Source organism: Protomyctophum bolini (genome assembly GCF_963924005.1).
Source record: "Protomyctophum bolini genome assembly, chromosome: 5".
NCBI lineage: Eukaryota > Metazoa > Chordata > Actinopteri > Myctophiformes > Myctophidae > Protomyctophum > Protomyctophum bolini.
The window spans coordinates 40,606,451-40,678,539 of NC_137866.1; the positions used below are offsets into that span (position 1 = coordinate 40,606,451).

At 41.3% G+C, this 72,089-nt stretch overlaps 6 protein-coding genes across 6 annotated transcripts; 3 read left to right on the forward strand and 3 right to left on the reverse strand.

The window, feature by feature from the left end:
* Positions 1-2,932: 2,932 nt before the first annotated feature.
* On the forward strand, positions 2,933-9,763 carry LOC308314920 (transmembrane protein 198-like). The gene is made up of 5 exons (XM_080762730.1): positions 2,933-3,070; positions 5,083-5,391; positions 6,680-7,258; positions 7,895-8,031; positions 8,365-9,763. Exons 2-5 carry the CDS (start codon positions 5,238-5,240, stop codon positions 8,512-8,514), a joined length of 1,020 nt encoding a protein of 339 aa, XP_080618856.1. The 5' UTR covers positions 2,933-3,070; positions 5,083-5,237; the 3' UTR covers positions 8,515-9,763.
* Positions 9,764-11,979: 2,216 nt separating this feature from the next.
* LOC308315125 (matrix metalloproteinase-19-like) lies at positions 11,980-20,837 on the reverse strand (the record flags this gene model as incomplete). Its single annotated transcript, XM_080762961.1, has 10 exons — positions 11,980-12,312; positions 12,411-12,538; positions 12,904-13,068; positions 13,699-13,797; positions 13,906-14,151; positions 14,548-14,760; positions 15,479-15,609; positions 16,272-16,360; positions 16,832-16,875; positions 20,822-20,837. 10 exons carry the CDS (start codon positions 20,835-20,837, stop codon positions 12,082-12,084), a joined length of 1,362 nt encoding a protein of 453 aa, XP_080619087.1. The 3' UTR covers positions 11,980-12,081.
* pym1 (PYM homolog 1, exon junction complex associated factor) lies at positions 19,314-22,749 on the reverse strand. The gene is made up of 3 exons (XM_080762732.1): positions 22,688-22,749; positions 21,882-21,975; positions 19,314-21,616 (listed from the first exon to the last, which is right to left on the reverse strand). Exons 1-3 carry the CDS (start codon positions 22,722-22,724, stop codon positions 21,091-21,093), a joined length of 657 nt encoding a protein of 218 aa, XP_080618858.1. The 5' UTR covers positions 22,725-22,749; the 3' UTR covers positions 19,314-21,090.
* Positions 22,750-26,233: 3,484 nt separating this feature from the next.
* spats2 (spermatogenesis associated serine rich 2) lies at positions 26,234-48,470 on the forward strand. Its single transcript, XM_080762727.1, has 13 exons — positions 26,234-26,333; positions 29,972-30,255; positions 31,473-31,552; positions 32,913-33,021; positions 34,281-34,330; positions 35,583-35,811; positions 37,138-37,326; positions 37,595-37,730; positions 38,743-38,801; positions 41,820-41,929; positions 43,315-43,417; positions 44,699-44,844; positions 45,456-48,470. Exons 2-13 carry the CDS (start codon positions 30,231-30,233, stop codon positions 45,804-45,806), a joined length of 1,587 nt encoding a protein of 528 aa, XP_080618853.1. The 5' UTR covers positions 26,234-26,333; positions 29,972-30,230; the 3' UTR covers positions 45,807-48,470.
* A 1,753-nt stretch (positions 48,471-50,223) lies between these two features.
* pcsk1nl (proprotein convertase subtilisin/kexin type 1 inhibitor, like) lies at positions 50,224-57,185 on the forward strand. Its single transcript, XM_080762731.1, has 5 exons — positions 50,224-50,370; positions 53,922-54,165; positions 54,553-54,715; positions 55,343-55,465; positions 56,365-57,185. Exons 1-5 carry the CDS (start codon positions 50,290-50,292, stop codon positions 56,741-56,743), a joined length of 990 nt encoding a protein of 329 aa, XP_080618857.1. The 5' UTR covers positions 50,224-50,289; the 3' UTR covers positions 56,744-57,185.
* Positions 57,186-61,709: 4,524 nt separating this feature from the next.
* On the reverse strand, positions 61,710-64,677 carry lhfpl4b (LHFPL tetraspan subfamily member 4b; the record flags this gene model as incomplete). The annotated part of the gene is made up of 5 exons (XM_080762733.1): positions 61,710-61,735; positions 61,895-62,042; positions 62,961-63,040; positions 63,351-63,555; positions 64,444-64,677. The coding sequence occupies 5 exons, from the start codon at positions 64,675-64,677 to the stop codon at positions 61,710-61,712; spliced, it is 693 nt and encodes a 230-aa protein (XP_080618859.1).
* Positions 64,678-72,089: the final 7,412 nt, after the last annotated feature.

Below are 72,089 nucleotides of genomic sequence, written 5' to 3' on the forward strand. Positions count from 1 at the left end.
CGATATAGTTTTCTAAATTAAAGATGTGGTATACCTGGGATTCAGTTATTGCTCTTGGGAGCTTCAGGCAACTATACTAGTCAACCAGCAGGTATCCTACCTGATACCAGGGTCACACATTAGATGGACACGTCACAAGATCAGTCACCATGCAGGGATGTGTGTTCAATGAGTCTTACATGGTTGGAATGGAGTTTGAAGTTACAATGTGTTTATTTAGGAAGGGACTCAACTTGACAGTGTCAGAATAGTGAATTGTAATAGAGACATGGACAGGAATATGTGAGTACGATGGGGAAAGCTTTCAGCTTTACAATGTAAACATTTGAGATCGATCAGTGGGCATTATCACACTGTACTTTGTACTTTGCTGAGGCTGTGAGCTTGTTTCGTTTTAGTCAATGTTCGTCTATTACTGTAGCTACGATTAAACGGTCCCTGTAATAATAAAAACAATGGGCGCATGAATACAATACTATTTGAAGCATTAATTAACCTGTAAATGAATATATGGACACTTTTTTTGAAGGGAGTTATTCAACAGTTTTCTACGCACCATTCTGATTCTGCATGTACTGTAAGTATAGGCCTATTATGCAATATATCACTTTTTCATAAGACCTTTGCGGCATATGTGGCAGAAGTTATGGCATGCCTCTTGATGATACAGTATGGCTTGTTAATTTTCTAGCTGATTAATCATGCACACCTCCTGTCCTCTTAATTAATGTGAAACCATCCATAACCCTGTATCAATAACACTAATCCAGCCGTGCGTGCGTGCGTGCGTGCGTCAGTGATAAATGAAATCAATAAAGTGCCTGTCCCACACACTGCCCGACTTGCACAGCAAGAGCAAAACTCTATTAGATGAACCTTGGTCACCAAGACCTTCTTCAAGCCTCTTGGCTTGTTTCTCTAGTAACAATAATATAAATAAATAATCTGACGTTATTTTGACACAGGTCCACAAATCCTCACAAAATCTATAGGCTACTGACACGTCTAATGACAAATGCATAAATTAAGTTTAGGTCAGCTTCATTATGTCTGTCATGTCAACATCACTGCAGTCCTGTCATGTGAAAAGAAGCATCTTGGACTCATCATGCATTGAAGGAAGCATGAGCTAGGTCAGTCCGTTGCTGTCCCCGGGTTGGCAGAGGGAGTGTATAGTGCCCAGGATTACATTAGAATGAATAAATGTTAACCTTTGTCTTAGATTAACTATGCAGTTTTCAAATAAAACATTTATTTTTTTCAATTTAATCAAATTGTGATTCACAACCCAAGTTACCTAGCTATCTCTTATATTCTCATGTCAAGACAATGCCATTTATTTTCAGTTTTTCACTGTAGCTTTGTGTTTTTCAATTGGTGCATTACATGGGGTTGACTGTTGACATGTTAGCCTGTGTTCTCTTTTTTTTGTGAAGATATATTTTTTGGCCTTTTCTGCCTTTATTGATAGTTTGAAAGTAGGCTGAAATGGGGAGAGAGGTGGGGGGGGAGACAAAGGCCGCCGTGTCTCTCCAAAGGCCAAAGGCCAAAGGGGGAGACAAAGGCCGCCGTGATCGGGAGTCGAATCCGCGGCATGCCGTCAGGCTGGCTCAGCAGCCTAGGTGCCCGGATGGTTGAGCTAACCGTCAGACTGGCTCAGCAGCCTAGGTGCCTGGACGGTTAAACTAACTGTCTGTGCCGTTTCACTTTCTGACCTGTTGATTCAAACTGCCAGAGAGTCAGACCTCCCATGAAGGCACCTTGAAGGCAACAGCTTGGGCTATTGTTTAGACACGGTACTGTAAACTGTTACTGAGCCATAGATCTGGAATCTATGAAACCAGATCTTGAAACAGACTGGCTGGTCCATGATGACCAAACATAATGTGACCTGCTCACTCTGGAGAAGAGATCAGCTAGTGTCTGAATGTAAATGTCAGAGCCTCTTATTGATGATATGCACACGGCTGCCATCTTGCCAGCAATGTGCTACCTACTACCTAGGTGCAACTTCCCATAGACAGCCCATTCATCCAAACAGAAAATACCTATTTTATTAAATAACGTCAAACGCACCAACATTGCATCTGTACGAAAAGCTTGAATTATCGTCTTACTATCTGCAAAGTGTTTGTTTCATAAAAATCCACCGTCCGTAGACATGTTATAATCTACTTCCTGTCAAGAAATTCCTTGCAGATGATTATTTTTCCAAGTGTCAGAGTTTGGAAGCACTCGTTATCAGTAAAGCAACCTCCTGCTGCCTCCTGCATTATGTGCAAATTCTAAACAGGTGGTACGCATGGGCTGTTGAGTGATAGTCAACGAGCACTTCCAAACTCCAGCACATTGACCATACAGTAAGCATATACAGGGAAAGCTGTAGTTGAATACTCCACTACAGCTGGCTCTCTATATAGAGTTGATATATTTAATAAGCTCTCTATAGAGTTAGAATACAGACTAAAGCAGGGGTCCTTAAAGGAGTTACAGGGGGTCAACAGCGAAATTACTTAGATGGCATGAAAACCAGTTAAACCATTTTAACCATTTGGCGTCTGGCATTTTGTTTTAAAATATAAAATGTTTGTCCTTTTTCAGCACCAGTGCCATATGAGACTCAGCTACTGAAAATAGCTGATAACTTCTAGATCTTAAATTATAAATATTGTGTGGCGGCGCATAGCCACACAATATTTTCATATGTGGGTCTGTGGTCAAATACATATTAATTTTGGGGTTCTTGACATGAAAGATATTTGAGAACCACTGGACTAAGCCAATGACAGTGAGAGCTCTTTTGAGAGCTGAGTGATTTGACTTGGCCTTGGCAGCACCCTGGTGCCGTCACTGTCCAGCACGCTGGGGACAGATGGTCCCTCTCTCACAAAGTGGAACACTGTCAGCTGCTCACAGAATCACAGATGAGGGAGTTACTGCCTCGGGCAGCTCACACGGAGGGAAATGCACAACCCAGGAACTTTTTAGTACCTGACAAATTGGAAAATGTAGAGGACTTTCCTTTCTCTCATCGCGTTTGATTCTTGAAGATAATGCTTCATCATAGCAGGTAGGACACTTATAAACAATTTCTACAGCGAAGTGATGTTTTCATTTGTCTGCGATCATGTTATTGAGCACTTTTAGTTGTCTGTCAGACAAGTCATTGATTCTTTTCTATTTCTTCATTCAGTATAGCAGCACAAAACAATGCTCAATTTAAAGTCAATTTTGCTGGGTCCCACTATCAAACAGCACAAATAAATAAATAAATATTCATTGTTTATTTTCGGCATATTCTTTTGAAATAAATATTGATTATATACCCAACAAAGATCCTTTAGAAAGAGACAGTGTGTCCTTTTTTGAGCACTCACAAACATGGACCGAGACACTGCAGGGCTGCTAAAGCTCCTGTAATTCCATTTGCTGAGCCGAGCCCGAGGCTCAGCCTGAAGAGCTTAGGGTCTGGGAGACAGAGACACTACAATATCCTACACACAAGTCAGCAGCGAGCGAGGGTAATGCAGAACCTTCCAAATTAAACTTTACAGAACCTCATATTCTGTGATCATTGTCGGAACATTTTTAAAGTAGGCCTACAGTACATGTTTGAGTTCTGGGTCCCCAGACAGACATCCTGAGCAGTGCCCAGATTCTGAGAACCGTATCTGAAACTATAGCGTATATGGAAACAAATCGTTGCTCTCGGGCAGAAACCTCAGATCTCCATATTCTAACCTTTTGTTTTTGTTGTAAATTAATGCCCTACTTCATCAGTGTCACACACAAGTATCAAAAGTATCAGATCCGCGAGCTGGAAACGTGGCTCAAAGTGACACATTTTGAGCCTGTAGATCTGATACTTTTGCTATTTTTTTATTTGAATCGTGAAAAGTGACAATTTTGGACACACAAGGTTTCCATCTGACTGGACTAAATCCAGAACCTGTGAAATGGGCTGCACGGCAGTGACGGCACAGTGCACTAAGTTCCAATATTGTTGAATGAATGTTTGATTTGGAATTGTTATTAACTATCTTAGCCCTGAGGCAAACCACATGAACCCATTGTCCATATTCTGGGGTTAATATTCGGCTAAATTAGAAGATCTACAAACAAGCTTGAAGGGATTCATTATTATTATTATTAAAATACATATTTACAACAATATCACACACACTCACATTACTCAGTAATACACAGTAATGCGAGTAAGGTGAGTCATTTTTTCTGTGGCATTTGTTATTGGCAATGATCCTTTACTTGAATCAGTTTGTTAAGCCACAATTAGCCCATTGTATGCAATGCAAAAGTGGTATTTCCTATTTGACATTGTGGAACAGTGTGAGCTATTGTCAGGGTGTTTGTTTAACATTGTTTGGGTAGATGGAGCACTTAACCACATGTTCAAAACAATACGAATCCCTGAAGGTGACAGCGGGTCATTTCCTCTTGTGTGTCCTGACTCATAGGCCTATGGTTTAGGAAATAGAGACATTAGCATTGGTTTCCTACTCGGCGTCCTGTATGTGAGGAAAAGGAAAGAAATGAACTCTCTCATGTGAACTTAAATAACACCCCAGGTGTGTGTGTGTGTGTGTGTGTGTGTGTGTGTGTGTGTGTGTGTGTGTGTGTGTGTGTGTGTGTGTGTGTGTGTGTGTGTGTGTGTGTGTGTCTGAGTGTCAATTTAACTTTGAGCGTGTCAGTGACAGTGTACACACGGACCCTATAGCTCCATGTGTAACTCTCAGAGTTACAAATGTAAATGAACAGCGGCAGTGGCTCAGGAGTAGAGTGACCGCTTGGGAACCAGAAGGTTCCCAGTTCAATCCTGGGCTCCCCTGCTCCAGAGTTAGTGTTGACGTGTCCTTGAGCAAGATGCTGAACCCCTAATTGCTCCCAATAAGCAGTTTGGTGCATTGCATGGTTTCCTCTGCCATGTGAATGTGTATCACACAATCTATAAAGTGCCTTGGATAAAGACTGCAAAGGCACTATATAAATGCATCATTTTGCCATTTTCATTTTACTGTGTACTTGAAGTTGCTGCAGAGCTGAATTTCCCTCTTCTCTTTGCAGGTGCAAGACAGGATATGGTTTACAATGTTAATCATGGTGCTTCCTCTTACCATGGACGGTAGCGGCATTCCAACGTCCACTCTTCAAAGTGGCGTCCTGTAAGGCCCAGCATAATAACACAATAACTGGAAAAATAATATTAATAATCTGCCAGTATGTCCAACACATCGCTGAATGTCACTGAGGAGCCGGGAATAGGCTCTTATGACGTGGACCTGTGTTTCCTGGACATTAATGGCCGGTTTGACGTCATCCCCTGCATTCTCTCCTCCATATGCATCGTATTCGGACTCATCTACTGCTTTTTAGGTAAAGAAACACAACATACGTAGACACTAGACACACATAATTATACAACTCAGTTTATACCAGTGTAATTAACAATGGTTAATTGTTAATGTGGGCTAAAATACCACTAAAAGTGGCTCTGAATTATTTGTCAAATAGTGCTTAGTAGAACCTCTAGAGGTGCCAAAAACGAATACGCTGATCAGGAACCATGAGAACATCTCAACCTTCTGTAACTCATGCCCACCTATATGTGTCAAGGTGGTCTGCAAGGCCCAGTCAAAGAAATAAAGGTAATACTTGTAGCCTATATGAAATAAATAAAGGTTAATTTTTTGGCTTAAAGGACTACTGTAAAATTAAGGAAACGCACAGTACAGACTACACTGAGGACAATTCTGTGTATATGGCCAAAACCAATCACAAAAACGATTGAGAGTATACAATTGAAATGCTTAATATAAAGTTTGCCCTTATTTTAGATGTGTTATATAGGCTCTCAATCTTTTTTCTGGTGAGCTTTGTCCATATTTAAATGTAATTGTGGCTATTTTCCTAGTGTTTCCTACACTGGGAAGCGGGCCCAGAGTCTGCTGAACAGCACTGCACAAAATCGGTGCGGGCAGGTCTGCAAATTTATATTGCAAATATGTTAATAATACTTAATGGGCACATATTTGTGTTTGCTAAAAGCAACATTTTAATGGGAGTAATTTGTCAGCTAAATTGCAAAACACACTTGAACCACTGAAGAACTAAACAGTTTGTGTAATGAGCTTCCAGGGCGGATAGCTCGCATATGGTAGAGGAGACAGATGAGATGGGAGGTGTATAGCGGAAGATGGGCCACCTGTGGGCATCTGATTGGAAAAGTTGATTCTACGTTTATTCTACTTTCTGTACCGTACATCAGTTAAACATTTGAGGGCAACCATGTGAAATCAATTAACTTTAGAAACGCCACAGAAAGTTAAATCAATGCAAGATGAACGAGCTCAGTGGCCTTGTGGTTAGTGTCTGCCCTGAGACTGGGAGGTCAGGGTTTGATCCCTGGTCGTGTCACTACAGACTCTAAAAATGGTACCCAGTGCCTCCCTGCTTGGCACTCCCTGTGACATACTAGCATCATGTCCACGGGTGTACTTGTACAATACATCAAGCCAACAGAGTTTAGATGCAGACCCTTCTCCATCAAGCTGCCTCACGCTACAGAAACAGGAGACAGGCTGATCTGCCCTAGGTGGGCCATATTATGGCTTGACAAGGCTCGAACGAATAAACTATATGGGGACCCGTCTTCTGTTTCCAGGATACCGGTGTTTTAAGATGGTGATGTTCTTCTCGGGGTTCAAGCTGGGGTCATCTGCCGTGTTCCTGCTGTACCACCAGGAGCCAGAGTTCAACGCTCAGCTGGCGATGGAGACCAAGGCGGGGATCGGTCTGGGAGTGGGCGTGCTGTGTGGTCTGGTCACCATGCTGGTCTCCACCATGGGACTGTTCCTCACGGGCCTCCAGCTGGGCGCTCTGCTCACCGTCGCCGTGCTGGCGCTGATCGGACAGTTCCACAGCCTGACGCCGCCGTGGCTCCCCGTCGGGGCTCTGCTGACCGCCTCCATCGTCGCGGCCATCTTCACCCTGCAGTGGCAGAAGCCATTCACTGTGGTCGCCACGGCCGTGTTCGGGGCGACCACGGTCATGGTGTGTGTGGACTACCTGGCGGAGAACTTTAAGTTGACTGTTCACGTGTACGACGTCCTTTGTCAAGTTGGCCCTGCGCGGCCGCTATGCTGGTTCAGCTGGGCCATCACGGGGATCTGCCCTGTGTTGAGTCTGATGGGTGTACTGGTGCAGTGGAAGGTCACTGCCCACGGTGTGGTCCACAGAGAAGGTGAGGGAAACAGGGCCTGTAAAATAAAGAAAAGGAAAAAAAACACACAAGCTGTACAGCTCAACAAAAGAAAGAAAAGATCCAAGGCACTCTTCAGAGAAAATATTTAATCCTACATGAATTATTCCTGCAAAATGTCTTACATTTTTAAACATAACTCTATATGTAATACATGTTTTATGTATTACATTAGGCCTACACATTTATTTATTACATATTATATTGTTAAAACAGAACTGTTGTTAAAACAGCCCACATGTAATGGCACAGCTTTCTCTTAGTTAGGCTATAGGCCTTATGCATCAATTGAAAACACCAATTTACAAGCACTCCAGACTTTTTCCTGACTTTCTGAGTGTACAGTAAGGTTTCACCTTCATTTAGATACATCAAAGCTACAATACATATGTTTTATGCATCCTACAATGTCTCCCTCTCTGGCGTCCACCAGAGACCACCTCCAACCACTGCAGTGCAGATGTATTCCTACTATAGTAATAGCATACTAAGTACTATACAGATTAGTTCAAATATCATTTTATTGGACATGATTAAATCCTGTCATGCTTCAAATTAAAGGTATTCCATGAGGTTACATCATGTACATGTTTGTTAATTGGATCTCTCTCTCCTCAGGTTCTCACAAGAAACAGGAGCAGAAAGATGAGAAAGATGAGTACAGGTACGCCCCCTCCAGAAGGAGACGAGGTGAAACACAGCGCCGTCGAAGGCCGCCACTCCTCAAACGCTACGCTGGTGACGTCCTTGCTCCGGTCAGTAGCTTATATTAAATTGTAAAATATATACGTTACATGTCAGCAGATGACTGATTATTACGCCTATTCACGCACACAACTCTTTCTTTAGTTTAGTCTATGTTATTTTACACGTTGTGTTGCTTGTGAATGTGTGGTGTCGATATTTCCCCGTTTCAGAATTAATATAGGTCTACTATTATTACGACTACTACATTTTAAAACCTTGCCAAATGTGTCTTTCCTCTGACATGCATGGAGCATATTGGAGTACGGGTATATGAATTTTTGGCGACGTGAAATGAGAAGTTGAGAGTAGCAATTTGTCTCTCTCTCCCACTTGACTTTCAGAGTTATCTGCAGAGCCTTCAAGAGCGCCAGATGGGAACAGGGTCGTCAAGCAGCAGCCTGAGCACTATCACACACACTGTGATTGACTATGACTTTGACACACGATCCACAGTGCCACTAACTGCCTCTTCACCTGTGTGGACGGTCTAAAGACTGAACAAATCTGCAATATAGAAGGCCATACAGTATAGGCCATATACACTAAAAACTCAACACACATTTCTACAGTACAGTATTATGCTAAAAGACACAAAACATGCCTACTCACAACTCTATAGCATACATTGAAGACGACACTGCAGTAATACACTAAAGCCAAAACACATACAGTGTCAAATCATGAAGGGATCCAACTTCACTTGAAAATGGACCTCTAACAATCCCTATAGGAGCAAATTCATCACCCAAAACCCCATGAACAATGAGACAAAGCGATAGGAGTGTACAGTTTCATTATTATTACCTGGTTCATAATCTTCTACAGCTCTGCTATAGTGTTAGACAGTTTTAATGCCCTTTAAAAGTTAGCAAATATTAACCTTTACGTGCTCCACCATTCATGTACACTGTACAGTATAGCTGGTGACTACATTATTCCTAAACAATGTGTCTGGAATAGCTGAAGGGATTACAGTTATACTGTACAAATATGAACAAAATGACAACGATAATTGGTGTATTAATATCATCATATGCAATCAATATGTTCTACTGAACTTATGGGAGAGATGACATACAGTATTACACAGTGAAATCCTGCCTTAAATCTGAGAATACACATGGAATCGAATGGACATGAGCATATAAAGGTATTGTTAGCTCTTTATTCCCACAGCAATCACTGCTATAGAGTGTATAGTAAACAGACAAACAGATAAACAAAAAGAGCATTGGTTCTCCTACCAGGTGAAATTGGTGTTCCACCTGAAAATGTAGTTTCTGTTTACTAAAGAAAGAGCTGGGGACACTGTGTGAGACCCCTCTTACAGAACAAACGACAATAAAGCTACTAAAGAAACTGTATACTGTATACTTTGACCAGAGGGTTTTACTGTGTGGCCTGCTGAATGCTATTAGTGAACTGATCCATAGTTTTACAGAACACCTGGCAGTTTGGTGTTATAAACAAAACATAACATCAATTAAAGGTAGGCCTACCAACCATTTATGTTAAGATGTTTAGCAGTCGTCACAATTGGCAGTTTGTGTACAATATGGTTATTTTAAGAATGTAACACATTATGTGTGCACTAGAACAATCTCCAATCATTAAACAAATGTAAATAAATCAGTAACAAATGTGTTATTCTTTAATGTGTCCTTTTTATAACTGCAATGTCCAATACCATCCACATGACCATGCAAAATCAAAATAATATTTTTTACAAAAATCATTGAAACCCTGTTGATAATATGATGATAATTTAACTCACTATTTTACTTTTGTAACTGTATGATATTAAAATAAAGTTTGATTGATTGATTGATTGATTGATTGATTGATTGATTGATTGATTGACTGACTGACTGACTGACTGACTGACTGACTGACTGATCTGACCGGTTGGTTGGTTGGTTGACATGACTCAAATGTAATGACGGTGGGATTTTCACCTTTTCAAAACAATATAAGTTATAACATATGTACCAGAATTATTTTGACTATAATCATCTAATCCTTGTATGGGATCATCTATCATTTGCCTATCATTCTCTCCATAAGTCAATAAGATAGACCTCCCAGTTCGATATTGTACCTTTTTCCAGGCAGAACAGTATGCCATGATGTTCCGTTTACCTCTTGATCTAATGATTACCACCAAATAAGTCCTTTGTAGGATTTTCTTTTGTATCATTTCCAATTTTCTGTGCCGAGGCTGAACCCAGCGGAAATGAGTGGAGGTGTTTCAATAACAGGAGACGACGACCACCTCATGTGGCAACATCTGAGTTTGTTATTTATGCCCTTCTGACTGCATGCAAGCTTAATTAGCCCCTTTTGGTGCCAACAATGCAGCATTCATTTGATGATACAACAAAAAGGAGGAGTCTGAAATGTCTTTATTAGGAACAATCCCTTGAGAAGTATACAACCTTTATTCAAATAGTTTCATTTGTATTGGAGTGTGAAGCTTGAGGTAGGTCATAATCGCTTCAACTTGATGCCTGGGTGAGATGAATCGTCTGTGGAAATTATGCCAGTCAGCATGGCCCACCGTTTAATGCTGTGGCCAAAATAATTATACGCATTTTCTATGTTATCATAAAACTGCTTGAGCTCTGTGTTACGGTCCTATGTGGCCCTAGTGGTGTTTTGGTCTGTGTATAGTGCTGATGATGGATGGGGGTGCAGTACTTAGTTTAGACAGTACTTGGTTTAGACTAGTCATTGGTTAGACCAGTCATTAGACCCTCACCCTAACCCTAACCTCCCACGGGGCAGCACACCTAAACCTAACCTTAACCTAACCCATGTCTCACCAATGACTAGTCTAAACTAAGTATGCACCCCGATGGATGGTGGGAGTGGCAGTAGAGATTGGAGGCGTGTCATGGAGATTGTGACACACCAACCAGTATAAAACGAGAGAGAAAACAGCCTACAAGCTCTTTCGCCATTGTAACAAACACCACTGCTGAAACCCTGTTTTCTGTTTTCCCAGTGAAACAATACTAGACAGACAAAGTCACTAGTCAGATAAAGTTGATAGTCAAAGTTACTTTAAGCAACTCAACTCATGCAAACCAATGTCCAAGTATCCCAAACCATTTGCCTGCATACTGTTTATGTTTAACCCATAAGACACAGTCCAAGAGGAAATATCAGATTCCACTAGAAGGCTGAAACTAACTTGATATACCTGACATATTACATTCAATCATTCCTGATTGTTATATAGAAGTGTATAATTGTAAGTCTTAATGTTCTGATGAATTGAAAATGGTGGGCCTTATTGTAAACAAGTGTAATGCTTCATCATAGTGTCCATAGTTTTTGTATTGAGTGAGTTGTACTTTTGTTTGAATTAAATGTACTCATTCGGCATACTGTTTATAAATCAATACACTGAAACTGGGACTCAACTGATGCAAATTACAGCAATGTTGTTATTCAATTGAGCCATTTACATGTATATTAATTGCATATTAAATATGCTAAAGTGGCTTACATTTATTTAAATTGCCTTTGTTTTTAAATAAACAAAACAAAAGGAAGTTCACATTGGTGCTGCACCTCTCCATTATTTCATAGGCCAGTGGTCTCCTTCAACAGGAGAACAGGAGCGCCACCAACAGGTGGATTTTTGAAAATGACTCAAATCATGAAGGCAGTGTGCAATTTACGTGGAATCTTTCACAGACTTTCATACTAGGCTGAGGAATATATATCCCACCCTTTTCACATTGGCCAGTTACAGCGCCATCAACAGAGAACTAAATAAAAAAAATGTTTTTTTGAACACACAATCAACTAATACAAAGTTTTATTTGCAGGTCAAAGTAAGATTTATATCAAAGCATATTTACACAGGTCTAAATGTATATCATGAATGTATATAATTAAATTGTCTGAAGTATGATTGTAGTCTATTATTGGTCTAAAATTGTGGCCTTGCTTCCAGCACAAAGTGAACAGTGGCTCCCTGTCCTCCTGTGTGGCATAAATGGTTTAGGTTTTGACGTTAGAATCATGGGCCTGAACCGGCCTCTAGTGGCCTAGTTATTACATTGCATCCAGTGTGTGAGAGGGGAGGCTTTCTCCACTGTTTGGTGGTTTTTGTTTACACGCCAGTACTGGCTACCTTTGAACATGTATATATGGCCATTTGTCCACGTGACCGCAGCATCTGGACTGCTGGGTATGCTACGGAATAGCTGCCCAGTGGGTTTCGGGTAGACGCTGAAGTCTGTTGGTCCAAGTTCATCCCACTGCCAGTACCCACTGCCCTGAAATAGGCACAGATGAAGTGAGTAAACGTCCCATTGCAAAAACAACAAATAGCACATAGGGTACGTTGAAAACAACTGCTATTTTCATGACATACTTTGATAAAGATCAAATTTTTGTTCTTGCTGGAGTATAGGGCTGCATCGACATTAGCAGGAATACTGGTCAGGAGTTTGGGGAAGCTGTAGTCTAGTTTGAAGTCTGTGTATCTCCACACCTTGTCTCCTGTCAAAGACACACACATGTCCTCTGTTCAACACACAGTTACAGTATATGTTTAACAGGGGACAATGCAATGCAGTAAACAATTATGTTTACTGCACTACATTGAAATCTTTATTGCAAAACCAGTCAAAGTACATTTTAATGTTAAAGAGTAATTGGTCACATGGCTATATCAACTCATCTCAACTTTAGTTTATTGTCACATTGCAAGTTCACCCCAAAGCGTGGGTGAATTGTTTTGTGCAATATTCCCCACAAATTGGCTTCCACTTTTTAAAGTAACAGTAGTATCACAAAATAAAGTCTGTGGCAAGTCTGTGGCATACAATATAGCAGCAGATCAGAGTCAGAGAATATCAACGTACCTTTCAGGAAGTAGGATTTGCCTGTTCTCTGGGAATGAACGGCTGCATTGATGTTTCCAGGAAGATGTTTCCACAGGGCATTGATGGGAACAGGGCTGGTGGTACCTCTGTCAGTCACTGTCCACACATGCTGACCACTGAAGACGTATGTCTTATGATGTGGACCTGTAGGGCAAAGAAATACCTCTTCAGACTCCACCTTACCCCCTAGAACTCACCCCCCTAGCATTCCTCATTCCCTTATCCCCTAGAACTCACCCCCCTAGCATTCCTCATTCCTTGTGTCACTGCTTGTTGTCCATATTTTGATAGATGCTAGATGTACTATGCATAATGCAGATGTATGTTGGATAGCTACTGAGACATAACCGTATAGACATCTGTTTGCCCACACTGTGCCACATGGTGGTTACATACATTATGTTATAATTTAGCTATTGGAAAAATAGCAGATCTACAAGTTCATAGCGCGCCACCGAGTGGCGCGCTATGAACTTGTAGGTCTGCTATTTCTTTTTAATCGTTCAAATGTGCCTCAAATCTTTCCGAAAATTGTCATTATTTAGAAGACTTTTCTTTTAATTTCGACGTCGGGCCTGAATGGGTTTAAGAATGTTATTTTGATAACATGTTGTTTGGAGTTTTGGACAGATGATAGGTTTGATGCTCATTTGTACACATTATGAACACTGAGGATTTCACTGCATAATAATGTCAGCAGTTGTCCAACATTTGAGGACATTGTATGGATGATTAATGCACGTCATTTTATTTGTGTGATCAGGCTGACTGTACCAAGCATAATTGCATCCATAGTAGCCTTGCAGGGTACTGGGGGTCTGACAGCCACCGGTGGGCTTAGATTTCTGGATGGGGGAGTTTTTGCTGACTTTCCTAAAAGAGAGCAGACATAGAAACGTTTCATGCAGATTAGCCTACATAGGCAGAGTATTACTTGAAACAGAAGAACTGTAGCCTTTATTACCATATTGTGATGTATACCATATAAAGCCTGGATGCCTCGTATGTCATCTGGATGGAGCCTGAGGTTGGAACGGTATCCCATGTAAACGGGCGCCATCAGGGCGCCGTAGTACTGTGAGTGGCCCAAACCCAAAGCGTGGCCAATCTCATGGGCGGCTACGATTCTCAGGTTGGAGCCAAAGTCCCTCCCTTCTGTCCACAGTTCATCTTCATCAAAATGTACGATGCCGGACTGAGGGGACTCAGCGTGGGCCAGGACACGTCCTATAAGACAACACACCTCCTTTAAGACAACTATTATCACACAATCTATAAACTATCATCATCACATGTCCTAATCATAAAACAACTATCATCTCCCATCACAACACAGAAGCATTGAGATATTCTGCAGCGGTAGAATGCGTAATACTTACTACTTACAGTACTTTTACTAAAGTGCTGTATAGTCAGTACACTGTAATATTCTACTTTTTACTATTTATTTGAGAGTATTAGTTGCTATAGTGACAGATTTTGATGAATACAAATTACAAATCAACTACCGTAATAAATTATGATAGATGTTTGATCCCCACCGTATAGTATATGTCATTAAAATGATTTCTATCTTTAACCAGCTGCAACATTGATGATCACCAACAACAACAAAGCTCCTACCTTGCCCATCAAAAGGCACAGGACATGTTTTATCTTTTCTGTGAAAGGAGATTTTGATGTCTGCCATTCCCCGATGCACCTCCTGGAACCTGAGTGGCGACACGTCACTCCAGTACCTAAAAGCAGTTAGGATGGCCAGGCGGGTCTTTGCCTGTCCCATATCAGGTGTGTAATTGTAGATGCGGAAGGTCAGCATCTTCTTACGCCAGTGGCCTGTTAAATCGTGTCACGGTGAAGAGCTCTGTCTATCCATGTATCACAAACCAATAGTTATAGAAACGTATTATAAGCCATATTCGAAAATAGACGATCTACAAGCTCACAATGAGTCAGATTGATAATAACAAACCTTGAAACGCATATTTATTAGGCCTAGTAATTTGATTAAAATTCATCTTTATTTTCCCCCTCCTGTTCGAAGGGGGGCTGTGCCTGGGGGGAAGGGGTGCTCCAGCACCCCTACTTCCTTCAGCCGTGTACCGAATATTCGGCCACAGAAAATATTCGGCAGAAAATGTCTAAAAAAGCATTTTCGGCCTATTCGGTTTCAGCCCCAATAGGCCGAAAGTATATCACAGAATAGTGTATGCAATGAATGCATTCAAAAGTGCTGAATAAATGAATTATGGACCCATAATAGTGATTATTATTTAAGTTAAGTTTTGCCATTATTATGTCTTTTGCCATAATCAGGTAGCTTTTAGGTGACCATGACACCAATGGTAGGAAAAAATATATTCGGATATTCTGTGTTTGGTTTCCTATATTCGGTATTCGTTTCAGCCAGGAATTTCCCTTTCGGTGCATCCCTAATATGTATATATATATATATATATATATATATATATATATATATATATATATATATATATATATATAAAGGGTTTAAGTGATTCATTCAAAACACAATGTGCTTTGTGTAAATACCCACCCATCATACTATATCTGAGGGATTTGTTGTTGAAAGAGTCCTCAATACCACAGCGAGGCTTTCTCATCACTGTCAGAGTGGCTTCATTCAGCGTTCCTGTTATGGGAAGGTCATTGACTTTCTGAAGGATTCTGAGAGATTTAGAAGAACGATGTTTAGATATAGTGTTGATCAAATCAAATATGACAATTCATTCTGGCATCATGATCTAGAAGAGTATGTGCCAAAACATAATAAACCTTGTATGTCCAAAACTATTACTTCAGGGGATGGAAGTGGAATGAATGATTTCAGAAATGGTGAAAATATCTGATCTATAAGCTGACAATGCAGAAGCTTGTGTAGATCATCTATTTTAACATTTTTTCTTGACACTCTTGTATGACAAAGTAGGCCATTAATGACAACAACAAAAAAAACAAAAAAAACATAAAGCGTTGAAATTTGGTTTCTGCCTGACATACATTGTACTATGACAAATAGGCCTATAGTGAAAATAGCCAATTTAGAAGCTCGAAGCACATAATCAAATACATTGAAATTGTGTCATTGTGTCATTTTTTCGGAACATTTTGGCCTACAATGACATGCCCAAAATAGGGACACCGTCGCCAGCTTAAAAGTGTTTCAACACTCCATTATCATATGTGATGCAGTTTTATACTGTGCAATATTCAGATTGTTAGAACATAACATAAGCTAGATAAAGGATGAACATCATAATAACAAGACAGTCTTATACCTAACAGTGAATAATAGAAAGGTAGTAAAATATAGTAGATAGTTATCATACCTCAGGGCTGCTTCTATGTCCTCACGGGGAACCTTTTGGTTTTTAGAGTCCAGTGGAATATGTAGGTAGCCATAACTTCTCAAATAGACCTACGGGGAATATTTAAAAGTCATGATGTTTGTAAATGTATAAAGCTATTTTACTGATCACTAATTAATGACAGCTTCCTGTTAAACAATTTTGCTAGCCAATCTATAGAAACCAATGCGTTTAAATCTTCCCTTTTTATCTCCAAAGAATACCCAATTTAAGAAACAATTTAAGACATCTTGCTTCCAAAAACAAGATGACTCAATTGACTCGCAATGTCATTGTTAACCAATGCAATGATAAGCCGTTTTTCAAAGGTCTCCATAAATCCCCTCCACTCACTGTATAGTAGATGGAATTTATGGAACTCTCTAGGTGCTGAACTAAATGATCCATAATATCTTTATTTGACCATGGTTTTTGTGGTAATTATTACACCACTGCAGGTCAGTCCAGTGAATTAAGCAAACCAGATTTCAGTATCATAATACTTTTTTGTTCAGTTGTTGTGAGGCAAAGCGTTTTCTTACCAAAGCTTCTGTGATTTCTTCTCTGCTCAAGGCAGCAGATGGTGCTGTTGTCGCCAATACAAGAAGCATCACATATTTAATTTTATATTCCATTCGGGGATGATGATATCTTTCCATTATTGATAAGATAAGTCTTTGTCTCAGTTAAACACACACTGAGAGGTCTGTCTAATCGTGGGTCATCCAACCAGGTCCATGTTCTCCACATTAGTTCCTACAGTACATGTCCTCATCCAGTTCTTATACCTCATCCAGTTCTTATACTAGCACAGTCATAAACCACACAATAGAACCAGAAGGAATGCATTGTACTCTACAGTTGCATGAGACCAGAACATAATTTAGACTGTCGGGAGAGGAACGCCTTCTGTGCACTGACTAACATTCAGAATTATATACCTCTTGGGGATTACCAATTTTAAGAAGTGTTGCTGTTTAGTTTTTTTCATCAAAGACTTCAAATACATGGTCTCCTCCACATTTCATGTAATAGTGAACTACTTAAAATAAATATAACCACTTGAACCCAAAAACGTCTGGGTTTCTGAGGCTATACTTGAACCCTAGCATACCTATATTCTTGCGTGAACATTTGGCTAAATTAGAAAATAGCTAATCGGCTATTTTCTGTGAAGACATTTGGTGTAGCAGAGGGTTGTCACAGAGCAGCCTCTTAACAGACACATTTCCCCATATCCTTAAGTTGATCAGTACACATTCATATTGAAATGTATGTTATGTTTGTACAGGATTGCTGTTATGGGGAGTGCTATGGCCTGTTGAAGCCTATAGCTATGTAGTTGGGGGACTCCCTCTTTCATTGGTATGCTTAAACTTAAACCTATAGCCTCACAATAGACTATGCCTAACCCTAACCTAAACTAAGCATAGTGTCGTCTGCCATGCGGAGAGGTTGACAGTTGACAATTTACCTCCCATTCATTTAAATTGTTTGGTTTTTTTAGTTTTCTCCACTTTTTGTTGCCACATTTTCCTCCTAGCTTGCCTCAATTTCTTTGTTTTTACACTTACACCTAGGTATCTACACTCCTATCACAACTAACACTTTGCGACAAGGGCAAAAAGACTGGGACCCCTGTCAACAAAGTGGTTCATTGTATAGGTTTAAAGTGGTTATTCGTCAATTTCATCTGAAGTAATGACTCAATAGTTTCCCAGTATGAACGGTCTCTACATAGTAACCTCAGTAACCTCAGTAAACTATGCCTAAACCGAACCTTATTACTAACCTTAACCTCCGTAAAATGGTCCCAAAACCTAACCCTATTCCTAAACTTAACCTCAGTAAAACTATGCTTAACCCCTAAACTTATTTATAATTGTATCCTTAGTAAAACAAATGAATAATTGGGGCAAGTGTGAGTGTACAAATGGACCTGTTATCTGCGTGATTAAGCCTGATGTATATTTATTGTTTCTCAATAGTTGTCTGTTAACACAGTGAGGATTCTTGTTTGTCAAAGATCCCCAAAAGATATTTCTCAATGAAAATATTTATAACCTTGAGTATGAATTTATGGTTATTGCAAGTATTCCTTGAGCAAAACAACTTGCCACACTTCCTCTAAGACTAGAGTAAATTACAGTGTGTATGGACTATGATCTTGTTCATGAAAAACAATGTAACCATTGCTATAAATTGTTTGTCTCCTGCATGTGGGCAGAAAGGCCCCTCCTATGTTCTGTCAGTCAGTGTATTGCGTAAACCTGCCTATGTAATGTCAGTTTATATTGCGGGTAAACGTGTAAACGTAAGACGACAGACAGGAAGGAAGAGACTCTTCCATTTGTGTGATCTCAAAATGTTGATACAATACAGATTATATGACCCATAATTTTACTTAATTGACGAGTCAGCTATAGGTTATAGGGGTCTACTACTAGGGAACTATTTTCCCCCTCTACACAAAATTACTTCACCGAAAGTAGCTGACTTACAACTTCACAATGCGTAGCATTGTGAGCTTGTCAATCTATTTTCTGAATGTTTGCTCTAGTATAGGACTTATGGTTAAGCCTGATGTATATAATGTGCTGGTGCCTTGAGCTAGTATAGCAGATACTGTATACTAGCTCGAGCTTGTAGATCAGGTATTTTTGTGAGAAACTAAGTATATGAGGCATTTGTGTTTCTTATTAGTGTGTTCCAGTGAATGGAACAATTAATGCCACAGATATAATGGCATTCTAGACATTCTTGTGAGCTTCCAGTTTTGTGGCAAGTCTGGCAATAGTTTACAATCCCCACCCAACCCATCAGAGAAATAATTTAGTTTGTTGATCAGTAAGGCAGAACTTGACTGTCCTGCAGAGCCGACTTTAAACCCTTTCAAAACAGATGTTCTGCCCTGACCTCCAGTACAGTATACAGGGAGTATACTGTATAATGCAGTTTCACACTGATCATTTCACCACAAGCACTATTTCAATAGCAAATAAATTGAGCCAGTTGGGGAGAAAGTGCTGGAAAAGAAAAAAGTTTAATTACAATTACAGTGACCTCAACCTGAGTATGCCAATATTTTATGGTAAGTGCCATAATTATGGTAAATTATAATTCATTTCTGGTACATTCTTCAGTTTAGGACCACGCAGGGAACAGATCTATTCATTATTTTTAATCATTCAAAGGGTTTGAAGGTGAAGAGATGTTTTAGTATGTATGCATGTAAGCATATGCACCTTTCATTTATGGCGGCAACTAACAATTATTTTCAAGATAATTTAATCATTTACATTTTTTTCTCTCCAATTAATGTAATTGATTACTTTAGACCATAAACTGACATTGAAGGTAATAAAGTACAAAAGTATGGTATGGTACATCACAAGTCTTCAAATCCCAAAAAGAAAAATGAAATTGCTTAATACTGTTTACCCAGAAGTAAAAAAAAAACAAACCCTAACATTTCATGTCCTAATGTGGAAGGAACATATTCAGTTATAAATAGCACATATTGAAATTGTTTACATGACACAACGAAACCCATCATTTAATGACTAAAATTGTGTTTTATTAATTTCGTGTCCTTCGAGTAACCAATTCATCATTTTACCCCTACTTGACCATCCATGGAAAAGACTTTCATTTTTATTATGCCACAGCCACTAGAATTTACCTCAATATCCCATTTGTGACCGATAAATAAAATGATCACCAGCCACATTGGCCAGCTGCCATGCTCGACAATATTATAATTAATAGCTACAATTAATTATTAGGCTATATTTGGATGGAGGTCACTCACATAAACAAACAAACATCGTTTGTTTGTCTGTCCGAGTTAAATTATAAATATTAATAAAATGACGGTCACGTTGGCCGGCCAGGAAAATCCCTAGCAGAAACCCTGGTATAAATGTAACCAAATGGACATTCAATTTGGTTACATTTGAAGAGTTAAATGAACACTGAGGAGTTTACTGTGTTGATCATTGTAAAAAGCATGTAGGTCAACTACATTTGTGAGAAATCCTGTTTTGTCAGTTACAGTACATCAGAAATGAACAGGCGACGTTGTGGCACAGTGTCATCAGTAACAGCGGGTATTTGTCACAAAAGTTCACTCTAGGTGCAATTCAAATAATCTTTCCAATAGGTGGACATTAGGGCTGGGCGGATAATACTATAAAACAGGACTGTGTGATTAAAACCAGGGCAGGGAATATCTAGTCTAATATCATCGATGATATCGATAAACGATAATATCAATATATTGTCCATCCAAATGAGAATGACTGACAGCTCCTCTTTCAACCAACCAATTCAAAACAGCCGCATTGATACAATATTATCTGTTCGTCAGGTGGAATTAATATTCCTTTCTTTTCGTTTTTTTTAAAGGTTCAAAAAAGAAGAAAATAAGCAATACAATAAGAAGTGGATTTAAAATAAACCGTAACTATGGATGAATAACAAGGAGTATGTGGCCAATCCAAACAAATGAGCAGGACTCCTAAAGCGCTCACCTGCCTGGAGGATCATGCCAGCGGGTTGCCAGGTCTTTGTCAACCACTGCTGGAGATTTAACTGTTCATTTAACCCTTTAAGTGCACTCTCAAGAGTTACAAATGGATACATTAGCACAGAGGATTTTACTGTGTAGTAGTGTGTTCAGGGTTCATGTTGAGTAGTGGGGACAAGATACAGACACCACATGTTCCAAAAGACGCCAAGATCTCAAAGTCTGTTTTTATTCTGTGTTTTTTTAGTTAATGTTTTCAACCGTTTGTCCATTTCAAGATTCCGCCTCCAGCTCCCTCAGTTCCTCCAGTAAGTCGTCGGCACGCCCCAACTTTTCCAACTGATCCTTGGTCGGCTGCTTGATTTCCCCAGAGTCCATTTTCTGCTGTAGCTCCTCCACTTGTCGCACCTTCTTTTTGAGGTTTTTTATCTTCTTGGCCTTTTCAGAGGCATCGGGCGGCGTGGGATCGGTGCGGGCGGATGTCCTGGCGACGACAGGCTGCGCTGCTGTGGTCTGCGAAGAATCGTCACCCTCTGAAATCGATGCATTCTCGACTGCATCTCTCAGCGACTCCACAGCGTCGGCGTCGCTCCCCTCCTGACCACCGCTGCTGCTGCCCTGCTGCTTTCGTTTCTCCTTGCGTTTCATGTTGCGTTTGGCCGTCTTGGACAGTCCTGCCGTATCGCCACCGTCGCCGCAGCCAGGGATCTTCTTGGACTGCTCGGTGTCGTCTGGGCTCATGCCCGGCGGGAGGTCTCCTGGCTTGCTCTTGAAAAACTTCACAAACTTGTTCTCGTATCTAAAAAAGGAGACGCACAGAGGAAGCTGGGTTAGCTAGTTAGTGCTGACTGCGCGGATTCTGGAGAACCACTCGAATCCAATCGATATCTCACTCGACAGTCGACACTGCACTTCAGTGGCTCATCCTTCTACATTAATGAGGTTTTTTTTGTTTGGTAAAAAAAAAGTGACATTGATGATTCTATGAACTATATTCTAGTTCATTTCAGTTCTGGCAGCCAAATTATCTGTGCGTACATGACATTTTTAATAATTGAACTTACACAGGGACCTCTTCCTGAGGGGTGTAACCGTCCTTCACCTTCCGCGGTTTCCTCCAGGTTCCATCCGGACGCTGCGTGGCAGCTATGTATTTTCCTGCAAAGACAAATATGACAAATATTTACCTGGACACACACACCTATGTAAGTGTTCAACAGAACAATATTGTTGTACTGTAGGAGTCTATTCAGATATTATGTCACGTGTTCATATGCAGTGCATGAAATAAACCTTTTCAGCATTCGTGTAGTGAAAGACTACAGATTAGGATACAGTAGCATTTATAATATAGATAGAATGTACACAGACTACAGGCCTTCAGACAGAGAGTGAGAGGGGGGGGGGGATGTATGTATAAATTAACAATAGAGGGTACAGTTAAGGGTTGCGCACCTCCCATGGGTTATGGCGTGCAGCAAAACAATGAAAATATACATACATGTAAATGGGAAATGGACGAATTCAATAGAATTGTAATAATGACTCTTTCAGCGGTCAGGTCAGGTATGCTTGTATAACTAGTATAGTAATTTAATATGCACAGAAATAAAGTATGATTATAGAGGACTTTTAAAGTTTAAGCCACTGTCTCACTAAAGATGATGCTAACATTAGCTAACGTTTAGCAACGTAGCATGTCATTCCACACTGCACACTGTACTGTCTGTTATTAACGTTGTAGTCACATATTGCACAATAATCCAAAATGTGGCTGCAAACGAATAGTTAAATGTGACGTTTCCGAAACAGAACCTTTGATCATCAACAACAACATTCAATATAAACAAAGCGGCGCAAGAATTCTTACCCTCACCAGATTCATCTTGAACATAGGGAGTCGCCATTTTGGTTGAACGTGCTGCTACTGCAGCTGCTCCTCCACACAGTCAGGACCACTGGGTTTGGAATATGAAGATGCCAAGGATGCGACAGTGATGTCCCATAGAGTTGCACAATTCTTTCAGCTCGAGAAATATTTTGGATTATGAATTAATTATCTAAAGCCCTATTTGAAAATTCCATCATGCTTTAAGTAGCATATGTGACGTGTTAGCTCTGGTCCATAGCCAATGCTTCTATATGATTCTGCCCAGAATCATAGAAGCATTATGGACCAGAGCTATAACGTGTCAATCTAGGTTTTCATGATGCAGAATCCCTTCCAGGCATTAGTTTTGCACAAAAACACTCCTTTCTTTATCCATTCATTGCAGTTGAGACGAACAGTCTTAAGTCCACACTGATTATCCATCCATCCATAATGTATAAATTATAGATAAGGGTTCAGGACAGATAGGCCTTTTCGGGAGGAGTCAGAAGAAAATTATGGACTTAGACTGTTATTCGTCTCAACTTCTACGAAGCGCAGGCCAAAGACAGGATTCAGTAGCAGTGTATGATTGCGGCCTTATGCCCCAACCGGGACGAAGAGGATACAGTAAGTAAGTAACTATACTACTACTAGGCCTACTACTACTAATAATAATTCTATTATTATTATTAATAATAATAATAATAATAATTATTATTATTATTGTTGTTCTTATTATTATACCCCACTTCTGGGGTATTTGTTTGTCACAGTACATTTGCACATCCTTCCTTATATTAAAATTGCCTAATGGGTGGTGCAGTCGATGGGTCACCCGACATATGGAGTCAAATGCACATTGGCCCCTCCGTCAGCACTGATATCAGACACAACAGATCTGTCACAGCGGCCCTTGGGGGCCCCCACGTCAAATGCATACATCGCATGGATGCACCTGGGACATATCCTCAGTGATGTATCCTGAGGTCAACGGGGTTTCGGGTCTACCAACATCATACCCCTCACTCAGGTGACCCAGCCGGGGTTGATCAAATCCTGACTTACGTCCCAGTAGCTACCCTCGATCAGTCCATCAGGGAATGAGCAAGGCCACACAATCCGTTGCTCCGGAACTACTCTGCCGGGACTGGGAGAACCAAATTCTGTCGCGTGGAAGGACTAGATTATCTGGGTTACCTGTCCGGGCCCCTCCTACGTCTCACCAGGTCCACTCCTGCTCTCACCAGGCCCAGGACCTGTGTGTTGCACCAGACTCCCAGCACCAGGCACTTCATTCAGGAGTGGTGGATTGTAATGGCCCTCCTAAAGGCCTCACCAAGGTTTGTTGGGCTTCCTCCTCACGGAGGACACAGGCTGGGGGGCTAACCCATACTGCTCACCCGGGTGCCGTCTACATTCCGGCTGTCACCCGTCTCTCTGGTGGTCACCAGACTATACCTGGTTGTCACATGAGTCACTATAAATAGAATAACTATAACTAAGAAATACATCGCATGGATGCACCTGGGAAGTATCCTCAGTGATGTATCCGTCAACGGGGTTTCGGGTCTACCAACATCATACCCCTCACTCAGGTGACCCAGCCGGGGTTGATCAAATCCCGACTTACTGAGTGAGCAAGGCCAAGGCCACACAATCTGTTGCTCCGGAACTACTCTGCCGGGACTGTCTGGGAGTGCAAATTCTGGCGCGTGGAAGGACTAGGGCTAGGCTCTCTGGGTTGACTCCTGTCCGGGCCCCTCCTACCAGGACCCAGGTATATGCCAAAATTGTCCTCTGCATTGAACCCATCCTAACTATATGAGCCCTTATCCGTCTTGCTCAGTACATGGGACGGGGGTGAACCCAACTGGGGACAATCTGTTTCCCTTTCCCAGGTGTCATCACTCTCTGTTCATTTTGCTATGGCCAGATTGACCACTGCATTTTTCAAAACTTAAAAAAAAAAAAAGATATATTTTTTGGAGATTACATTTCTTTAATGTATCAGGTGGTAGTTTCCATAGAGTTATAGGCCTATAAAGGTAGTTTCAACCAGGCAAGAGGCAAACTAAAGCCTGGCTGAAACTACAAGAGGCTACTCACACTGGTTAATTGTGACGTCATTGACTTAACCTTGGTATGTATATTGTAGCCAGTTGGTGACGTCGTTCTTCAGCCCTAAATTGATTTTCCACCCTCCTTCATGTACAGTAGATTCGGGGCACACAGTTCAGTGTTTATTGAAAAGCTTCGTTTCTCTTCACGCAAACATTGTGTCAACTGTCATGGCAACATAATGACGAATATGCAGAATAATCATACGAGTTTAGAAACGTTACATTCATAAAGTCGATGACAAATGATGAGCAGTTGTGTGTAGTGTACCATCATTATGTACCATAGTAGTGTGTACATCGCCGCCGGGCTGCCGCGGGCAGCAAAACATGCGCACCTACATTGATTCCTTGGACCTCGGAAATGACGACGTGGATTTAGGTTGCCAGGTTCACATAGTTTCTCACCGGTGTTTTGATTTCCTTTTTTTGTGTGCAGTGGTAACAATTTTTTTTTTTTCTCCATACAACTTACTTGCCATCAATGCCATGTATGTGTATAAAATATAATAATTACATAATATTGCTAGCCTACACTACATTGAAATGATATCAACCAATTCTACACAAGTTGATCGGGTTAATCAAAAGGTCAGTTTTTCACACACACACACACACACACACACACACACACACACACACACACACACACACACACACACACACACACACACACTCACTCACTCACTTTATCTCTGATCTCTCTCTCTGATCTCTCTTTCTCTGATTAAATTAAATTTCAATTCAAAGGAGCTTCATTGGCAAAGCAAACGTGGAACAAAACAATCAAGATGCAACAATGTATGTACAAATAAGTATTGAATATAAATAGGAATACAATAAAGGTGTAAACAGAGCTATAAAAAGCATTGTGCATTTTCAGAGTCTAGATATAGTTATACGTCCAGGTTAGCTTTTGAAAGTTGACAGCAGTATTTCAATGTTTTTGCATTCACTAATTAGTATTAAAAACATTTGCGAAAGTAGCAGCAATGTATTCAAATGTAATTGAACAGGGTACAGTACACATGGATTCAGGTGGCATTCCATTTGATCTCTCTCTCTCTCTCTCTCTCTCTCTCTCTCTCTCTCTCTCTCTCTCTCTCTCTCTCTCTCTTGCCAGTCAGCAAAAATACCATTTGTTCACTTTAGTTCATTGTAGGCCTATTACTTTACATGTTTACTTACTGAGCTGTGTCGATATTATTAAAAAATAATTTAAAAAAACCCTTCATTTCACCTTCATAACTGTCAAAACACCCCCAAAATACGAGTGAGAAACGAGGTGATAGCAATAAATCACAAAAAAGGCGTATTCAAAACAAAATTATAATTTATAATCATGACAAACAATTAATACAACTCCTGCCTGCAGCAGAGAAGTACTAGAACCATTAAAAGCGGGGGTTTTGCTGTCAGACCTGGCAACCCGTGATGTGTCTGCTGAGGAAAATATTGCAGAGACGTTTTAACGTCAGAACATCACAGCCTGAGAGAGAAGACGCCGCTGCAGCTCTGGCTCACAGGTAAAACACCGCTTTGCTTTAGCACGGAGCATCAGAAATATCCAAGGCAAACGCATTTTATTGCTTGATAGCTCACAATGCCAAAGTTAGCTCATAACGTTAGTTAGCCGCGTTGCTAGCGTTACATTGAATAATAAGAAGCGTTTAGCCAGTTTGCTGCTATGCTAGTAGCTGATGCTGCGCAGAGCAGATTTTCGGAAAAAATGTCTTGTGCGTGGTGAAATAACATAGTTGCTGCCGTGGTTGTTGTTTTGGAAATCATGTGTACAAGTCTAAATCCTACAAAATGGTGGTCATTGTCAGTCATTTTAGTGAGAAAACGTTTAGCAAGCAGCAAAACCCCCAGCCTCAAGAGCTGCAGCCAAAATTATGCGAATTGACTGCCTATGGGAATGAAAGACGAAGCCCCATGGTTCCCTTTTACCAGGGTGTCTTGCAGGTCCTGGAACAGTCTCAAAACTGTATGGAGGCCATCGCATCTCTTTAATGCATTTAATTGCATTCACATTTATATGTTTAGAATAGATCTGAAGTTATGCGACAGAGGTCTTAAAATCTGTTGATGGACTGTATCCCAAGTTCGACCCACCAGGGCACCAGAACTTGTATTCTCCCTAATTTTCCATTCATGTTTATTTCACTGGTGAAATTGGTCTTATAATTATTAATATCATCAATCCTTCAGAATCGATCTTAATGCATCTTAACTTTAAGTTGTGGCGTTAGCTGGCATATAGCCTGCAAGTTCTGAAATGATATGTAGGTAGGTGGCAACTGGTTTTGTATCTTATGTACTATGTAGTACATCGTACATGATCATCTTACTTGGGCTTTGCCTTAGTTTAATGAAACACAACATTGGACCTAGTTACCCGTAAAATACTGTAATAATATGGTACATTAGCTAAGCCTGGTGGCGTGAAGGATCCAGCAACATCATTACTTTGGTTTGATTTTAGATTTTTCTTGTGTCATGGAAAATGGAGAGAAAAATGTGAAATGCATAGCAGGATGCTGCAATTCGGTCAGACTCTAATAGGATGACAATAATGATAACATCAACAACAATCATAATGATAATAATATTAATAATCATTAACACAACACATTCTCAATTAATTGAATGCACAGGATCACAATGAAAAAGAAGCCCATTGTATAATCGTACCACTGTAGGCTACTATTAGCAAACTGTTAAAGTATTAAAGCAATCAATCTTCTAGAAAGAAATGTGAATTTCCTGAATGTTGGTGAATAAATTCTGCATTCCTTGTATCTGCATTTAGAATGATTGTAAATAGTCTAGTATTAATAACCACTTGAACCTATACGTCATAACGATAGACATCTATTCTAAAGTAATGATAAGCCTTCAAAGAAGTATGTGTATGCTATATTTAGTCAAGTGACGTACCATAGGTTTTCAGACTAGTTATGTCATTCAGGACAGTGGAACTCCTCTCCCATTTCTGTCAACTAGACATTTTACATCTGTTGTTTAATTTGCTGTCTTCAAATGTTCTTGTATGGTAGCAGTTTGTGTTATCAAGTCAACATCAAGTGCACTAAGTGTTCTTGAAGATTTGAGCACCATCCCTCTTGATAAACATAATAATGTGTCCGAGTCATTGCATGATTACCCCGTCCAGTGTCACTTGTTGACTGTGCTTTATGTGCGATTGACGTCTACAAAGGTGTGGTGTGGTTGGTGGCACGTAATAGAGGACTGTGGCATGTGAACACATAATGACGGGGGTGTGGATTTACAAAGTTTACGTTTCCTTTTCCCAAGCTCCTGGTTTAGAAAGAGAAACCTGGTTTGCTTAACAGTAGCCTTGAAGGCAAGCGCTGAGGGGACAAGAAGGGCCGTAATTAAATCTGATTTGGACAAAGCAGCTGTTGGCAGTAAAAGCTGAGCGCACAAACAGAATTTGTAGGGTGGATTCGGTGGAAGATTGTCATGTTGTATCATGTGAATTTGTGCTGCTATTATGATCAAAGAAGGCAGCCCTTTCCTTCATATTGGTATGACAACAGCAAGGTTGTTCTGTCGAGCTCCAAATCGCTCAAATTCATATATGTAGGCTAAACTGGGACAATGGGATGTAACTTACAGGTTACAGCCTGTTGTAACTAACTAGTGTAACAAATGATTAGATTGCAACCGTTCAAATTCTCTCAGTCTTCACCACTCCACTGCCCCCTTTCCTAGATATAGTTTTGCAGGTTTGATGGTATAGATTCATAATAGAAATATGTAATATGTAATCTTACAGACGCAGTGTCATGGTTCTGGCACTTTCTGTTTTGCATTCATCTTAAAACTTCTAGACCAGACCAGACCACCCAATGTGGTAAAAAAGTGTGAGGATCTCTACCTGTGTGGGCGCATCAGTGTCTCAGGGGTAGAGTGGCCGGTAGAGCAGCTGGATGGGAACCGTAAGGTTACGTTACCAGTTTGATCCCGGGTAGGTGTCCTTGAACAAGACGCTGAACCCCTAATTGCTCCCGATGTGTAGGTTGGTGCCTTGCATGGCTTCCTCCGCCATCTGTGTAGGAAATGGGTGAATGTAATGCACTGCACTATGTATGTAATGGACCTTGGATAAAGGCGCTATATAAATATATAGGGCTATAACGCTAACCGAGTGACTTGATCATATTTAGTAGGGAATTGGCCTATAGCACTCCAACTATAAGCTTAATTCATACTTTCTAACTGTAAATTATTTCAAATTCTTTATTATGAATGTCAAATGTGGTGAAGTAGTACTAAATTAATTTAGTACTCAAGAACTTACTAATGGCATTTTAAAGTGTGTTTCTAGGATGTCAAATCCTGTTGAGCCCAGTGAGGAAATTCCCAGTCATAAAATGTCCTGGTTGATTCACCATGTGAGCTCAGTGGAACTTCAGTGCCTACCAATTAGACCCTGTCATCAATGCCCATTACACCATTAGACCACATCATCAATGCCCACAACCATATCAGACCCGGCCATCAATCAAAGATGTTACAATGTACTAATGGAGGCCAACTTACTTTGAAATGTGTTGTGTGATAAAAGGCAATATTGAGTGGAGACTTCACAATCGTGCGCCAGGAAGACTTAATTTATTGAAGTCTGTTTTTCATTCTGTTTTATGCCAAAGGAAATGGATGTTTGTGGATGTGCATCTTTATCATTTTAACGTTTTGAAATAAAAATTGAAAAAGAACCACCGCTCATCCGCTGAAAAAACTTAAGAGAGGTGCTAGAGCCACAAAGGGAACATGAGAAAAATAAAGGGAAGCTCAGCACACTCAGATCTGCGCACAATCAATGTATTCATTGCTAAATAAATGCATTGTGAGCAGATCTGAGGGTGCGGAGCTTCCCTTTAACGTTTTGAAATAAAAAATGACTACTGTAAAATACTTATTGCTTATGCTTATTATAGATTAGAACTGTTATACCTACATTAATATAAAACCTAAGACCCTTGTATAATCTCTCCTTTTATTTGCTATTTTCTTTTATTAATTATCAATATAGTAAAAATTGAAACTTTGGTATAACATTTATCCAGATGTGAAATATTTTGTGATCGCTACTTCATAGGCTACATTTGTGTCTGCTCTTGCACTCTTCCCCCAGAATTGGATCAACTTTGTGTAGAACTGAGAAGAGAAGTTGAATTGTAGCCTGGAGAGGAGACCTGATCTTCCAACCTTCTCTTGCCAGCTGTCAGCCACGCTTGGCCTCCAGTCGAAGAGAAGACGACCAACTCCAACCATCCTGCCTCTTTATCTGAGTAAACGGAATACCTGAAAAGCTATTTATCATTCTTGACTTGAGAATCTATACAACAAACCATTTATTGGTTAACGTAGTGTGGAGTAAGAGTTTTCCCAACATGGCCAAGAAAAACAGCCACAATGGTATGTATTTTCTGCATTATTAAAATGTACTATGTTTGATTTTTGTACAGTCACGACTCACTAGTACTACAGTGTATTTTTAGCCACTTAAGTATCAAATATTTGCTGACAGGCCAGCAGGCAAGAAGAGACCTAATTCCCAAGTAGTTCATATCCTTAAGTCATTTCACATGCGTACGTGTGTGTAAACGTGGCTTCGCAGGCGGATGAGCTAATGTCCTGGCCCAAAAGATTGTGGAGTAATGTGTAATCGTAATACATTCATGCATCATTCTAGATTAACCACATTTACAATAACTCCATGTTTACTATTAGTTAACTCTTCTCTACTCTTAAATTTCAGTTACAGTAGGTTTTCCTTTTTCTTCATTATTGAGAGAAGTGTTCTGCAATGATCTGTTTTGGTCATGCATGCCACTTGTTCTATTGTGGCTGTAACTCGGTGGCTTCTGATCTCATTGACACGAGTTTGAATGTACTTATATAGTTGTTATATATTAACGTTACACTATTGGTCATTATTACCCATTTAAATGTGATGGTGATGAGGCCTATGATAAAGGCGTTTTTATTAGCCACTTAAGCCCTACACTTCGAAAAAGTGTTGTGAGCTTGTAGTTGTAGATCAGCTATACATTTTAATATCGAATCGCAATATAATAAAAAATCTCAATATAAATTGAATCGGCACCCTAGATATCGGGACGTAAGTGGGTCATCCCAGCCCTACCACCCAGAGGCCACCTGTAAACAAATTAGTTATTTCCATGTTTCTTAATCTCAGCCCATACTCTGCCCCAATCTCAGTCCCCCACTTACACTGCATCAATACCGGGTACTCTCTTTCCTGAACTCAACATAATGTTTTAGCAAATATTGCAAGGGGCTGTGGCTGTGCAAAGGCCACTTTTAGGTTAATTGCGTCTTGGTCTTGAGTTGACTAATAAAGTTGGGTCGGAACTGGAAGTGATCTCATACTAAACAATTCATATGCATGTCCTGCTTTTTCAGTGTATGGGGTCACCTTTTGTAAAACATTTGTGATAGCAGGTTTAGCCATTAGAAATCGATTCTATCCAGGAACCCGCCAGCCCAGAACATATCTTGGAATAATGGCTGACACAGCTCTTTTGTTTTGCAAATGGGACCACAGTGGTTTGCAAATCCAACAGAAGCCAAACAGAAAATAAAGCATGTCTTTCTGTCCTTTTCCCTAGACACTGCTGGGGTGGTGTTCGACACTCACTCAAAAATGGTCATGTCCCAGGGGGGGACGTTTGAAAGAATGAAGGAGAAGGTAAGAATTTATTGTATTTCTAAACATTGACATACACAGTAAATAGTCTTAATTTAGAGTAGAGCCTATTTGTCTACATGACTACAGTATTTGTTCACAAAAGGTTTGTGGTCGGGGGGGGGGGGGGGGGGGGGGGCATTTGATCAGAGCTTTTCATCAACTTCAGCTGAACAGCAAAACAACATGGAAACTGATTTTTGCAAAGGAGATTTGAAGCACATTCCTAGGTGGTTTGAAATTAAATAGAAAAGTAACCCTTCTACAAGCTGTGTTTGTAGATCGGCTATTTTCGGTGTGCCACGCTGTCATACAACAGTGTAAATTGAGCATTACACGTCTTTACGTTGTTAACACAACATCTAGCGCACATAATTTAACAATGTCTGAATACACAAATCTGATCTGATCCCTTGCAAATAACAGTGTGGACAGTCGGTTCCTAAAATCAGATTTGAGAAACAAAAAGAATCTAACATTTTGAGCACATCAGAACATCATGGTTTAGAAGATAGAGCCATGTTTAACCCATTCTGACCTGAGATCAGATTCATACGAGGTTTCCACTCGACACACACTGGTCTGATTAACCCCTTCTGACCTGAGATCAGATTCTAAAAATGTCAGTCGTTCTTCGACTTTTCAAAAATAGCAGACCTACAAGCTCGTAGCGCGCCACTCGGTGGCGCGCTATGAGCTTGTAGATCTGCTATTTTTCAATAGCTAAAGCATAACATGATGCCGACACCAAAATGGGTTCCCGGTCAGAATGGGTTAAAGTAGCTGTAATTTAAACAAGGGCGTGGTCATTTTCAGGTATTTCTCACACTCGTGGCACACATTGGCCAAGAACAGTTGAGATATTCTCTGCTAAATTAAGTGCATGCATGTTTTAGCCAGGTCCTAGACTATCTCTGGAGTTAAATGAATGCTGAGGATTTTACAGTGCAGTACGGTGGTGTCGCTTGCCAAAAAGGACAGATGTGTTCATGTTGGCGAGCGGCACCTTCAGAGTATAAATTACCTAAACGTAACGCTGCCTAATTCCAGTTTGTCATAAATCTACCTCTGGGATCTCTGTAGCGCTCATAAATTGTCCCACATGTCAGATGTTTGCATGGTATCATGCTCAATACTCAATACTCGCTGAACAGTTTTTGTGCATGATGCACAACCCTGGCACGCACGCGCACACATATGTGTACTGTATGTATTGTATAGGTAAGGAAAATATAGTATTGGTTTACTGCATAATTCTTTCGTAGTGGAAGTTTTACAGTGTAATTTGAGATAATTCTGTAGCAGTGATATTGATGCTGAACCTGTTCCTCTTACTTTTGATTTGTTTATTTGTTTGTTACAGATCAGCGCTGTCAGGGCCGTCGTTCCCAACAAAAGCAACAATGAGATCGTCCTGGTGTTGCAGCATTTTGAGAACAGCGTTGACAAAGCTGTCCAAGCTTTCTTAGAAGGTATGGATGACACAACCTGACCTGAAGGTTTGACTGCTTGGCCTACACGGCACAAACCAAAGATTGTCGTGCTAGCTGTGGAAGCAGTATCTCATGTTTTAACTGTATATCGTTGCTGTATGGCAGAAACCTTGCATCTCCAATATTTCTTACAACAAATGTTTTCTTTTTGTAGATGAATGACCCACGACATCATACACGAGTGAAGTAGTGAAAATAGCCGATCTACAAGCTCACAACACGTCTCAATGCTATTGTCACTAGTACCTTTTCATATATATATTTTTAAATCATAATAAAAACGCAGCAAAGATATGTAGGTAAATCACCTCGCATCCTCTTATGTTGCGGCTCCGTGAGATGTACAGTATCTCTGTCTATCAGTCGCTAATCTCGCAAACCGCTAAACCAATCAGTGCCTACAATGGAAGTCAATGGGGTTATCAGGCTGAATCCTTGCCCAAATCTTGCATACAACAGTGGTTCTCAACCTTTTCAGACCATGACCCCCCCACAGATCAAAATAATTTGATCTGTGGACCCGCGAAATAATATTTGAACTGCCTTTTGAAATATTAAATATATAATGGTGTTACTTAAAAGTGTTACATAATAGAATTAGCAAGGTAACTACCCTAAGGTAACAACTGCTAGGTAACTACACAGGGGTAACAACGGTTGGGTCATAACCCCAATGGAACAACGTTTAACCACTTCAACATTAGCGTCCTTATTCTAGGTCTTTCATAATAGGTGAGTAGGGGAGGTCAACGTAGCATAGGTTTTGAGTTGAGTGGTTCATTGTGGTTTAAACACGATTTGACATTCTCTTGCATTGGTGCGATCTACCTCATTGGACTTCTTCCAGAAACACATTTAGCAGTATTCTCTTACGGAGCAGCAGTGCAATCAGACCTGCGTTGTCACCATGCAGTCTGTTATTACTGCAGCTCTCCGAGACGCATGCCTTCGTTCATAGTTGCTGTGGCTTGCGTCACTGGTCGGATACAATACAATGAAGTGTTGGTTCAGTGCCGGTAGGTTAATTTTAGAACAAGAATGATGCCTGCCTCCGTCACAACTATGTCCCTTTATTTACATAGTTACAGTAAACTACACCTCATGGCTAATTGGATAGTGAGAGAGGGTTTCCAAAGCGTTTATGTCATGTGCAATAAAAGTACAAGAACCTGGATACACACTACAAATATGTAATCTGTCTTTGAGTGAGTTCGTCTTTGTTTTCCTTTCTTCTCCAGGCAGTGCAGTTGAGATCCTGAAGGAATGGAATGTTACTGGTAAAAAGAAGGTAATGCAACGTCCAACTACTTCTTTATTTATGATCTGTGGTTGAATCTCACCCACATTGTTCTACTGTTTGACATTCTGTTCATGTTTAAAGTCACCTGTGCTCCGTGCTGTCTTCATTGGATGGCTGAACCTATGTTTTGGCAACACTGTTGAACCAACAGTTGGTATAGATCAGTGATTCTCAACCTTTTTAATTTCAAGGACCCCCATTTTGATGTAGTGTACATTAGCCCACAGACCCCCATTTGATAACCTTTTGTTGTAAATCTCTGTGGTCCCAATATACACTGTAATAGAGCCTGTCTGCAAATTAGACTGAGGAGAAATTGAATCGTGTCAAACCAGAAACGGGATAGTTAAAGTTCATATCCAAGCTAAGACACAGGATCTGAATGTCTCAATAGGGGAGCAGCTAAACCAAATACAGCCACCCTATTGTATAAGTTATATTTTATTAACATACTTTAACATACAAAAAAGAAAAAAATCATAGACAAATGTATTTGGTTTTACCTCCCACAGAGTACAAATGGAACAACCAAATGGATGCTTATGGGTGCAATTGGTTCCATTTGTACACTCTTAGTTATATCCCCATAAGGTCCCATCATCGTATTCGTCTTGAGTATTATTCCTCTGAAGTGCCATGTCTGATGACAACACAGGTGATGTGCCCCCTCCCTTGCAGTGGGCCGGGTCATCATCACGCATGCTGTACAGCTTGTAAAGACTTCCTGGTAGCAAGCAAGGACTGACTAAAGAGAACGGGACGCGAAGACCGTAAGGGCGCCGCCATGTTGCTCACATGGTGCTCCATGGAAGGAAAGAAACAAGCGCAATGGGCTTTATGCAGCCAACACTTCCTCGTTCAGCTTCCTTGGTCTCAACGGCACATGTTTCTTTCCTTCCATGGAGCACCATGTGAGCAACATGGCGGCGCCCTTACGGTCTTCGCGTCCCGTCCTCTTTAGACAGTCCTTGGTAGCAAGCTCTTGGGTTTCCTGCATCCTACCTCCTCAGTGATGCTTCCTAATCCTATTTCCTACAGTGCAGTATGTCCTTCGAGCAAGCATAATATTTTTGACACGCGTAGCAAAAAATGGGCGATCAACTTCCTGTAGGAGTTAGGATTTAGGTAGATGGGACAGATCAGAATAGAGAACCAGTGGTATAGATGCCACTCCCCGCCCCCCCCAAAAAACCAAAGTGTTTAATCAAAGATGTTTGAGTTTATTTGTTGACCATTTCAGCCTAAGAAGAAGAAGAAGCCCAAGCTCCAGGCGGACCCCACCCCCACCCCCCCGCCAGAGGAGGCCCTGCCCGAAGAGGAGAAGGAGGAGGAGGAGGTGAACGGTTTCCACGCAAACGGAGAGTCTGTGTTGGACGGAGAGTCACTGGACTCTCTGAGCGAACAGTTGGACTCTGTCTCTCTGGATGCGGCCGAGCTGGACTTTGAACCCGCCACTTCCGAAACTACAGGTGATGATACCTCCCTGCTGGGGATCTGAGCGTCTTTCTGTTTGAGCATGACATTTTGTCTTTGTATCAATATTAATATCCCAATTATTTTGGATAATTATATTAATATCCCAATTATTTTGGATAATTGGTGTAACGGCAACTAAATTCAATATCCCATCCCTTTCCTTGCTTGCCACCGTAAAGCGAGTGATCCTACACGGATGCAAACAACAATGTCCAATCGATATTCCCGCTGTTGTTAATTTATTGAAGCACTGTGCTTTTATCCTATACGGCAAAACGTCTGTCGGGTAGAAACCTCATATGTTAAACTGTTCAGGATTCAAATAAAAGAATACTATAAGTAGCAGATTGACGGCCTGGGCCATGGCTCAATGGTCCAGGCACCTTGGCTGGTAATCCAGTCTGGCAGTGTGCTGCGGGTTCGACTCCCGATCCCGACGGCCTTTACTGCATGTCTTCCCCCCCATCTCTCTCCCCATTTCCTGTCAGCCTACTGTCTGTCCCTCCATAATTTTTTTTTAAATAAAGGCGAAAGCAAAAAAAATAATATATATATAGCATATTGACAAGCTCAAAAGAAGCTTGTGGATCTGCTGCTTTTGATGCTTTTGTGTGACATTGTAGTTGGTAGGATCAAGTAGGGCGTTACATTACAACAAAACAACACAAAGTTAGAATATAGAGATAAGAGGTTACAAAAAGTAACGTTCTGTTCCAGAAAACCTTTGTTGTTTTTCTCTCTTTGGTTTCTTCTTGATTCTCAGTTTCTGTCCGTCTTTGTTTGGCATCTGGTAAGAACAGTGTGTGCTCCCCTCTGCCTGTGCCCAGCCCCACACTAATTGGTGCACCTGTGCTCCCTGTGTAGACAACCTATGCTGTGTGTATGTAATGCCCGCCAGCAAGTGTCTATAGTATAATAACATGCCAACAACAAAACATACATTAATAGCTCCTACAATTAGGTTATGTCACTGAAGCGTACTATATATGAATTGAATTGCAAAAAAATGCAATTCATCATACGATATTCTCTTGAAACATTCCTGTATTCGTATAAATCCAAAAATTGGGCAAACAAAACGTCTCTTCCTCTGATTTTGACCTTTCTCCGTGCAAAGGCTTTTTTTCTTTTTTTTTCTTAAAGAATATTTCCTTTAATGGGGGTGAAGCTTAATTCAATGTTCACACAATGGTGTCGCAAACGGTCATATTATGGAGTACAAGGCTTAATTTATACTCTTACAACAGCTGATCCTGATACTTTAGATGAACGCACAGTTTGCATGCTAAATGTTCTATTGACGTGGGTCTTCCTTGTAGCTGCAGAGGCAGAAAGTCCCAGCAGCAGCATCGCCCCCCCGACCTCCACCACTCCCCAAGGAGGGAGAAATCACCAGGGTTCCAGAGGAGGTGGCAAGAACAGACACAGAGCAGGCTCCAACTCCTCCTCCTCCTCTTTGCTCACTACTGACAGCAGCCAACACACAACATCTGGAAATAAGAAGATGGGTGAGATGCCCGTCCTCCTCTAGTCCATAGCGTTGGAGAGCTCTCTCTAAGACCTGTTTTATTTGCTATACAATATATCGCTGGGCTCTGTACTACTATATTATGTCCGCTCCTTTTTTCACTCTACAACACACCGCAAGCCTATCTTCATCGAAATATTCACTCAATATGACATGCCCAGAATTGGGGAGATGTGCAGTATTTTGTGTGGTTAACTCGGAGCTGTCAGTGTTTAGTCATGAAGTTTGTGGGTTCTTTGCCTCCTCAGCGTCCAACATCGACCGCTCTGTGAAGGACCTGCAGAGATGTGCCGTCTCATTAACTCGCTACAGGATAGTGGTTAAAGATGAGATGGACACCTCCATCAAGAGGATGAAGCAGACGTTTGCGGAACTGCAGAACTGGTACATTGTTCCTTTTCCAAGGATTCCAAATCCATTAATTACCTCGTCGTGTGTCAAATTCAGTTAATCGCATAATTTTCTGATGGACACCCATTTGTCAATCACCTGTTAGTCAATCAATCTCTTCATAGTCTGACAATCCCCTAATAGTCTGTCTATCACCTTATAGTGTGTCAAGAACCCGGTAGTCTGTCAATCACCTACAAGTCCGGCAATCCCCCGACAATCTGTCGATCACCCCATAATCTGTCGATCACGCCACAGCCAGGTTCGGTTCTATAGCACACTTGGAGTTACAGACCCATAAGGGTCCATTTGGACCAGTGGTCCCCATGAGTGGAAACGGTGGCCTGCACCCTCCCACATGACCAATTGTATGGGTCAGCAGGGACTCGGACTAATCTGTTGCTGGTGATTGACAAGCTATCAGACTCTGGGGCTGACATGACCTGGGTTGTTCCTCTCATATTATCTCCTCCGTGTTCCATAGTGTTTGTACTGTAGTGTTTTTAGTTTACCTAAGCAGTCTCGGGAAAAGTGGTTTTAAAGGTTCCAATGTCCATCAGTGAATCAAAGTGCATTTTGCTTACCTTTGCTCAACATGACAACATTATGCTAGAGTGTTGCACGTCTTATGAAACAGTAGAACCCGCCCTATGGTTAGAGTTTTACTGCGTGGAATGAAAGTGTATCACGTATAACCTGCTCATTAAGTGAAACCATCACACTGTTCCAAGTGGTTGGCATCTTATTCATTTACCACTTATACCATGAATTTGACCAGTATCCCCCAGGGCTCTAAGTCTGCTCCTTTTCCCCCTCTACACCAAGTCTCTTTGTCAAAATTAGCAGATCTACAAGCTTGTAGAACAGCTATTTTTGTTCAATGTTTGCCGCAGAACAGTGAAGCCAGGGTTCAAGTGGTTAATATCTGGGATCCAGTCTGACTGCAAGTGCAAAAAATGTCTTATCCTTGGAAAGTAAAAAATACCATTTTTCTCTCTCTCCCCAGTTTAATGGACAGAGAAGTAAACCTGATGGGAGAAATGGACAAAGTCAAAGCGGACGCCAGTGAGTACATCGCTCGTATTTGCTCTCAAATGCTGTGTGACTGACGTTTATTATATACGTACATGCACGTACACGCCACACCATGCCTGTGGGCCCCAACACCCGACACATTGAGGAAATGTTAGAAACTATTACAATCAGAGTTGCTGTTTGCTGAATCTGAGCACAGTTACTGTAAGAGGTTGTCAAACACCTAAAACAAACCAACTGCAAATATGTAAGCGGTGCCCCTCAGGGCCTTTCTATACCTAGAGAGAGAGAGAGTGTGTGTATTGAAAAATAGGACCAGACAATTTTCCTGGTCCTTGGTCTTTAATAGTTAAAAAATATTACTTTAGGATTGATGTTTTGCCAATTCATGCCGACAATAGCTGATCTACAAACTCACAACTTGTGATGAGCTTGTAGAGCGACAATTTTCAGCGTGTGACAACGACAAAAAAGGTAAACATGGCATTCCTAAAATTGCTGTCCTAAAATGTTGATGTCCACATGAGTATAGCTGTGTGTGTAACATGACAGAGCAAGAGTGCATATTTCCAGAAGTAGGCCATTGTGGGTTCTTGTGTCCTCTGCAGTGTAGGGTTGTTGTGCGTTCTGGGTGAATAGTGTCAGGTGTCGGGGGAACCTCAATGCTGCCTTTGTGTCAGGTGTGTTCAGGGACTGGTGGTTGCGGGGGGGGGGGGGGGGGGGGTGCTCCACTACTTGCTTTGACATTACAAAACCCGACATTCCTCCAAATGTACCAAGCTGCTTCTTCCCACTAATCTCTTCCTCTGTTGTAGATCTGTGTCAGTGTGGCTGTTTCCCTGCTTGGTGTTGTCTTTGTAGATCTGTGTCAGTGTGGCTGTTTCCCTGCTTGGTGTTGTCCTTGTAGATCTGTGTCAGAGTGCCTGTTTCCCTGCTTGGTGTTGTCGTTGTAGATCTGTAAATGGTAAATGGTAAATGGTGCATTTATATAGCGCCTTTATCCAAGGCGCTTTACATAGATTGTGCATTACATTCACCCATTCACACACCGATGGCAGCGGAAACCATGCAAGGCACCAACTAGCACATCGGGAGCAATTAGGGGTTCAGTGTCTTGCTCAAGGACACTTCGACAGTAACTCTGGGGGAGCCTGGGTTCGAACTGGCAACCTTGCGGTTCCCATCCAGGCACTCTACCCCTGAGCCACCGCCGCCCCATCTGTGTCACAGTGGCTGTTTCCCTGCTTGGTGTTGTCGTTGTAGATCTGTGTCACAGTGGCTGTTTCCCACACAATCAGAAAAGCCGACAAGTGTTTTATCCGTTTGTCCTCCTGTGGTCAAATAATGTTCAGAATTAATAGATGGCCAAATGTTTGGGTCCAATGCCGATCCTGAATTTGGAGAGTCATGGACCTAGATTTCAGAGGATTTGATTGATATTTTGTACAACATTTTACTACATTTTGATTTAAACACTTAAGCTCCTATTTAAAAAAAAATATATATATATCTAAAATTGCCAAACTCAATGCAGTCTGTTGCGAGATTTCAAAAATGTTTGTCAATGTCCAGTTGGCTGCATAACTGCCAATACCAAGTAATGGCTCAGGCTGATATATTTCTGTCAGACCGATTATCCTACAACGTACAGTCCTCAGTTAATTTAAAACCATACTGTGTAACTTTTTATACCAGTATCTGCCCCTAGACTCCTGCCAAAATGCAGGCATTCATGGGATGTGCAGCAAACACAAGCTGTGAACAGATGCTTTAATGACCACGTCGTAGCTAGCAGGTGTTGCCAAAAATCACTCCGAAAGCACACAGTGCAAAGAACACAGTATGACTTTAACTCTGAAGAATGCACAAATCTCATGGACCAAGAACTTTACTGTGTAATAATCTAGAGGTCATAAAATCCTGACATCACAGTACCGATGAAGGCCATGCTGTTATTAGATCGCTTTTCTAAGCTTTCTATTCAAGTTTTTTTTTTTTTTTTAACTAAACTTTCAATCTATGTCGTCATATTTTATGACGTTATCATAAACCACTTGTGCAAAGGTGGGAAGGCAGTGGCTCCAGGAGGTAGACGGGCCGTCTTGGAATCCAAAGGTTCCAAGTTCGATCCTCGACTCCTCCTGGCTGCGTCAAAGTGTCCTTCAGCAAGACACTGAACCCCCAATTGCTTCCGATGAGCAGGTTGGTGCCCTGCTTCCTCTACCGTCAATATGTGAATGTGTGTATAAATAGGTGAATGTAAAGGGATGATGAAGGGTCGGCAAGATTAGAAAGATGCAGTCCATTCACTGAATAGCATAAACTAGCATTGCACATTTAAACCACATGCCGATTAGCCCTATGCCTTCATGTTGATGGGTAAATGCTAATATTTTTGTTTCAGAGTTGAGATATAGTATGTGTAATTGCTGCAGTGGAACTTTGTGTTTAGGCTAATTATTTTTTCGAATCGTTTATTACTAGACATAATTTGATGGTTTCCATTTGATGGTTTCCATTAGGAATTCCACCCGGTGAAATATGGAACATTAAAGAAGCTGAGTTTCAACAAGCTGTAGAATTCTGAATTCCTAATAGTCTATACACTACAGTAGTCTGCACTCTGCAGTGTGTGTGTGTGTGTGTGTGTGTGTGTGTGTGCGCCTGCGTGTGTGTGTGCGTGTGGCTAAATGGAACCATAACCAGAATTTAAGTGATTTTGAAAAGATAGCCTGCATTCCTGATCACTGTTGTGTCACACCCAAAGACTACTTCACGGTGCCAAGATACCAAAACTCTGTAGCCTTCTGCAGGGTTCTAGAGATCTGAACCACATACTCTCACAGTCTGAGTCTGTAAAAGGTCACATTTCGCGATTGCATTTCAGTAGTTCACGGGTAAACAACACGCATGCATCAATTACCTGGAGTCCAAAGCCAGCATCGACTGTAACATAACAAAAATATAGTGACTCCCGCACTATTGTTCCCAGTAAATTATTGATTGACCGCAGTGTGTGAGTCACTGTCTTTTTCAACTTTATTTCAGTGGCCATTTTGGATGGTCGTCATAAGAAGGCAGAGGAACTGCGCCGATTGACGGACCAGTCGGCCTCCATGTCAGAGGACCAGTTGAGTGAACTGCGCGCTGACATCAAGGTAAATGCATACGCAGATCAGTGGGGCGCCCCAGTTGCTCACTTGGTTGCGGGAATGGGATATATGGACAATCTATTAAAATTGACACTATAATTTTGTCATCATTGATTAGAAATAACACATTTTGACCTTTTTTAGACAATTTTAGTCTAAAACAAGACTTAAGTGATCCCAGGCGATATCTAGTTTCATATCGCAATACCGATATAATTCATCAATATATTGCCCTACCTGGTAGGGCACAGCCGGCCCAGGTTCCGGGGACAGATCTTATTATAATCCAGTTCTCAAAGTCGACAGACAGTAGGAACCAAGTGGACCCGGATGAATTTGTACATAAATGTAAGATGAGATGGTTACCAATTAAGTCACATAGCAGACCAGAGGATCAGTGTAGTTGGCTAAGGTCCTGCATGCTGCTTTTTATTATAAGGTAACATCCGGCCACTGGTGTACTGTAAATGTTGTTGTAGTACTTTGTACTGTACGTGTGTACACAGTGAAATGTTTACCTACAGTATGTATTTGGATACCAGATCTATACTAGATCCGCTTGTATTTACCATTTCCCTTAACACCAAATATCTTGGCTGAGCGTTTAGCATAGTTTAGAACACAGAATGTTCACCCCAGAATAGGGACACTAGGGTTATTGGAGGTAATATGTCATATCATGTTAAAGTATTCAATCAAACAAATATGTGGTTACACTTGTACACAAAAACATACATGATGAAACTCAATAAGATCAATTATTCTGTTCATGATATTTAAAGATTACAAACTAAGTTCAGATGCTCCCTGATCGACCTGTTCCCTTTGCTATAAACAATATCTTATGTCTTCTCATTCCTTAATTTCTGTCTTTCGCTGTGTCACTGAAAGGGGGAAATTTGTTTTGTTTTTGATAAACACAATGTATGTGCTATGTAAAATGCACACATCTGAAGTGGAAATTGGCTCCCTCTGCTGATGACTGTTGGTACTGCAATGCTATAGTGCTTTTTGAATCAGGTGTGAGCAACCTCTTCGTTCACAAGATCAGTTTTTTGCGAGACTGGCGAGATCAAAGTTCCAGACAGTGAAAACCACCTAAATTGAATAATGCAAGCATAGAATAAGTCAATGTAGTAATAACCCCAACAATCATCCAATATGAATAATAAACGTTAAGATAAATTCTGACTATTGGAGGAGAAAAGTGTTATAATGGAGAATAAACTCCCCCCTTGCGGTAAGGACTCCCCCCCCCCCCCCCCCCCCCCCCCCCCCCACAGTCTGAAAGCACCTCGCCCCATACTGTGCTACTCTCTCCTTGTATCACCTCTGAATGTATTGCACAGCATTTCACCCAACTTGTCACTGATCCTGTCTTTATTTTTCAGCACTTTGTGAGTGAACGTAAATATGACGAGGACCTTGGTAAAGCCCTGAGATTCACGTTTGAGATTGAACCGCTGAAGTCCAACATTATAGGATTTGGATCAGGTACAGTAGCTCCGTCTCCTTGATTAAATAATATGAATTGATGATAATTTGTAGGAAGAAGCTGTGTATGTTTTCTGGATTGTCTGGCCTGAGAGTTAATTGCTGTTGAGTGGAAACCTTGTATGTCCAAACCAAGAGAGGAGAAAACACACACACACACACATGTTCCAATGGATCCGACACATTATTCAGTCACAAGCTCTTCTTTAATACTTTATATTCGGTTCAATATTTAGAAAACCTGCAGACAGACTTAAATTGGTTTCAATATTTGCCTATTTTCGGCATGTCTATATAATGTAGGTGACCAGTCTGAACACTTTTTCAAAAGTTTTCAAATCAATTGTGGATGTCATGTCATACAGTGTATGAATTGTGGATGTCATATCATACAGTGCATGAGTTTTCAACAGGTGTTCCGTGAAGGTATTGTATGTGGTCCCTGACCATGCATTTAGTAATGTAGGAAAGTGAAGATTCGTATTTGAATTTATTGTATTGACCACAAGTTGAGAAACAATGCCATAAATTATCTGGTGACAAATGATGTTGATGTCGTCAGTTACTGGGAAGTCTGTCAAGAACTTCCACAGAACAGTGAGTTAGAATCTCAAGTGAAACCATACCGGATTGCCTGGTTGAGTCACCAATATAAAGAAATGTGCCCATAATCAACCGCAAGTGTCTGCTACTCATAGAGTAAGTTACAATGAACAGCAACATGAGTTTAATATGGAAGGTTAATTTCTTTCCCCCACACCACGACGGTATCCCGCCTCCCAACACAACAATGGTCCCCAGTTTAATTCTCAGTCAGGGTGGTGGTCCCCAGGTTAATTCTCAGTCAGGGTGGTGGTCCCCAGTTTAATTCTCAGTCAGGGTGGTGGTCCCCAGTTTAATTCTCAGTCAGGGTGGTGGTCCCCAGGTTAATTCTCAGTCAGGGTGGTGGTCCCCAGGTTAATTCTCAGTCAGGGTGGTGGTCCCTGGTTCATAATCAGTTGAAAACTCCTGATACAGTGGATGAATTGTGGATGTCATGTCATGCAGTGTATGAATTGTGGATGTCATGTCACAGTGTATGAATTGTGGATGTCATGTCACAGTGTATGAATTGTGGATGTCATGTCACACAGTGTATGAATTGTGGATGTCATGTCATGCAGTGTATGAATTGTGGATGTCATGTCACAGTGTATGAATTGTGGATGTCATGTCACACAGTGTATGAATTGTGGATGTCATGTCACACAGTGTATGAATTGTGGATGTCATGTCACACAGTGTACCACCCACGGACGGGCTACTCCACCCGCTCTCGCTGCAGCTCCACTTCCTCGTCCGTCACCAGTCCACCGTTGGTGGAAGCACCTGCACCTCCATCCCAGCCTCAACCCTCCAGCGAGCACCGCCCTCCACCCGCCAAACAGGTTATTGTTTTCATCATCTATTGCAGTGAAAGTCCAGGAGCACAGCCCCGACTAGTAAGCTGTCATCCATGGGTTTGAACCATTAGTCATGTGCACTAATGCAGTGCTAGTAGAGTGGCCTGGTCTATACGCATGCTGTGCATTTGTAAGTAATCCCCTCATTTTGTAAACTGTGTAGAAGGCACATATGTTTTTATTTCTACAATTGAATTCTGTTCATTTTCTGTTTTAACGCCTTATTAAGTTATTAATTATTATTATTAAACCTTTATTATTAAACTTATCAAAAGCTGGCATCCCTATTCTGGGCATAACATAGGCTGAAAAGTACCACAAAATGTCAATGTTTTTTGTAAGAATCACACTTGTGTGAAGTGAGGGCGCTTTTATTGTCATAGATTGTCATAAATCACATTCCGTGCTCAGCCAATCAAATCACCTCGATTTTGGTACACAAACACACAAAGCTGACCATAGGAGGGCCCTCAGAAATAAAACTAGAGCTTTTATGTACATATATTTTTGCTATTCATCTTTATTTTATTTTATGCGTCTCTAGTTTGAAAATAAAGGGTGTCATCGATGATGATAAATCACGCCTACCTCCTCAGATTTTCCAAGGGAACCGACGCACCTTCCAGGGCCAGGGCTATCACTCCGGTGGCGGCGGCCATCGCTACAACGGCGGCTCCTCCTACCACGACAGGAACCCCAACCGCTCCCATTACCGCGGCTACCACGGCAACGGGAGCAGCAACAGCAGCGCTGGTGGTCCGGGGGGCGACGGCGGCCCCGCCTCCTCCCAGTACGCTAACAGCAACTCCAGAGGTCCCCAGAATCCGTCTTCTACTTCCTCCTCCAATTCTACGTCCTCGTACAACAATCGCCAAGACCGCTCCTCCTCCTCCGCCGCTTCCAACGGGCTTCCCCAGAGGCCCCCGCGGGCGGCGCACTGCCCTTGACCCCGGCATCCCCCACCACCAACACCACCCACTAACCCCCTCCCCTCGCCCGCACACCCCCCGTCCTCTTACTAACTCCTTTCAATGAAGAATAGAAAATACGAGTTTACATATTTTTGTCAGTTTGAGCTGTAGTGCCACCTCTGCATCGAAAAAAAAAAAAAAACCTGTTCATCCTTCAAACTTGAAAAGTTCTCGTTATTATTATTATTATTATTATTCTCTTATAATAAAGTGTAGCTTCTTTTTGGCATTATAAGCTGATTAGATGCTACTTTTGTATCATTCCATCGTCGTCGTTTCGATAACCCTGCTTTTGTCCTATAGCGATCTCGTTGCTGCGCGATCTCTGACGTTCCATTCCTCGTCGCTTCCCAGAAAACGGTTAACGATTCACACTGGGAAATCCTGAGTGTTAATTTAAACCACTTTATCACCCTGGCGTCCCTTTATTGGACATGTCATTGTTGTAGAAAATTGTAAAAAGTGTTCAAAAGAGTGTGCAAATGTACAGGTCCATTTGGTTATATTTGTACGTCTCGAATTTACAAATGCTTTAATTAACACTGAGGATTGTACTGCTGACATAATTACTTCCAATCAACTTAAGTATGAATCTCTTAGTAGTTTTTACCGCTGTGGCGCATCATCTCGATGCATGACCCCAATCACTTTCATTTGTTGGCATAAACAGATTTAATTAGAGTTCTTTAGCCGTAGAAAGTACATTGGAAGTGCATTCTTAGTAGTAGCATCAAAGGGGAGCTTTTTGTCGCCGATAGAACACTACAGATGGTCTTGTCTTTTAGAGTAAAAGACAAATATATCAAATATCAAACTGTGATTCAGAGATTGTGTAAAATATCTTTACGATAATTTACAAATAGCTTCAGTGATTCCCATGCTCTCGGCCAACAGGTTATATTTTATGTTGGCAATTGTTCCGTCTCATTCTTTATTGTAATTGGATACTTAATAGTTAGCTCGTTGCCTTTTTGCTAACGTCACAGTTGTCGAGGCTGACGAGAAAGCGATGTTTAACCTGTCCATGAGTTGTCATTTGGACCGACTGGACTTTTGCCACGTGGGATTTATTTTTCCTTTTTTATTTTTTATCTTTTGCCATTTGTGTTTGATTTGCACACACACAAACGGCATATAAACGAAAAGCTCGCCTTTAAAGCCTAATTTATAATACGTCATACGACGGCGTCGCTTAGTCACAGAGCAACTTCACCTTTGCCTTTCTGGGAACACAGATGGCGGTGTAACACGGTACTCGTAGAGCAGGGCGTTTGTGCACGCCGCAGAGAAGATACCGATGAGTAGAAACTTAACCACATAAACTGTCGTCCCTATTATGGGTCGAACATTCCCAGAAAATAGCTCTATATACTTAACAAAGTATATAGAATTTAAATGGTTAAGATCTTATGTGTTCTCTTACTTTAATTCAAATCTATTAAAAAAAAGTCAAACTGATCCAATCAAATTGATGCTTTTGTCAAACTGTGGTTTGACAGTCTTTTCTATTAGCTGTCAAGTCTTGATGCGTGGCGATTTGTAGTTGGGGCTGCATCTCTTCTGTGGTGTCTACACTACAGTATGTGAACAAAACGCTGGTTCTTTACCTCATTGTTGTTCCTTCTACATGGCCTGCGAGCAAAATGGACAGACTCATCTTTGTAGTAATGTGCATCATAATGTTGGAACTGCAAGGTTATAGCGTGAAACCAATCATTACATTACCGCTGCATCCTCATTTAATACTGTCTTCAGAGGGGTGTGTTTGTGTGTGCTCTGCTCCCTCTTTTCCTTTGTTGCTGTGAGGTTTTGAAACCTGGGTAACTTTATTTCAACCAAACAATGTCACTTTTGTTTTGTTTTTACATTCCAAACTTATATTTAGGTTTATCGCCAAAGAAATAATTTCATCGTTTCCAAGTTGTTGCCTTCTTTCCACAGCCCGTTTAAAAAAAAAAGAGAGATGCCACAAAAAAGAGAAAAAAAAGGAGACTCATGTGATTGTTTTACAACTGGGAAAATGTAGAATAATGCTTGATTTATACATTGTTTTGTGGGGCGAAAATAGCCAACCTCCCAGCTCACAACGCGTCATATCGCAAGCTTGTGGATTGGCTATTTTTGGTGAGCGACACCTTTTATAAATCGGGCGTAAAAGACGTTCATCTTTGTTACGCCCACTTTTGTTTATCGTTTTGAATCATTATTACTGTATATACTTTATGTAGCAATATAATTTTGTGCTCACATGGGGCATTTTGTATGTGATATTCATGTTTGTTCATTCTTCCAGTAGTTCATGTTCTGTTCAAAAACATGTGGGACAACTGTTCATCCTTCCAGTAGACCTTTATGTCCATGTTCTGTTCAAAAAACAGACAACTGTAAACTTAAGTGCCTTTTCTTGTCTCCCAATCCATTTGACCCCTTTTCACCCCCAGATATGGACCAAAGACATCTTCCCTTCCCCCATAAAGCAGAGTTTATGCGGTGTTGTGCACTGCATCGTCTGTCACTTGTCTGTGAGCGACACCTGTTGTGCGACGCAGTATAAACAATGTTTTCATCCCTTTGCCCTGTCTTTCTCCCTCCTCACTGAATGGCACACGTTTCATTTACAAAATAAAACAGTTTGCAATACTTCCAGAATGATGATGTTGAACATGGTTACCATGTGCATACCAGCGTGCTGCGTGCACATTATGTGCACATATGTGATGTGACTTGAGTTTTTCTCAACAGCCATTTGGACGTTTATTCATCAAAAGTAGTTAAATCCTTTATATTATCAATCGATACAGCATACTGGGTCAGTTCTCTTTTATGCATTTCAAATGTGTGTTTAAGCCGCTCTCAAGATGTTTAAAAGATCTGTGTTGTGATAGCTGTCCAAGATGGCTGAAGTTATATTTGTTTAATCCAGACAATACCTTATCCAGTCTCAAATAAGGGAGAATAGAGTGGTTATCAGGTGGTGGCTTCCATTAGATGCAGCACCTAATATTTATGGAACCGTTATATCAGAATCCTCCACTTACCGGTACTTTACTTGGTGTGCTGTAGCCTCGGAAACCCAGACGTTTTTATTTCCAGGGAGGAAAGCTGGGACTTCACTATAGTTGTTGCCCACAGTGACACACATCAGTAGTATACTAATGAGTTAGTTCAGGAATACAATACCAAATGCGGCCAGCGGAGGGAAACCTATCCTTTTTTCTTTGAAAAGTCCATCAGCAGTCCACTCATGTTTAACAGTCAAGATCCAAAATACTTATTTGGGATATATTGAAATATGTTTGAAACAACACAGATAAAGATCCCTCTTAACTACTTCTGAATAATAATTGGATATGACTCCAGAAGTCTTCAAAGATTATAAGAATTTGGAATAATGCACTTTTCTTATAGGGGCTGAAGCATAGGGGAGGGGCAGGGAGGAGAGGGGGCTGGATTTGTGGACTGTGACATCACCGTCCAGACTCCACAGGTAGATCATCAGAGCACTTGGTTGAGCCTATAGTTATTCAGAAAATCCTAGACCACAGCCAATCCACTGAAGGTTTTTTGGGTGCAATTGAGGTAAAAAACTATACAAAATGCATACATACATACATACATCAAGGAACAGAAAGGCCCATATATATCAATCATAGGATTATAGATGAATCCAGAGATGTATAGCTATAACAACTTGGCAGCCCGTGTGGCCTTATTCCTCTCATGTCCCTCACTACAGGACCGGCCGCTCCTCCCCTTGACCCAGAGGAAGGAGATGAGATGTGAGGGCGTAGCAATCAACACCTGTTTCTAACGCTCGTTTAGTGAAGTGAAGCAGTGTTGTTATGTTACACAGCTGGATATAAGAACAGCTGGATCACTGGGAGATCGTAATGGATCGGAATGCAGGAGAACTTTACAACATGGACCCTGTACAATTCTGTCTGTCTGTGTTCTTGACAGAGCATCTTGTATTTCAGGAACCATGGAGGCCATATCTTCTGTAAAGGGGCCCATTCTCTGGTTGCCTGATGGAGGGCTTCAACCCTCTGCAGCTCAGCAGAGCTTATGGAACACTTGTCGTCCAGGAGGGTAAGCTTGTGAGCTTGTAGATTGGCTATTCTTTGGCTATTTCATACATTATACATTTTTATTTATGTAGGCAAAAGAAAAAGTTGAATCATCAATCGCAATTATTTGAATGACAATTAATCATCCACCAAAATGTCATAATCGTGACCCCCCCCCCCCTCTCACCCTCGCTGTCGTCACAGTGCATGTCTTACATAACTCATGTGTGAAAGTCCTCCCCCTCCCCTCTCTCCACGCAGCCCCTCCCCCCTCCGCTCTCCTCTCCTCTCTCTCCATCCCTGAGTGCTCAGTGCAGACACAGCGTAGCAGTGTGCGTGCGTGAGTGTGTTGTTGCTGAACAGAACAGCCTCATTCTGGTCACTCAGTCAGAATGTTGGGTTCTGTCACTGTGGGTCTGCTCTTCATCCCCGCTGCTGCCGTGATTCTGCTGGCGCACACAGCAAGCACCAAGGTAAGGCACATGCAACGCACGCGCGCGCACACACACACACACACACACACACACACACACACACACACACACACACACACACACACACACACACACACACACAGAGAGAGAGAGGGTTCAATCAAGAGGGTTTATTTGTCACTCACTCATACAGGTTTTGCTATAAAAAGGTACCAAACATGCATTTTTGGGTCATATTTATATTTAAAGCATCAGGACTCATTATAAATTTTAATTAATTACTTTTTGTTTTCTTTCACAAATGATGACTCAAGAAAAAGAGACTATAGTTGGAAATTAAACTCCGAAATGGCTTTATTCTTTTTACTGAATGCCACACACAGAATGCCACACACAGTTAAATTGGAGAATATATACTGTAGCATATAATTATTTCTAATATAATTGTGTGTGTGTGTGTGTGTGTGTGTGTGTGTGTGTGTGTGTGTTTGTGAGAGAGAGGACACATTTGTGCGTCATCACTAGGCAACAGTCTATTTCGACTCCAACACTAAACCCGTAACTACAGTGGCCAGAAGTAACAATTAGTAACTAATCAAGTTAGAATGATCAAGATTCATGTGTGTGTGTGTGTGTGTGTGTGTGTGTGTGTGTGTGTGTGTGTGTGTGTGTGTGTGTGTGTGTGTGTGTGTGTGTGTGTGTGTGTGTGTGTGTGTGTGTGTGTGTGTGTGTGTGTGTGTGTGTGTGTGTGTGTGTGTGTGTGTGTGCGCGTGCGTGTTTTGATGCATACATACATCAAGGGACAGAAAGAGAAAAGCACAGCTGATGCCTGATTTATACTGGTTTCACTGGCCATCAGCAGCTGATTTGAACCACATGAACCCCAGAATCCATATAACATTAGACAAACAAAAGCAGCAGATTTACAAGCTCACAACGTGTTTTTGTTTTTTTTGCAAAGAGAGAGGGGGGGGGGGGGGCAGCTCCAGGTATAGAGACAACCTGGGAAAAAGGGCTTAACACTTTTTTACTAAAGCCTTATTTATACTTTATACTCACAGCATGTCACATTGTGAGCTTAAAGGCCTGCTATTTGTCAGTAATGACTGCACTTTATACTGGTTGCTATAGCAACCATTGCAATGTGGGCACTTGTTTGTACTCTTCTCTATTTGTGAATGAGATTGAATAACGCTGTACAAACAATATGAACAATCTCACATTTCTATGACTCCCTCATCTCTTATCTCCCTCCCTCCCTCCCTCCCTCCCTGTCTCCCTGTCTCCCTCCCTCCCTCCCTCCCTCCCTCCCTGTCTGTCTGTCTGTCTGTCTGTCTGTCTGTCTGTCTGTCTGTCTGTCTGTCTGTCTGTCTGTCTGTCTGTCTGTCTGTCTGTCTGTCTGTCTGACTGTATCCCTTTCTCCCTGAACCTGAATGACTCCATCATAATCAATAAACATGTCACACTGCATGCATGCAAAACAGGCACGCACGCACGCATGTACGCACGCACACACAGCAAAACACCTTACTAAAAGGACGTTTCTCCAAGGGAAGACACATAAAACTGTGTGCGCATACACGCACGTGTGCACAAATGCATGCTTTCGTGTGCATACACACACACACACACACAGCCAATCGAATTAATGGAGGGAGAACACAGGTCGTTAGAAACACTGGCAGCCATGGCAACAATCCTCCCTGGACACAGGAGGTATCATAACACACGTCTGTTCATGAAGGTTATTCTGGGTCACCTGTGTGTGTGTGTGTGTGTGTGTGTGTGTGTGTGTGTGTGTGTGTGTGTGTGTGTGTGTGTGTCAGCCTGTACACAGTAACAACAGGTACATAATATCAAACACTAGATTTTATTATAATAACTTCTATTCCAGTTTTTCCTGTCTACACAAATGGTTACTAATGGTCATAATAATGATCGTTGTCACTATATTAATAGTATTAGTAGTAGTATTATTAGTGTTAACATTATTTTGTAGATGAGCCAGAGGATGTGTGATTTGAGATAACGACACAACTGCAGTGTCCTCACCATTCTTAATGAACCACGGTCCACTCCACAGCCCTATAGTGTCCTTATTCTAGGGCAGATCATTAGGAGAAAATGGAAATACGGTACAACGTACAATCTTCTACATGTGCTATTTGAGAGATTTGGTGTAGAGTGAAATTCTAGCGGACCTATAGAACCGGGGGGAATTAAGTAAATAGGATTTGTGTGCGGTTAATACACATGCAGAGTACATTGGTTCCATTTGTCCACTCTTCACAGAGTAAAATGAACAGTAAGGATTGTATATTCGACAGAATGCCCTGAGCGCGGGCAGAAGGTCTGACTCAGCAATCAGCATCATCAATACCGGACCACTGGCAGAGGGGAGGGGTAAAATAGCATCTGTGTGTCTGTGTGCACCCCATAGCGACGATTTGATTGGCTGAGGGCTTAAAAAGTGAGGACAGAAAAGTGATTGGCAGGAATGTGATGATGTATGATGATAAGAGCGCCCCTCACTTCACACAAGTGTGATTCTTTTATGATAATATGACGTCTTTTGAATGTCTATGGCTTTTTTGACGAAATGTGACTAATTATCTCCACTTAGGCTGGAACAGCAGGGGCGTGTCTGTCTCTGTCCAAACCTCACAAATCACTACACCCATCAGCACCACATTGATTGTGCAATGCTGTCAGGAGGAGACAAAGGGAATCCCTCAATATTATTCACATTTCAGGGTATAAGACTTGCAGCTTGCACCAGCTTGCGCTCGCAGCTTGCTGGAAAGGAATAGCCAAACATGGCCATAATTTGAGGAGGACGAGAGAAAGCGCAAAATAAATTGGCAGTAATCTACTAATCGGTCTAGTGGTGCCGGTAGTCTGTACATCCTGGTCAATGGTGTGACCATCTGTTCCCTGAGGGAACTGCACACAACTACAGACATGAGTGCAACAGAGGAGAGCATGAGCATCTATCCACACATTATCACTCATCACATTTGAACGTTAGTTACAGTGCTAAGGAATAACTGTCACTGCTGGTTTACTTGTACAAGTGGTACTGTACATGGCACAGGCGTGTTTCCCAAATGTCACCAACATCTTGTGGTTGCCCCTCACTGTCTGGCAGAAAGCCAGATCGAACCCCCGGAATACCCAGACAATCAGGCTTGTGAATGACCGAACCAGGAGAAATGGGTTTGTGTGTGTGCGCGTGTGTCTGCGTTTGTGCGTAGAGGCATAATGCATGTATGGATCTATTTGTGTTCCCGTGACTCAGCACTGTGAGTCACTAGGGGTAGAAGAGAGGAGAGGAGAGCATTAATCACTTCTATCCTATACTTAGCTGATCGGAGTCCTCCATGGCTCTATACCCCATCCTCGCTCCACTACACTAAATATCTTTGCCGAAAATTGCGAATCTACAAGACACGTAGCTTGTTGATCAGCTATTGTCACCCCAGAATAGGGACACTATAGGCTTCAAGTAGTTTTTTCTTGTATTGTGAAAATCTAGTATGAATTATATTCACTCTAAATCATTGGTTGTGTACAACTGCCTTTCCTCTCAGTCTTTACCTGCAGTGCGTGGTGGGCGTGGTTTTGATGATTCACTGGGAGGAGCCAGACGTCTGCGGAGAGAGCTCCGTGATTTGCTACCGTACGAGGCGGATATGATGTCATATCCCACAAGACGTGAAGTCCTCTACAACCAACCGGAGGAGTGGAAGGGGCGGGCTTTGGGCCAAGCGCTACAGCGAATGGTGGAGAGTGACCAGCGGCAGGAACAGCAGGAGGAAGAGGAGCAGGCAGCAGGTGATGAAGAAGAACACATTAAATTAATTCTTTAGAAAAAGAAAAACAAGGAGAATTGAAACGTTATGTTTAAAACAAACCAATCAACAGCCCATAGACATATAAAGGCCTATTCCGGCTCTGGGGAGCGTGTCAAAATTGAAGGCACAATTTTACAGAGATTCCTTGCAAAGCATAGCGGAAGTATCGCGTGCGTAATGGAAGTCTCAGAAAAGACGTGCTGTGATTGGCCAGTAGTCAATTGAGTGACAGCGAGAGACATGGAGGAGTCGCATGAGTGACGCCACTTGGGCAGCGTGCCTTCAGTGCTTCCCTAAGGCACTTCTGCCTGTCGCCCCATTGAACAGCAAATGAGGCATCTATATTGTTTATTATCTATATCAACAGCCTACCTGGCCAATTTACTTCGCCTTCTGAACGAGGCCAAGAGCGTGGGTTTGGTGGAAGAGGAAGAGAGACCCGGGGACTTCCAGGAACCCCCAGACTACGATGACACCAACGTGATTGGAAACCCCCAGACCGCCTGGCGGATGCAGCCCAGAATAGACAGGTGAGTGACTTCAATCACTCTTACCCATTTAGGACTGAGGCCGTTTCCAAAAAGAGCCTTCGGGGTGGGATTAACCAATCGGTGTCCGTCAAGACTCAACACTATCCCGTCCCCTCTGGGCTATGGGATCGATGGACTCTACACACACTGCATGGAGAGTGGAGAAACGCTGAAACACTCCTACGTAGTGCATTGCTTATTTCTCACCTCCAATGTTTGCAGATACATACAGTATATTAATGCACTGTTTAAATCACCGTCTGGCCATCATTTTGAGTTGGACAAGGAATGTATCACTCCAAGAGCGTTTCCCTAATTAAAATCAGGTGAGAGTGGAGGAACACTAGCTATGGGAATCAATTTATGGACTTTTGATTGTGTTGAAAAATACAATCATTATGTTTATGACCATGAGTATGCTCTAAAAGTGTGAAAAGGTGTTTTTCGTATGTATTTAGTCTATTCCACAGTAACGCAGCAGAATATTTGAATGTATTTTTCCTATACATGTTTTGAACCTGCAAGTCGGTAGTAATTGGTTGAAGAGAGTTAGTCGGTCAGTTAGTTGGTACTCGCAGTCGCCAGTCTGAGCCCAGGTCTGACCTACCTATGACTCCCTGATCCCAGAATGGATCCAGAGGTAGCCCAGGCTCTACTGGATCGGATCGGTCAGGACCGGCTGCAAGCAAGACTTGGAGCACAAAGAACTGGAACGGGACTTGACAGAGCAACAGACCAGGAGACACTGAGGTCAGTGTCAATAGTATGATAAGAAATTACACAGGAACAGTATTAGACTACACGACTACTAATATATATATTTTTTAAATAAACTTTATTCAAAGGGTATGAGCATGACATCATATGCAAGTTTCACAAAAAGAAAGGAAAATACAACTCTTTGTTTTTATATTTTCTCCCACAACTCCCTTCCCAATCCTCCCCATCCACCCACCATCTTTCCCCACGAGGCCAGACATACAAACAACATATATACAGGTATAAAACCAATAGATTGAATATAGGCTACATAACTACCATACAAAGAACTACTAATATGAATGGATTAGATTAAAATGTAGTAGATTATAAGTCACAGTAATAGTCAGATGGTTTAATCGTATTAGTTAAACATTAACTTAGTTAGCTAGTTTGTTCCTTGGTTGGTTAAAGGGCCACTTCACCCCTTTTGCAACCAGATCCTATTTTAATGATGTTTGGGAGACAAGAAACACTTCCCTGGGGTTTTTTATGTGGGTAATGTGTTTTTAGATATTTTAGTATTTCAAAGGGATGTCATGGACACTGGGCTCACTTACTTCCTGGACTACATGTTGTCTCAGTAAGACAGCCCTCCCCCTATCCACAAAGAGGAGCAGTGCACCAAAGCATTATATGAATTGTAGTCCAGGAAGGTGAGCCCAGTGTCCATGAGATCATAAACACTTTGAAATATTAAAATATTAAAAAAAAGTGGTGGTAGACATCCCAAACATCATTGAAATAAGATCTGGTTGCAAAAGGGGTGAAGTGTCCCTTTAATCGGTTAATTCGTCAATAGGTTGGTATTTGAGGTTAGTGCCACAACACTTTAAAGTAATACACCGTTCTTTCTGCCTCTCTGTGTGTCTGTCATGTATATCGATCAGATACCTTGTTGCTAAGATACTGTCCAGCATTGGACCCGACAACAGCCAGGTGAGTTGGTCTGCTGCTCAGCCAATGAGGACAGACCTGTCGGACAGAGAACCCGCCCATAGGAGGACCCGGCGTTCCCTTGACGACGCGGCTCTGCCGTCGCCTAGCAGCGATCCGCCTCTCCTCAGGGTGAAGAGGTTGGAGGAGGTGGAGGAGGGATACGGTGATGCTGTCCCCGCAGCCCTGCAGAGGATGAAGCGAATCGATACCATGGCAACAGGCCAACAGGATGATGAACTGCATCATGGGGGTCGTAGGCGCAGGAGGAGAGCTGCAGTGAACTACGATCCGAGACTCCTGGCTCAACAAATTCTACAGTACATACAATAGAGAGAGGGAGATAGATGGAGAGAAGGAAAGAGATGAGGGAAGATATTCCAGGAAGAGTGCGAGATGTAGATGCATCATAAAAAGTGAACCCGTCAGTCAGTCAGTCGGTCTGTGTCTGTCTAGATAATATCACCACTGTACGTCAGTGTCAGTGTGATTGTTAAAGAAAACCTCTACCATATTCTGCCACAACTCTGTATTTTGATGTAAGGCTAATGCAACGCTTTAAGCATGCAGCACTCTACTCTCCCCCACCCTCTGCTCGTCTCGTCTCTTTCTCCTTTCACCTCATTTCACCTCATCTCCTCGCTTCTCCTCTCCTCTCTTCTCCTCTCCTCTGCTCTCCCCTCTTCTCCACTCACCTCCGCTCCAATTTCATCTTCTCTACCATTAGCTTAGCTATAGTAGCAAAACTGACAAATGTCAAAAGGCAACAAACAAAATAAAAAATGTCCAACTTATAACTTATTTACATGGCTCCTTTTGTTGTGTGGGAGTGTCACTCATCTATCTCTGTCCATCACTGTCATTGTACAGTGATCCGACAAAACAATTTCTGCATTGTTGTCAAGGTAACAAGATTTCTTTATCTTTGATGTCTTACTGTCCTTGTGGAGATTTTTGGTACTGTCATGGTGTCAGGGTTGACGTGATGACGACTTAGTCGTTACGTCATCTCTTCAATAAAGGCGCAAGCGTGCCAGAATTGTTCTTTGACAAATTAAGTTTCCTGCTGAGATCGTATTTAAGATAATATCTGAACGATAACTTGTTCTTTGAACTTGTCCATCTTTTCATCCGAAGTCCTATCAATTCGGCTAGCCTCAGTCAAGACTCGACTCTTAACAAAGTTAGGAGTTCCATCATAGTCAGCACCCGCGCGTGTGTGACCGCGGGCCATTATCAACCCCAACACATGGATAGTAATACAAGCACAAACACACACACACACACACACACACACACACAAAAACTATTTTATACTTCAATGCTTCGTACATTATCCTACTCTGTTGTGATTCTATCTACTCTAGTCTGTTCATATTCAAATCACTGAAACCAGTATTCCTTCCAGCCTACTCTCTTATTATTAAAGTGTGTAAAAAACAGTATGAAATTATAAAATGGAAAAAAATAGCCAGAATCTTGCGCCTATACCAGGGATACTCAAATAGATTTACCTGTGGGCCACATTACAAAAATGGCAAGGGGCCAGTAGATAAAATTACGACATTAATGATACTTGATAACTTCTCTCTTTCAATTGCTTTATTTGCGTAAAATGTATCAAAGTACAATGGGCATGCACACAATATGTAAATAAATAAATGTGTTACATTTTCTTGCATAAACACAAAGAGCTGTTTCCATAACTGCACAAATTATTGCACATAACATGAGTAGCTGTTATAATAACATAATAACATAACATGAGTAGCTCTTTGCCTGCCTGCCTGCCTGCCTGCCTGCCTGTCTGTCCATGAGTAGTTATTTGTCTGTCTGTCAATGAGTAGCTGTCTTACTGTCTGCCTGTCTATGAGTAGCTGTCTGCCTGCCTGTCTATGAGTAGCTGTCTGTCTGCCTGCCTGCCTGTCCAATTGTCCATGAGTAGCTGTCTGCCTGCCTGCCTAATTGTCCATGAGTAGCTGTCTGTCTGCCTGTCTATGAGTAGCTGTCTGCCTGCCTGCCTAATTGTCCATGAGTAGCTGTCTGTCTGCCTGTCTATGAGTAGCTGTCTGCCTTCCTGCCTGTCCAATTGTCCATGAGTAGCTGTTTGTCTGTCTATGAGTAGCTGTCTGCCTGCCTGCCCAATTGTCTATGAGTAGCTGTCTGTCTGTCTATGAGTAGCTGTCTGCCTTCCTGCCTGTCCAATTGTCCATGAGTAGCTGTCTGTCTGTCTATGAGTAGCTGTCTGCCTTCCTGCCTGTCCAATTGTCCATGAGTAGCTGTCTGCCTGCCTGTCCAATTCTCCATGAGTAGCTGTCTGTCTGCCTGTCTATGAGTAGCTGTCTGACTGCCTGCCTGTCCACTTCTCCATGAGTAGCTGTCTGTCTGTCTGCCTGTCTATGAGTAGCTGTCTGCCTGCCTGCCAGCCAGCAAGTTGGTTAACAGAAAATAAATTGTTATGGCTGAGTAAAATAAAATACAATAAACACAATTTGCCTGAAAATAGATTACCCAGCTATGACCTTTTTCATGAAAAAAAATGAGTAGTGATATGGCTGACTGAGTAAAATAAAACAATCTACCTGAAAATAGATAGCTATAAGTGAAGAGCAATTTCCGCAATTTCCATTTCCGCAATTTCCTCAATTTCCATTTCAACAATTTCCGCAATTTCCGCAATTACCATTTCCGCAATTTCCATTTCCACCATTTCAGCAATACAATTTCCGCAATTTCCATTTCCAACTATTAATGGCAGCTGGGTTTCATCATTCAAATAAAATAGAATTCTGTCCGTTTAGCTATAAAATTATGTCAGGGAATAGGGATACAGAGTATATGTCTTTCATTTGCATTGCATCTCCCCCCCCCCCAAGCTTTTATTTTCGTTCGAGTAATAGTACAACTCTAATAGTATTACTTATAATAATGTAATTAAAGATAACTTCATTCAGATTTATTTATTTTTATTTCATTTTCCAGATTCTTTTTTCTTCTTTTTTTTAGATTTTCATTGGTGGGCCAGTCATAATGGTCCCGCGGGCCTGAGGTTGAGTATCACTGGCCTATACAATAATACTCATTTTATTTGACAGTTTTAGGGCTGTGAAGACATCATTCATGTCATAAAATTCGAAATGCACGCACGCACCTCCTACACAGTAACAGACTGGTTCTTAAAAACCACATGTATTCTACACATAATCTAAAACATATACACCTCATCCATGATACACAATACATTATATTGCAATAAATACAATATTAATATTAGAGTAATACAATATTAATACTACACAGACCTTACTACCCTATCTGTACAGGAAAACAGTTAGAATATTTGTCGATGTAAAAATACTGATGGACCTGTGAGTACCATTGCTTAATTAGATTAATTAATATGTAAAATACAGATATGCACCAGCATACTAGAGTTGTTCCGATACAGATTCTGGTACACTCGGGCCGATACCACCCTCAAGTACTCGTACTCTGTACTCGGAACCGGCCCCGTTACTCTGACCTGAGTACCAAAACATCCAATTGACACTAGGCTGAACCAATGCAACGGGAGCAAGTCTGACCCAACACTGCAGCAGATGGCCAGAAACAGCATCTACAAGCATAAACGTGTGTAGGCATGACAGTGTAGTGTAGGCATGACAATGAAATTAAATTGGAGAAAAAGGGGGTAAAATAAATACTAAAAATGAAGTACTTGTACTCGTACTGAAAAGAAATGGTATCGTGACAACTCTACAGCATACAACATGATGCAGTGACATGTTTACAAGTTAATAAAATACATGCAATAAGTCATTATTGAAATGTCCTACATTCACAATTGTCAATACTGTATGTCCACCAGAGGAAGATCATGTTTCACCGCTCACGTGTGTGTGTGTGTGTGTGTGTGTGTGTGTGTGTGTGTGTGTGCTTGCATATGTGCATGTGTGAGCATGTACACTTTGTACAGGTATTACTATACTTTTGAGGCACAACAATTGAGAAACAGCCTTCTAATGAGGTGTTTTGGTGTGGGTGTGCCAAGATTATTCTAGATAAGTAAAACTCAACTAAAAACTAAAAATAGTTAAATAAATAAATAAATGACTTAAGTTTTAGTCACAATTTGGTCACATGATGTGACACTGCAGTGTGGATAATTCTACTCTGCAGAAATACAGATTTACAGAGTGTGCATAAAGTTCTCAAAACTCGTCTGTGAAAGAAGAGCCCTTTGTGCACTTGATGATTTGACAGCGCGACAGCTTTTTTTTCTTCTCTCTACCCACTAAAAATAGCAGACGAGAAGTAATGAAATTAAGACTATGGATTGAAATGTCTCCATTCTCACTCCATCTCATGCTCTGAGATCTCTTTCCTGAGACTATGCTCGCACGGTCTGCCACCTCTCACTTAGCTGTTTCTTCTTCTCCTACATGCCATTACTTTTCAGTTACACGTACAATTGACTGTCAACTTGTGTAGCCATTATGTCAATGGAGAAACAGCTTTACTCGCTCCTGCGAAGAACTCGAAAACTGACTGTGGGGCAGCAAACACCTGACAATTACACAACCTTTCATTGACTGCATGGTGATATAATAAACATGATATACACATGGATCAATCACACTTTTACGCAGAACACTGAATGACATAATTCTTACTGACATTGCAGCTGGGACTGTTGCACACACTTATTGCAATGTATAAGGCTATAACAATGTAACGTCATGTTTGTGAAAAGTGATGACAACAGACCACACTACTTTTCGATGTGTTCTGTTCATTGTCAAAATAATTGTATGCATACAGCCTGTCTACTTTGGTTGCCCCATAATGATGTAATGACAGCCCTCTATTATATCCCTTCACCCATTGGCCCATGCCTTTCAGCTCATGATCCAGACAGATGGAGGAAGGTAGGGCATGTCTTCTGTCAGAGATGTGTGTTCTACTGCCGAGTGCCGACACCTTTCTATCGAGAAGAGAAGAGAAGAGAAGAGAAGAGAAGAGAAGAGAAGAGAAGAGAAGAGAAGAGAAGAGAAGAGAAGAGAAGAGAAGAGAAGAGAAGAGAAGAGAAGACTTCTCTGGCTTATATTTGTATCCTTTTTGACAACAGGATGGACAGAGGAACACAGCTGAGGATTCATTCCTGGATTGGAGAAGTGAGAGGGGGAGAAGGGAAGATAAAAAAGGGGACAGAGAAGAACAGAATAGAGGTATTGATCAATAAAGAATAATAAGAATCGGTCCGATGACTCACCTGGTGAAACTGAACCAGGACATTTTTCTACGCAGATAAAAGACCTGTAGTCACTACAGAGAGAGACGGAGAGAGAGAGATGACAAATGGCGAGAAATACGTTTTGGTAAATACTTTAAAGCCAATAATGCATTACAGATACATTCATAGTGCATAGTTAATCATTTGAATTATATTGAACACTCTCTCTGCTCATCCATCCATCCACCTACCATCTTTGTTATCAGGTGGCAGTAGAGCATCCTGTCTGTTTCCCAGTACAAAGGCCAGTGTGGCCAGTATGGAGGCATCCAGTATTCCCAGTATGGCCAGTATATATGCCCAGTGCACCGAACAGTTCCCTGGAGAGAAACTACTCACCTGAAGAGAGAGAGAGAGATGCTAATAATAAATGGGCAAGTTGACTTGGTCACTAATTTGATATAAGAAATTAGATCTTGAATCCATAAAAGGTTTTCAGCCTTCAAAGGGGATCGAGTTAAGCCTTTGTTCAAACTGCAGACGATTGTTATGATTCCGAAATGTTCTTTAGGACCGAATGTCAACACTGTTATTTGCAAGTGATCAGATGGGATTTGCGTATTCAGACAACATCACCCTATCTGCATTTGTTGCTGTGGTAAAGAGGTAAGACAATGGCATGACTAATGTTCATTGCTCAACTTATGCTTAACAATGTCACTTACAAATAAACGATGTACAAGCTCACAACATGTTGCAAATTTGCAATGTGACATGTTGCGAGCTTGTAGATTGGCCATTTTCCATGTTTCAGTGTCTGAGTGTCCACTGTCCAGACTGAGACACATCTTTATAAATTCAGATTTGAATCACATTTCAAACCACCTAGGAATGTAGTACAAATCAGATCCACAATATTAACAATTTTGTATATTTTGCTGTTCAGAATTGATAAAAACAGTCCAGATTCCTGTATAGGCCAAAATCTGATTTGGGCTGCCAGTCTGAACATACTGTACAGTAGCCTAAATTTCTGTATTTTTTCCGCGGCACCAAAAGACAATTATGTCATTTTAGGCTACTCGAAGGAAATGTTGACACAACCAATGCACTGACAGAGCAAATTTATAGGACCATAGTCACTCTGTGACAGATCTATGCAATGCTAAGTGTCTGCTGCATTATTGACAGTCAGCGATGTTGTTTGATTCATCTGGCCTAACTGGAACATGTACTGCAAAGGTTGAATTTAAGTGGTCTGAGAATTGCATTCAGCATTACTGATAGTTATAACAAGAAGAAGTGTAGTGAACTGACCCCATCGCCACACAGAGCTCTCATCTCTGCACACTCCCAGGAGTCTGGAAACAACAGACAGGCCAACGCCATACATGACCCTGACAGACAGACAGACAGACAGACAGACAGACAGACAGACAGACAGACAGACAGACAGACAGACAGACAAAAAAAAAAGTCTCTCACAATTTGGCCAATGTTTGACAAATAATATGTAGTATAGTTTGTTGAAGATTTTTTTCCCCCTCTTTCTTTATTTCCCTTTTTTTAATTTTTTTTAGGACCCAACCTCAAAAAAGGGGATCCCATGGTGGTCCCGACTCAGAGGCTGAGAACCACCGGTCTAGACCGTACTCTCCAAAATCGGACCCAAAAGATGTAGCATGGGTCATGGGCTCTGTCGTGTACCTGCTGTCAGCTGCAGCCAGGCGCAGATCTTGTAGACGGTGGCAGCGTTACAGAACCTGAAGAGGCAGAGACATCCCACGCTGGTCCATACCATGGTCAGAGACACACACACCAGGACGGCTGAACTCTGGAACGCTGGCAGAGGAGTCAGAGTTGACAGCCGGCCACGACACTCTGGAACCGGCCAGTCAGTCTCCACACACACCTAAACAGTAAACACACAACTAGTTAGTCATAGTTAAGCCCTAACCACACAAAAGGGTTAAGACAGTTTTAGCGTTGTCCCTGTGGTGTGATATTTCTTGTTGCATGTTGACCCACATTGACCCACGTTGACCCTAGTGATTCAACACATGGAATTCAATGGCCCAAACCACACCAAAGGGTCGAGACGGTTTTTTGCGTTAACTCCTTGCAAACGTTTGGACCCAAGGAGTTGCATGGTGACTTTGGTGTGGTTAGGGCTTTAGATAGAGATGCAGATATTTAACTAGTCCAATGGTATTAGTTAAGATAAATCTCTCAATAACAGATTTGAGTGGTAGGTCAGTCCACAGATGGACACCAACATGTCACCTTTTTGCTGCTTATGCCATGGCATTTTTTCCATGCCTGTAACCTTTGGGAATAAATCACGATTTGGTTGCATTTTACTCTGACTGATTTCCAGCCGCTTATTGGGCCAACCTTTACACAATTCAATGGAAAACAGGACGATGTCCCAATACATCATATATTTCAATGAACATGTATTTGTTTCATGAGCATCAGTATCGGTCAAGAACTATCCAACTGTATTGAAATCTCCAGAACCCTTCCTTTTTTAAGGTTAAAATAGCAGACCTATTTTCACTACATTTGCAATATGTTTTTTTTTAAATAGCATTGTGCCATTGCCTTCCAATATATGTACTGAAGTCAATAGCACAATATTTGTCTTTGCAATGTAGTGGAGTGAGAGTGAAAGTATCCAAAGATACTCAATATCCTCAAGCAAAGTACAGATATAGGCCTACTTAAGTACAATAGCCGCCCTACTCCATTAAATGTACTTGGTTACTGCCCGCCACTGGACATTAGTGAGCAGCCTCACCTCAAACAGACCCAGCGTGCCGCTGTGAGGCGCGGGTCCAGAGCCCTTGTAGTGGGTCTGGGTGCTGGTTCTGACCCAGGAGGGCTGCACCAAGACCACCAACTGGATGATGGCCAGACATAATGAGCACACGGCCCACAGGACCCCCACGGCACGCGCACTGCGCACAAACTCTGTCTGGTACAACCTGGCTACCTCTGTCACATGTGGGGCGAGGTGAGGGGTCACTGCCATGATGGTAACGTAACCACCTGGAGGAGAAAGGGGGGGGGGGGGGGGGGGGTATATTGAAAAGAAGAAATAAAATAGACTAATAATTGTGAAGGAAACCCATGCTGCCCCTTTCTCTCTTCCACTCAGGAACACATGGATGATGATGGTACATGTCACACGCAAGCACACGCAAGCACACACACACACACACACACACACACACACACGGTGACACACACACACACGGTGACACACACACACACACACACACACACACACACGGTGACACACACGCACACACTGTGACACACACACACACACACACACACACACACACAGGAATAATAACTACCTATGTCCACCACGTGTGATCTGTTTTACACACCTTCATTCAATGATTGATTGATTGGTTGATTGATACTTTATTAAAAATCTGCAAAGACAAGCACAGGAGGTTTTTAACAACAGCAAGATAGCCTGGCTTCTTTCCATTGGGGTGAAGGTGATGGGGTCCTTCATAGATAGTTCATATAGTCAGACTCATACTCAATTCATCACGCACACGCGCAGCCTGCCTACCGCTGTCAACACGGCACGCAGCGCAGGCCTATGTTCATTAATTTAGAGCGACACTACTAGTCTAATAAACGGCAGAGCGTTAGCAGCACATCGTGACGATGACGTCTGAATGAAATATATAAATATGAATATATTATTAATAATGGACGTATTCTTACTGTAGGATGCTCTCTGTCGTTGTCCTCAGTGTTCTCTGTCTCTCTCTCTCTCTCTCTCTCTCTCTCTCTCTCTCTCTCTCGGAGATTTATTTTCTGTATGCTGCTGGGGCTGGGGGCGGGGCGGAGGTTGCTGTTCTGCTGCTATACATCCGATAGAGGTACAATGAATGATTCTATCACAAATATAGGCTAAATGCTACTGATCTACCGTGGTACAACCACATGCATATGACGTTTGACTCGCCGTGCATGGGAGGGGGGTGCATCCATATAACTAATGGGTGCATCAGAGCGGAGGAGAGAGAAGCAGGAGGAGGAAGATAAGAGGGGTAGAATAATTGATTTATCGAAAATTCAAAATTGTATTAACAGTTTGTAGAATGGGTACCGTTCAAGGTCAATACAAAATCTGCTAAGAGGGTAAAACCAGAAAAAGCACTAAGCCGTACGATATGGGCTATAGCCCATGGTCCAAAATGATGAGAAACGAGGATAACTTTTTTTTTCAAAATTTCAAAAAACATGGGCTATAACCCATCGTTTTTTTTAATTTTTTTAATTTTTTTCAAATCCTCAAAAATGATGAAAAATGGCGTGCTATAGTATGCCGTACGGTATGGGCTATAGCCCATGGTCCAAAATAACCAACTTTCAACTAGTAATGCTATAGTTATTGAGCTTAATTTACTGCTATTCTAGCAGTGGCTCACAACCTCAGCCTGACTACCTCAAAACTCTAATTGTCGTAGTGGTTAAGATGTTGGCTGTGGGAGATCAGGGTTCGATTCCTGGCTATTACACTATCATACAAAAGAAGACCTCAACAGCGCTAAGAAACATCTGATTAATATGATGCTGTGTTATTTAAACTTTACTAAGGCTAACGAACAAAAGATCACTTCAAAATTACCAGGAGACTTTGCCTGAGAGTGTCTGACTGATGGTGCAGTGGTCTAATCATCAGGGTTTCAGTACAGACATTCCATGTTCAAGGCCTGTTCCTCCTACAGCTCAATGCTGCAGTAATTTGAACTTTTCAAGGCTAGAATAAAAAATAGAAACTCAAAAGCACCCGGAGACATCTGCTGAATGCCCAAAGGTGCCGTGGCGTAATGGTGTGGAGCGCTTGGCCCGATGCCTCTGCTACAGTCAGTTGGCCGGTTCAAGTCCCATGTCGTGACATCAAGGTGCTGGAGGACCATCGGGAGTTCCTCCTACAGCTCAATGCTGCAGTAATTTGAACTTTTCAAGGCTAGAATAAAAAATAAAAACTCAAAAGCACCCGGAGACATCTGCTGAATGCCCAAAGGTTCGAGTTCCATCTTCGTCCTTTTTTTGTTCCAAGTGTTTCAACAATGTTGCAACTTCCGGGCCACCGATTGGCCGGTGCCCGGATCGTGCAGGCTACCATTGGCTGGTTCCAACTGGGGTTCCAACCCAGGAGCCAATGGGGGCATGGTCCCGCCCCTACCTCTCAGTAATTCCAAAACAGCACGGCGGCGGCCATCTTGTTACAGTGTGCGGTGGATGGAGGTATTCATAATTTTAATAAATCGTACAAGGTGTTTTGAAAATATTTAAAGGCAGCAGGGCTTTCTCCAGGGGCCAATAAGGGAACGATTTTAATTTGGAACATTTCTGTCCATTTTTGGCTTAGTTATGGACATGTAGTATCTGTTAGCATGTTAGCTAGCTGCTGGATGATGATGATGATGATGGGTTCTTAATATTATGTGTGAATATTTCATATTTTTTTATTAAATCGTACAAGGCGTTTGGAAAATATTTAAAGGCAGCAGGGCTTTCTCCAGGGGCCAATAAGGGAACGATTTTAATTTGGAACATTTCTGTCCATTTTTGGCTTAGTTATGGACATGTAGTATCTGTTAGCATGTTAGCTAGCTGCTGGATGATGATGATGATGATGGGTTCTTCTTATTATGTGTGAATATTTCATATTTTTTTATTAAATCGTACAAGGCGTTTGGAAATTAGTGAAAGGCCAGGTCTCACCAAGGAATCGACTTTAATTTGGAACATTTTTGGTTCATTTTGGCATAGACATGGACATTGCAGCATATGTTAGCATTAGCTGCAATGGGTTCTTCTCATTATTGCGAACGCAGTGATTGCGAACCCAGTGAGCACTTACTATGAGACCTAGCAGATCATGTCTGTCTGTCTGTCTGTCTGTGTGTGTGTCTGTCCCGCTATCCAAATATGGAGTGTGTTGCATCAGCAATCACTCAGCTCCATATATGGCCACAAAAGGGGCCAGGTCCACTCAGCTCCATATATGGGCACAAAATGTGAAAATTATGTAATATGAGCCAGATTGTAGATTGGCTATTTTAGTATTTTTCTTGTTTTATTTATTTAACTGTCTAGGCCTATTCACATGCAATGAACTCAAGTGTCACAAAGCAAAGCAACACGAAAAGCGATGGTAATAGTACTATTAGCCAGCTTCTGCTGACCTATATGGGGTGCGAGGCCCTGCATTGCTCAATAACCTGCTTTGATGACACTTTTGTCCTTTTGTATGTTTAAATCAAATGTCAAATTATAGTTCAAAGACACCAAGAAGATAGTCTGTGATTACAATATCAATTTAAAATGTATTACCCATTTCTTGTTTCCTGTTTTCCACTTCATGATAAATGCTTTTATGTGATGTATTCCCATGCTTTTGTTCTTGCTTAATGTAAGTCGCTCTGGATTAAGAGCGTCTGCTAAATGCCTAAATTGTAAAATTGTAAATTGTCCCCTTGCGCGCAGGGTCCGGCCCATTCCTCTCTGTTATGTCATATGACGAGCATTTAACTTTTAATATCACAATTATTGTAGCTAATCTTTAACTGAATCTGGAAGTATTCCTTTATTAAATGATTCTTCATAGTCTGGAATTGTAACTGATCAATTTTCTTTTGTGACTTTCGCCTTTATTTTATATGGAGGGACAGTCAGTGGTGTAAACTTTATTTATATAGCACATTTCATACATAAAATGCAACTCTGTCACATTCTGTCTCTCCCTCAGTCTCCACACTGGCCTCCCATATCCCATTCCAGCACACCCAGTTCCATTTACACACCTGTCAACTACCTAATCAGCCCAGCAGTGAACACTTCTCCAATCAACCTGCTCACTATAAAACTGGACTCAGTACAAACACTCATTGTCAGTTCATAACCTGTGTCACAGATGTCCTGCCTGTTCATGTGTTGACTTTGATGTCATTCTGATTCATGCCTGATTCCTACCTGCATTCCCCTGTGTAAGATATCTCGTAATTCTTTATTAAATACTTTATTATTATTACTTGCGCAAGCAGAGCGCGCAAGTAATCGTTTCGCTTGGTCTCTTCGAAGTGAAGACAAGTTTTCTTCAACGGTGAATCTGTGCCTGGTTTGCTGGGACTAGTTACAACATTACGTCATCCTTGAGAGAGTACATGGTGTGTATATGACGTAATTTGTAACTAGTTACAAATTGTCTGATTTGTAACTAGTTGATTAGCAGTATACTGTGGTTGTAACTAGTTACAAATCAGACAATTTGTAACTAGTTACAAATTACGTCATATACACACCATGTACTCTCTCAAGGATGACGTAATGTTGTAACTAGTCCCAGCAAACCAGGCACAGATTTACCGTTGAAGAAAACTTGTCTTCACTTTTTGGAACCAAGTAACCACAGTATACTGCTAATCAAATTACAACTACATACTCTGTATGTAGTTGTAACTAGAACAACTACATACAGTCTGTGCCTGGTTTGCTGGGACTAGTTACAAGTTACAAGTTACAACATTACGTCATATACACACCATGTACTCTCTCAAGGATGACGTAATGTTGTAACTAGTCCCAGCAAACCAGGCACAGATTTACTGTTGAAGAAAACTTGTCTTCACTTTTTGGAACCAAGTAACCACAGTATACTGCTAATCAACTAGTTACAAATCAGACAATTTGTAACTAGTTACAAATTACGTCATATACACACCATGTACTCTCTCAAGGATGACGTAATGTTGTAACTAGTCCCAGCAAACCAGGCACAGATTTACCGTTGAAGAAAACTTGTCTTCACTTTTTGGAACCAAGTAACCACAGTATACTGCTAATCAACTAGTTACAAATCAGACAATTTGTAACTAGTTACAAATTACGTCATATACACACCATGTACTCTCTCAAGGATGACGTAATGTTGTAACTAGTCCCAGCAAACCAGGCACAGATTTACCGTTGAAGTAAACTTGTCTTCACTTTTTGGAACCAAGTAACCACAGTATACTGCTAATCAAATTACAACTACATACTCTGTATGTAGTTGTAACTAGAACAACTACATACAGTCTGTGCCTGGTTTGCTGGGACTAGTTACAAGTTACAAGTTACAACATTACGTCATATACACACCATGTACTCTCTCAAGGATGATGTAATGTTGTAACTAGTCCCAGCAAACCAGGCACAGATTTACCGTTGAAGAAAACTTGTCTTCACTTTTTGGAACCAAGTAACCACAGTATACTGCTAATCAAATTACAACTACATACTCTGTAGACTTACCGTTGAAAGCCCACGGTATCTGGTGGGACCAGATTACACAGATGACCATTTCTGATGACGTAAGTCATACAACATTATGTTTCTGGATTGTATAAAATCACGCAAATTTCAAAACGTTAACCATTAAGCTTAAAGTCGTTGTAGTATATAACTAAATAACAGAAATCCATAGTAACTGAATACGAAGGTGACATTGCCAAGGACCTCAGAGCCGACCTACCATAGTAACTGAATACGAAGGTGACATTGCCAAGGACCTCAGAGCCAAGGACGGTCCCAGGTGACATTGCCAAGGACCTCAGAGCCAAGGACGGTCCCATCCTAAATAAATACGCAAGTGACATTGCCAAGAACCTCATAGCCGACCTACCATAGTAACTGAATACGAAGGTGACATTGCCAAGGACCTCAGAGCCGACCTACCATAGTAACTGAATACGAAGGTGACATTGCCAAGGACGTTAACCATTAAAACGTTAACCATTAAGCTTAAAGTCGTTGTAGTATATAACTAAATAACAGAAATCCATAGTAACTGAATACGAAGGTGACATTGCCAAGGACCTCAGAGCCGACCTACCATAGTAACTGAATACGAAGGTGACATTGCCAAGGACCTCAGAGCCAAGGACGGTCCCATCCTAAATAAATACGCAAGTGACATTGCCAAGGACCTCACAGCCGACCTACCATAGTAACTGAATACGAAGGACATTGCCAAGGACCTCAGAGCCGACCTACCATAGTAACTGAATACGAAGGTGACATTGCCAAGGACCTCAGAGCCAAGGACGGTCCCATCCTAAATAAATACGCAAGTGACATTGCCAAGAACCTCACAGCCGACCTACCATAGTAACTGAATACGAAGGTGACATTGCCAAGGACCTCAGAGCCGACCTACCATAGTAACTGAATACGAAGGTGACATTGCCAAGGACCTCAGAGCCAAGGACGGTCCCATCCTAAATCAATACACAAGTGACATTGCCAAGGACCTACAGCCGACCTACCAGTTCAGACAGTCAGACGTATACATCTAAACAATGGACCCATCTACAGGTATACCTTCGAATAAAAGAATTAAGAAGAACAACATAATGACCATCAAAGCATTAAGTTCTTTAGGAGTTGGAAGTCGTGAAAGTTGGAAAATCTTAGGACAAGTAATTACTAAAAGTGAAGAACGTAAATACACCAAAGGAGACGGAGTATACTTCTTCTTTCGGATTTCAGACAGTACAGCAACAATTAAGGTAATAGGATTTAATCAACAATCAGACAAGTATTTTAATTTAATTGAAGTAAACAAGAGTTATTTCATTACTGACGGACAATTTAAAGACATAAATGCCATTTATCGTACTGAACGTGAACAATATGAAATTATACTGAAATCAAAGACAGAAATTATTCCTTTTGATGAAGAATTACAACTTGTGAAACCAGTGTTTACTTTCACCAGGATACCTGATATACAGTTTTTAAATGAAAGATCTGTAATAGACGTATTGGGGATTTGCATTCTTTTCTCAGAAGTAGAGATTATTGAGACAAACAATGGAGCACGTAAAAAAAGAGAATTACAATTACTGGATTCATCAAATACAAAGATTATATATACAGCTTGGGGAGATTCCACTAACATGGATACAGTACCTCCTTTCTCCATTTTAATTTTACAAGAAACGACCGTAACCAATTATAAAGACAAGAAGACTCTGACTAGTAATACAAATACTATATTACATAGGGACCTTGATATACCAGAAGTTCAAGAACTAAGAATATGGTTTGATGCAGAAGGAAAAAACAAATTAAATGAGGGACCAACAGAACAGCTTTCTTTTCATATGAACAAGTTAAATGACTTAGAGACGAAAATATTTATTGGTTATTTGGGGAAGATTATTGACTTTAAATTGGAAGATTCGCCGAACAAATTATGTCGAACCTGTAATGGATTGGTTTTTCCACTAGCGACTAAAGGTTACTTCTGTAGCCTATGTGAATTAATATCTGACAATTGTAAATCTGGATTAAAGATAATATTAAAAACGCAAGATACATTACTGGATGATAATTTTATCCAAAATCTTTGGATAAGTTGTC

Excerpts from the sequence above, each read along its gene's own strand:
- pcsk1nl (XM_080762731.1), top strand. The coding sequence starts at position 50,290 with ATGTTGGGTTCTGTCACTGTGGGTCTGCTCTTCATCCCCGCTGCTGCC. Across the intron at positions 54,716-55,342 it reads ATGCAGCCCAGAATAGACAG|AATGGATCCAGAGGTAGCCC; the intron begins GTGAGTGACTTC and ends CCCTGATCCCAG. Across the intron at positions 55,466-56,364 it reads ACAGACCAGGAGACACTGAG|ATACCTTGTTGCTAAGATAC; the intron begins GTCAGTGTCAAT and ends TATATCGATCAG.
- spats2 (XM_080762727.1), top strand. The coding sequence starts at position 30,231 with ATGGCCAAGAAAAACAGCCACAATG. Across the intron at positions 34,331-35,582 it reads ATGTTACTGGTAAAAAGAAG|CCTAAGAAGAAGAAGAAGCC; the intron begins GTAATGCAACGT and ends TGACCATTTCAG. Across the intron at positions 43,418-44,698 it reads CATTATAGGATTTGGATCAG|TGTACCACCCACGGACGGGC; the intron begins GTACAGTAGCTC and ends CATGTCACACAG.
- LOC308314920 (XM_080762730.1), top strand. The coding sequence starts at position 5,238 with ATGTCCAACACATCGCTGAATGTCACTGAGGAGCCGGGAATAGGCTCT. Across the intron at positions 5,392-6,679 it reads ACTCATCTACTGCTTTTTAG|GATACCGGTGTTTTAAGATG; the intron begins GTAAAGAAACAC and ends TTCTGTTTCCAG. Across the intron at positions 7,259-7,894 it reads CGGTGTGGTCCACAGAGAAG|GTTCTCACAAGAAACAGGAG; the intron begins GTGAGGGAAACA and ends CTCTCTCCTCAG.
- pym1 (XM_080762732.1), bottom strand. The coding sequence starts at position 22,724 with ATGGCGACTCCCTATGTTCAAGATGAATCTGGTGAGG. Across the intron at positions 21,976-22,687 it reads TCAAGATGAATCTGGTGAGG|GAAAATACATAGCTGCCACG; the intron begins GTAAGAATTCTT and ends TTGTCTTTGCAG. Across the intron at positions 21,617-21,881 it reads CCTCAGGAAGAGGTCCCTGT|ATACGAGAACAAGTTTGTGA; the intron begins GTAAGTTCAATT and ends CTCCTTTTTTAG.